Raw genomic sequence first — 59270 nt, 5'->3', positions numbered from 1 at the left:
CAGTCTCTAAGCTGCCCAAACACTTTCCCCATTGCATCATTACCCACATGAGATAAGGTGCGTACATACGCACCACGGCCGCCAACGACGGGTCCGTCAGACCCTCCCGCTGGGCGGACTTTCAGGCGACAGTAACACGTGTGTATGCGATGTCGGCAGACTGATAAGGCTGTTTCTGAGCGATCCAGCCTTATCAGTCCGCTGACAGTGCGTACACACGCGCTATTGTCGCCTGAAAGTCCGCCCAGCGGGAGGGTCTGACGGACCCGTCGTTTGCGGCCGTGGTGCTGGGCTTTCATTCTGATTACACATCAGACCCCACCCACAACGTCCCTGTGCGTCTGCTCAGAGAGTAACAGCACAGCAGCTCAGCAGAGTCTTATCACTAATTAACTGTCTGCTTTCTCCCTGAACTCTTCATAATAACCAAAGGATATCAGTCACTCATAACAATCAGAATACCATATCCAATCGTTATTGATGCAAAAGGTTTTTCAATACAAAAATTATTTTTGGTAAACAAATTAACACAAATTTTCATAGGAGCCACAAGGAAAAAATCAATAAAATACAGTCAAAAAATAGTGTGCTGTACTGTAACTAGTTGTAGGCGACAATGCTAGCTTGCTTTGAGTTTTATTGTGCACCGATTTTCATCAGATTCGATAAAATTATGAAATCAGTTGGTCAATAGGGCCGCAAAATTGCTAAATATATGGCCACCTTTACACCTGTCTGGGTGGGCATGCCCTCAGCAGGATTTCAGTTGGTAAACAGTGGCATTGGTAACATTGCGTAATGAGACACTGGAGCATTGGAGAGTTGTGGTAGGATTTTACATCTTTAAAGTGGACCCAAACTAAAAATACAAGATTTCAGAAATAAAATCTAGTTTCTAACTTATAATAATAAATAGCAGCCTTTTTTTCAGCTGCATGATGACAAATATAAAATATTTTACATTTATTGGAGGAACCCCTCCCTTCCTTTTAAATTGCCGGGATTTTTCCGGCAAACTGGTGGAGTAGATGGTGTCCGGCAATGGAGGAATTGCTAATGGCTGCCCCCAGTATAACCCTAGCTATGGAAAGAGAAAGGTGAAGAGCATGCACTGAAATGCTCATAGGTTTGAAGCAGTGTTTATTTATCTTTGTATGTGTCAGAGTGGTGCAACTAAATATTTTTAATTAAAAACATGTTTGGTTTGGGTCCGCTTTAAAGCATGATTAAAAAGGGACATTTGTCGTTGAACATGCCCTGTCTCCTAGCCTTCATATCCCGAAGGGGGCACGATTGTCCCACTATTACTCAGGTAATGGCTGACTTCGTATTTCCTCCATACACAGATTTACCATGTTTGTGTCTGCCGTGGACGAGGTGATGACGCCATGGAGAGACTAATCCCCAGCTTCTGAAGACTGGAGACCAGGTTTGTGGAGTGGTCAGAACATCCTGGTGCAAAAAAGATAAACAGAGCTGTACTAGGCACATGAGAACATTAGCGATAAACGTCCCCAAGATCCAGAAAATGTGCCTTTCCCAGAAGGAAGGGTTTAGGATCTCTCCATTTTTCTTTGTATGTTTTTGAACATTTTTCATACATAGTAGCAACAGTTGAGGTTCTTCATTTCATAAACCAAAATAAAAATTAGAAGTGAAAAAAAAAACCCTAAAACAAAAACAAATCAAAACCGTCTAGCATCCACTTAAAAGGGAAGTCTCCCCATGTTCTCAGTAACAGCATCTCAATTAACCCTTCACACATACTTGTTAGAGGTAATTCATTAAACACAAAAAGTCTGAATACTTTGCAAACATTCCCTTGTGCTTTAATTAACAAATAATAGGTTTGTAAATAAATGTTTTATAATTTTTTTCAAAATCAAAATTTGTTACCGTATATACTCATGTATAAGCCGACCCGAGTATAAGTCGACCCCCCAACTTTGACCCCAAAAAACTGGGAAAAATGATTGACTTGGGTCTAAGCCGAGGGTGAAAAGTGCATTAAGCAGACCTGAACTCAGAACTTCCTCTCTGCTCTAAAAGATATCCAACAGCATAATAAACTTAAAAAAAAAAACATTTCTTTGTAACATCTGATACAATACTTGCAATAAATCTGCAGTATGCCCACTTCCTGCTTTCATGGAAGCAGACATAGCATTAACATCCTGTGTGCACCCATCAACTCTCTGCTGAGACAGACAACTGAACTTAGGTCCTATGAGGGCATACATTCATCCTAGTTGCCATTTGTTTTTGCCTCTGGATTATTGTGACAGTTCATTTCCGCAATATCCCGTCATATTCCCTCTCTGTCCCCTACTCTCACACAAACCTTCCTCAGAACATCAGCAATCTCAAGTAACATAAACAACTCCAGTAGTTAGTAGGTTTCTCATATTGGAGGAGTTACTCACATGTACTTAGACTTGTACATCATATATCATAATACGATTAATGGGCTCAATGGTAAGCAGCACCAAAAGCCTGCAATTTTGAAAACATTGTATGAGAGAGGGTAGGGAGGGTCATGTGCCCAGCTGTGACTATAGGGAAAGAGCAGGGAAAAGAAGGGAGAAAGGATGAGGAGAGAAGGCAAAAAAGAGCGAAAGGTCCAAGAAAGAAGTTTACCAGAAGAGGATAATATTTAGTATGTAGTATAGCTCTCGGATTGCTGGAAGAAATTTCAACAACCACAGACATGGAGATAATACGACTCTTATTGGAGAAAGTGAAGAACTAAGAAACCTCATGATGAGGGTGAAAGAGGAAAGTGCAAAAGTTGGCTTAAAGAAAACATGTACTGAAAATAAAAGTTCCCCTGGGGGGTACTCACCTCAGTAGGGGGAAGCCTCTGGACCATATTAAGGCTTCCCCCGTCCTCCTGTGTCCCACAGCGGTCTCGCTGCAGCCCATGGAACGCAGAGGCGACAATTGTCGGGCTTTGCAATATTTACCTTTTCTGGCTCCAGCGGGCGCGCTGTTACGGCTTTTCCCACGGAGATAGGCAAAAATAGCAGATTTCAGTCGGGTCCGCTGTACTGTGCAGGCACAGGAGACTTGCGCCTGCGCAGTAGAGCGGCCTGTTGGAGATCGGCTATTTTTGCCTATCTCCGTGCAGAGAGCGGATACTGCGCCTGCGCTGGAGCCAAGAGGTAAATATTTACATCGCCGCCGCTCCGGGAGGATTTTTGCCGCCGCCGTGAGACTGAAGAGGACGGGGGAATACTCAATAGGATCCGGAGGCTTCCCCCACCCGAGGTGGGTACCCCCCAAGGGAGGTTTTTTCATTACAGATTTTCTTTAAGGCTCAATATTAAAAAAAAAAAAAACTAAGATCCTAGCATCAGGACCCATTCCCTCCAGGCATATAGAAGGGAATGAAATGGAAGCTGTATCAAACTTTGTGTTCTTAGGCTCAAAGATCACTGTAGATGGAGAATGCAGCCATAAAATGAAGAGGTTTACTTTTTGGAAGGAAAGCCATGGCAAACTTGGACAAGGTAATAAAAAGCAAAATGTCACCTTGCCAACAAAGGTTTGTATAGTCAAAGCCGTGCTATTTCCAGTAGTAATGTATGGTTGTGAGAGTTGGACCATGAGGAAGGCTGAGCACCAAAGAATCAATGCCTCAAATTGTGGTGCTGGAGAAGACTTATGAGAGTCCCTTGGACTGCAAACAAGATCCAATCAGTCAATTCTTAAAGAGAACCCGAGGTGGGTTTGAAGAATATTATCTGCATACAGAGGCTGGATCTGCCTATACAGCCCAGCCTCTGTTGCTATCCCAAACCTCCCTAAGGTCCCCTTGCACTCTGCAATCCCTCATAAATCACAGCCACGTTGCTGACAAACAGCTTGTCAGAGCTGGCTGTGTTTATCTCTATAGTGTCAGTCTGCTGCTCTCCCCGCCTCCTGCAGAACTCCAGTCCCCGCCTGCATCCCTTCCCTCCCTGCTGATTGGAGGGAAGGGACGGAGGCAGGGACCGGAGCTATGCAGAAGGCGGGGGAGCAGCTGAGACTGACACTACAGATGTAAACACAGCCTCACAGCACGGCTGTGATTTATGAGGGATTGCAGAGTGCAGGGGGACCTTACTGGGGTTTGGGATAGCAACAGAGGCTGGGCTGTATAGGCAGATCCAGCCTCTGTATGCAGATAACATTCTTTAAACACACCTCGGGTTCTCTTTAAAGAAATTACCCTGACTGTACATTGGATGGAGCAATGCTGAAGATGAAGCTGAAATACTTTGGACACAAAATGAGAAGGCGGGACTCATTGTAGAAGACCCTGATGCTGGGGAAGATTTAGGGCAGTGCTGGACAAATTATATAACCAGCGAGCACTGTAAATCAGGCCGCTGGCGCGTCCTGGCAGCATGTCACATGACACCATTATGGCCATGGAGACCCAAAGCTGGATGTGGCAATTAGGTGAGTTAACCATTCCCTTTCACCGCGCTTCTTGCGACTTTACAAGGAGGGGGAGTGAGGAAGTTTGGAATGCGGCCCGCGGTCTGCAGCCTGGACCGCGTAGTTTGCTCAGCAACAAACATGAGCTTAGACAAGCTTCAAGAGGCAGTAGAGGCGTGGCGTGCTGTAGTCCATGGGGTCGCAAAGAGTCGGGCACAACTGAACAACAAAAATAGGCCTTGGTATCTATGCCAGGAAATTTAAATTGTTTCCAAGATTGCCATATGTGCAGAAATAACCAACCACTCTGATCTTAACCTTCCCCTCTTGACTCCTAAAAAGTCCAAATTTTAGATTGGCGTAAAATTCTAGATCAGCTACATGATGGACGTGTGCAATTATCATGCGCCAAATTTAATGTCCCTGGCAACCCATAGCCATACCCATATATATGCTGCCATGAAAGCAATAGGTAATGAGAATCTTGGGGCATTTCATATTCAAAAATGTGTGGATTGTTGTAATGGTTGTAGCAGAGTTCAAATAATTTACCAGAGGACGGGAAAATAAAGGTGGCCATACACTTATAAATTTACAGCAGATTCGACCATCAGTTAAATTTCTGTCAGATGCCTGTCAAGTCAAATGTGACAGGAATCTATCTGATGTGTGCCACACACTAGGAACAGATTTCCAGTAGATTTCACAATGAAATCTATTGGAAATCTATCTAAATGCATTATTAGACCATTCGATCCAATGCAACTCTATGGGCCATCAATCTGCTGCCAGCAGCAGATTGACCTAGATTTTCCATTCTGTCAGATCAAATTGATCAAAATTGGCTGCAAATTGATTGATAGATTTGATAGAATCGATTTCTGATCAATTCCATAGAATCAATCGATGGCTGAAATCGGCCAGTGTATGGGCCCTTTTAGTCACTGCACTCTCCTATCTACAAAATCCTAGATAATGCTGTTTATTCATCTCTGAGCTGATAAATATGCTACAGAGTTGAAAAGGAATGACAGCAAACCCTCCTTCCTCCCCCCAGGGAATTAAAAGGCAGGACTATAGAGTAAACGAGTAAAATAAACATTGCAGGAGAAAAGAGGCAGCGCTGAATAAAGTACAGTGTCAGTTAATTTGTTGTCATCATGTATTAGGCACAGTTTTAATAAAAAGGAGAGATAGACGATTAAACTGTGTGAGTTTAATGTACAATAGAACAATAGATCTCACTAATATTATAAATGTGAAAGTTTGGTTGTTTGTTACTCAGTCATGCAACAATGGCTGAATGGATTTGAATGAAATTTGGTACACACATAGTACATTACCTGGAATAACATGATATGTTTTATCCCCATTGGGCGGAGACAAATACAAATTTCACTGGGAAAATGTAAACTGCAGCCGTTCTTACGCTGTTATTGGCAGGGTTCTCAAACTTTGCACAATTGGTCACTGGGTGACTGGGATTAATATTCAGAAAAAGTGGGTGGAGCCTACAAAAGCCAATCAAAATTCACCCATTAATTTTCAATGGGAATATTTAATTGCTGCCATTCTTGTACTGTTAATGGCACAAGCCTCAAACCTGGTACAGTTGGTGACTGGGTGACTACGGTTCAAATTTAAAAAAGGGGGTGGAGCCACAAACAGCCAATCAGATTTGTTTCATTTTAATTGCAAATTATTGATGCCAAAGACTGCAAAGCTCACAAACTTGGTCATTGAGTTATTAAGTAATTGTGTGTTAGGGTTAGAAAAAGTAGGCGCAGCCAACACCAGCCAAATACATTCCCGGGCAATGCCAGATCATCAGTGGGCGGAGACAAATACAAATTTCACTGGGAAAATGTAAACTGCAGCCATTCTTACACTGTTACTGGTAGGGCTCTCAAACTTTGCACAGTTGGTCACTGGATGACTGGGGTTGCAGCTAAAGTTTTGGTGGTCCCAAGCAGTCCATAACTTGAGGCCCCCATCCACGAAAGGCCGTTTCAAAAAATGGATAGCCACACCCCAAAAAAAGTGGCGCGCGCAGCGCCGTGGCGAAAAATTGGCCTGGCCAAAACATGATGTGGGTGGAGCCAAATACTAGCAGTTTCTAGGCTATATTGCACCAAGGGCGAGGGACGTAAAATGCGCCCCCAATGTGGAGACCGGTATAGGTGCCCGCAGTATAGGTAGCCAGCTATAGGTCCCTCCCCAGTATAGGTAGCCCATATAGTTGCTCCCAGTATAGGCAGGTGCTCCCATATAGGTTAGATAGGTTGGTGCCCCGGTATAGGTTAGATAGGTAGGTGCCTCCAATTTAGGTAGCCAGTATATTTGCCCCAAATAGGTTAGATAGGTATATGCCGCCAGTATAGATTAGATTGGTATATGCCCCCAGTATAGGTTAGATAGGTATATGCCCCCAGTATAGGTTAGATAGGTATATGTCCCCCAGTAAAAGTTAGATAGGTATATGTCCCCCAGTATAGGTTAGATAGGTATATGCCCTCAGTATAGGTTAGATAGGAATATGCCCCCAGTATAGATCAGATTGGTATATGCCCCCAGTATAGGTTAGATAGGTATATGCCCCCCAGTATAGGTTAGATAGGTATATGCTCCCCAGTATGTTAGATAGGTATATGTCCCCCAGTATAGATTAGATTGGTATATGCCCCCAGTATAGGTTAGATAGGTAGATGTCCCCCAGTATAGGTTAGAAAGGTAGATGCCCCCCTCTATAGCCAGGAGGGTGTGCGCAGCGGCGGGGAGAGAGAAGTTTCCACTTATCTGCCTTCATCCTGCACGCAGCTTCAGCCTCTCCCGGCACACGTCGCATCGGTAAGAGCTCCCCCTGTGATGACATGTGGTACATCATCCGCCTGGTGCCCGCACGTCCGCCAGCAGCAGAGCGAGGCCCCCCGCAGTGTGAGGCCCCAAGCGGGGGCTTGGCTTGCTTGTATGCTGGTGGTGCCCCTGGGGATTAATATTCAGAAAAGTGGGTGGAGCCTACAAAGCCAATCAAAACTCACCATTCGATTTTCAAGGGGAATATTTAACTGCTGCCATTCTTGCACTGTTAATGGCACAAGCCTCAAACCTGGTACAGTCAGTTGGTCACTGGGTGACTGGGGTTCAAATTCAGAAAAGGGGGTGGAGTCACAAACATCCAACCAAATTTGTTTCATTTCAATTCAAATTATTGATGCCAAAGACCACAAAGCTCACAAACTTGGTCATTGAGTGTTTGTGCGTTAGGGTTAGAAAGTGGGCGGAGCCAACACCAGTCAAATACGGCAATACACAGGCAACGCCGGGTCATCAGTAGGTGGAGACAAATAAAAATTTCACTCGGAAAATGTAAACTGCAGCCATTCTTACACTGTTAATGGCAGGGTTCTTAAACTTTGCACAGTTGGTCACTGGGTGACTGGGATTAATATTCAGAAAAGTGGGTGGAGCCTAAAAAAATGACTCAAACTTTTTTTATTGCTTTTCAAGGGGAATATTTAATTGCTACCATTCTTGCACTGTTAATTGCACAGGCCTCAAACCTGGTACAGTTGGTGATTGGGTGACTGGAGTTCAAATTCGAAAAAGGGGGTGGGGCCACAAACAGCCATTCAGATTTTTTTCATTTCATTGCAGATTATTGATGCCAAAGCTCCCAAACTTGGTCATTGAATAATTGTGTGTTAGGGTTAGAAAATGAGGGTGGAGCCAACACTAGCCAAATAAATGCTCGGGCAACCCATTAGCTAGTATATATGTGTGTGTGTGTGCGCGTATATATATATATATATATATATATATATATATATATATATATATATATATATATATATATATAGGCGTGAAAAACTATTTGCCCCCTTCCTGATTTCTTATTCTTTTGCATGTTTGTCACACTTAAATGTTTCTGCTCATCAAAAACCGTTAACTATTAGTCAAAGATAACATAATTGAACACAAAATGCAGTTTTAAATGATGGTTTTTTATTATTTAGTGAGAAAAAAACTCAAAACCTACATGGCCCTGTGTGAAAAAGAAATTGCCCCCTGAACCTAATAACTGGTTGGGCCACCCTTAGCAGCAATAACTGCAATCAAGAGTTTGTGATAACTTACAACGAGTCTTTTACAGTGCTCTGGAGGAATTTTGGCCCACTCATCTTTGCAGAACTGTTGTAATTCAGCTTTATTTGGGGGTTTTCTAGCATGAACCGCCTTTTTAAGGTCATGCCACAACATATCAATAGGATTCAGGTCAGGACTTTGACTAGGCCACTCCAGAGTCTTCACTTTGTTTTTCTTCAGCCATTCAGAGGTGGATTTGCTGGTGTGTTTTGGGTCATTGTCCTGCTGCAGCACCCAAGATCGCTTCAGCTTGAGATGACGAACAGATGGCCGGACATTCTCCTTCAGGATTTTTTGGTAGACAGTAGAACTCATGGTTCCATCTATCACAGCAAGCCTTCCAGGTCCTGAAGCAGCAAAACAACCCCAGACCATCGCACTACCACCCCCATATTTTACTGTTGGTATGATGTTCTTTTGCTAAAATGCTGTGTTACTTCTACGCCAGATGTAACGGGACACGCACCTTCCAAAAAGTTCAACTTTTGTCACAAGGTATTTTCCCAAAAGTCTTGGCAATCATTGAGATGTTTTTTTAGCAAAATTGAGACGAGCCTTAATGTTCTTTTTGCTTAAAAGTGGTTTGCGCCTTGGATATCTGCCATGCAGGCCGTTTTTGCCCAGTCTCTTTCTTATGGTGGAGTCGTGAACACTGACCTTAATTGAGGCAAGTGAGGCCTGCAGTTTTTTAGATGTTGTCCTGGGGTATTTTGTGGCCTCTCGGATGAGTTTTCTCTGCGCTCTTGGGGTAATTTTGGTCGGCCGGCCACTCCTGGGAAGGTTCATCACTGTTCCATGTTTTTGCCATTTGTGGATAATGGCTCTCACTGTGGTTCGCTGGAGTCCCAAAGCTTTAGAAATGGCTTTATAACCTTTACCAGACTGATAGATCTCAATTACAGTACTTTTGTTCTCATTTGTTCCTGAATTTCTTTGGATCTTGGCATGATGTCTAGCTTTTGAGGTGCTTTTGGTCTACTTCTCTGTGTCAGATAGCTCCTATTTAAGTGATTTCTTGACTGAAACAGGTGTGGCAGTAATCAGGCCTGGGGGTGAGTACAGAAATTGAACTCAGGTGTGATAAACCACAGTTAAGTTATTTTTTTAACAAGGGGGGCCATTACTTTTTCACACAGGGCCATGTAGATTTGGAGTTTTTTTTCTCACTAAATAATACAAAACATCATTTAAAACTGCATTTTGTGTTCAATTATGTTATCTTTGACTAATAGTTAACGGTTTTTGATGAGCAGAAACATTTAAGTGTGACAAACATGCAAAAGAATAAGAAATCAGGAAGGGGGCAAATAGTTTTTCACACCACTGTAGATATTTTTTTTTTTTTTATGGAACGGGGCCACATTGTCGCAGATAAGAGATGCTTTCATTATTGTCATTAACACTTTTTTTTTTTTTTTTTTTTTTAAACTTAGCCGATTAAGCAAATCCTGGCTAAAGTCTTTACACATCGAAGCATTTAATGAGCTGATGACAAGTTAATTGTTAATGATCTCTGAAGTGAGAGGTTTTCTGGCTTTGCTCCCATTTCCAGTAGATATTATTTTAGGATTGGGGGGATTCCTGAGCTGCGTGGAACTCCAGGTTTTCATGTTAGCGGGATCCCGGCTGAGTTAGCAGCTGCATTGTTTAGACTTGTCCTGTAGAAGCCTCCTCAGCCAGACAGTGTGCTGCTCTCCAACAATGGCTGCCGACGACATGTCCCAACACTACCTGATGCCAGAGCTGAGGGGCTCAACCTTGGTGGCCAGCGACGGCCTCTCGGCGGGTGAGAGAATTAGCTGGCTATAATAGAGCCATGAGGAGCCGGCGGACGGCTTTCCTGACAAAGGCGGTTATTAAGGAGAGCTGCAGGATAAATGGGGCGCAGCGGGGTACCGGGATATCCCTCCACGGCTGCACTGAGAACTGTTTGTGTGCGTTTTACCAACTGCTGTGTCTGCTCTGCTTTGCCAAATCCTCAGAGACCCACCACTGGTGCTGCCTTTGTCCCCAGAGAGGCCGGCATCAAGAGGTCAGGCAAAAGGAAAATACTGGATTTCACTCACCAGAAAAAAGAAACACAAACTTTATTCAGTTTCTCTGCACAGCAAGTGCACAACACAGATGTAGTTCAACTTCTACATACTTACAATCATTCTGTACCTCAGTGGATACATTTAGTATAGGTGTACACTACACTTTCATTGCCCATTACAATAATTTACATCACTGATATTTTACTATGCACCCACCCAGCACCCATTCTAACTTAACACACAACCCACCTCCTGTAATGCCCAACACTAACCATTAGCCAAACTCACAGACTGTGTGCCTAATGACTGGTAATGAACACAGGCATGTAATAAATGCCTGCTGATCCGTCCGCATACACTCACTCTCAGGGAAGCTACTAAGCTTTTTGTGGCCCCAAAGCAGCACATCATTTGTGATCCCACTCAGCCATGGGCCCCTTCTCCCAGTATAGGTAGCCAAGGTGTCCCCCCCCCCCATATAGTATAGCCACCCCTAGTATGGGTAACCAAAGGTGTACCACTCCCCCCCCCCCCCCCCCCCTCATCGTACAGGATATTGGTGTGAGTGGGAGTATGTAGCTTCCTGCTGCCTCCCTATGCCCAACACTCACAGACCTGCTGATCAGCAGCAACTTGAAGAGAGGAGAGCAATGCGCACAGTGGCGTAACTAAGGAGCTTGGGGCCCCGTTGTGAGTTTTACATGGGGCCCCAAACACTCTATTGATATGGGGCCCCAAAACCTACCAGGTGCAGCTGCAGGCAACAGTCCTTGTGAGAGAGAGGCGTGGGCACCAGTGCACTTCACCAAACATTTATCGCACAATGCGTGTAAAACAGTTATAGCAGCGTAGCATATCGGTAAAACCAATTTGGTACTTCACCCATCCAGATGACACCGAACACTCAGAGCCCGTCCTCTGACAATTGTTTCGCAGCACGGCTGGCCTGACTCTATGGCGTTTAAGAAGTCCAACCACTCCATGGATGAGGGGGCGTGATCAAGTAGCGTTGGATCTACACACCCCTCAGCATGCCTGACCTGCCAATTTGCTTGGATCTGCACCTTTAAGATGCGCGCACACATAATTTAAATAATTCCTAAACAGGGAAAAGACAAAAGCAACCCAGCCAATTACCGACCGATCTCCCTTCTGAACGGGGACACGAAGCTATACGCAAAAATCATAGTCTCCAGATTACATCCGACCCTCCCCAACATAATTGGCCCTGACCAGGTGAGTTTCACCAAAGGTAGGCAGGCAAATTATGGCACCAGACGATTTATAGATATCCTACGCTATGCTGAGATACATAGAGTGCCTTCTCTGTATCTATCCCTAGATGCAGAGAAGGCATTCGACAGGGTACATTGGGGATTCCTCTCAGCCACTTTAACCAAATTTGGGATCATAGGACCAATCCAACAGGGATTATGGCACTTTTATACCTGCTCCACAGCTAAAGTAGCCTCCTCGGGATACCTATCCAAAGAATTTAAAATCACTAACGGTACCCGCCAGGGTTGCCCTCCATCCCCCCTCATCTTCACACTTGTGATGGAAATACTAGCAACAGCAATTAGTTCCAATCAAGACATCAAAGGAGTCACGATAAATAAACAACCACACAAATTCGGGCTATTTTGAGACGACACAAAAGTAGCACTCACTGAGCCCTTAGCCTCTCTCCCCCCTCTGATGGATACCTTAGAAAACTTCTCTGGTGTATCATATTACAAAATCAATCTAAATCCTTTATACTAGACATACACATTACAAAACAAACTGCTCAATCGATAAAGAACAGTTATCCCTTCCTCTGGGCATCTCATTTCATTCCATATTTAGGGATCAACCTCACAAGGAAAAATGCAGACCTATATAAGGCTAATCATATACCCTTTCTAAGCAAATTAAAAAAAGAACGACTGGACCTAGCATCATACAATCTTTCCTGGGCCGGCAGAATAATAGCTTTTAAAATGCAAACATTGCCCAAGCTAACATATATCCTCAGAACAATTAATATCCCAATCCCTGTGACTTTCTTTAAAAAATATCCACAAATTAATAGCAAACTACATCTGGCAAGGGAAAAGACACATAACATCTTTTAAAACTATGACACTTCCTAGAAAACTAGGTGGGTTAGGAATTTCATGTATATTATCGCTATACCACGCTTGCAATATTGAGATGTCTACATTTTGGTGGTTTAAGTCAGCAGAGGTCCCTTTATGGGCCCATTTGGAAAGCAGTTTTATAGCAGGAGACCTAAGGGACTTCCTAGTGGTGCAATTAATCCAACAGTCAAAACAGAGCTCTATTTACCCCACCTTACAAGCCACGGTGACATCTTGGCGGTACTTACTCAAAAACCATGTAAAAAGAGACCTAATACCCCCCAAACTTCCTTTATCAGTGTTCTCCCCAGGCTCTTTTTGCCGGGTGCTCCACCCGGCTAGTTTTTCATGCCACCCGGCTACTTTTTCATGCCACCCGGCTGGAAAAAAATTCTAGGGAGAACACTGCTTTATCATTGATTCCCATCCTCTTAGACAATATTAATTTAACTAATTGGACCAAGACTAAAATCCCAGATCTCACGGACTTAAAACTTAAACAAACTTAAACCCTTCCACCAAATACAAAAAGACCTTTCCTTGCCCTCATCTGAATTCCTTTCATATAACCAACTCAAACAACTCTGGCATTCTATACAAGGAAACATTCCCTTGTTCCCCAAAGCCATAGCCCAATTTGTTGGTGCAACAACACCAAGAAAGAAATGTATCTCCGTTTGGTACATAGAAGTCCTTGGATCCTCTGACAATCATATTTTAAAATATGAGAAATACTGGTCTTATGAGTTGAAAGTAGACATTTCAGTAAACCAAGTACAACTAGCACTATCACAGGTAACTAAATACTCAAAATGCAATACCCACTGGGAAACACTTCAGAAAATACTACTACATTGGTACTCTACTCCCTCTCGCCTATCCAAATTCAACAGCGAACTTTCCTCAGACTGTTGGAGAAACTGCAACTACCTAGGAACATTACCCCACATATTCTGGTACTGTAAACCAATTCAGGCCCTTTGGACAGAAGTGAACTCTTATATTTCAACTACCATGTGGCCTTCTTTCCACCTAACTCCACAGCTAGCAGTACTACATGTGGGACTGGATAAAATACCAACTCCACACAGATTGGAAATTACTCAAATACTCAGTATTACCCGACACCTGATTGCATCTAACTGGCGTATACCGTCACCCCCAACACTAACACAAATAACAGCCCAACGGGCCTTGTATTTAAATATGGAAAAGAAGCTGCGACATATCAAGGACTAACCACTTTATCGCTGATCCTTGAATACCCTCCTAATATCGGGCTTGTTGGAGTATATGGAACCTTATAGTCAATATAGCAACAAATGCCTGTAACTAACATTTACCTTACCAATCAGTAACTATGATGTTATGCTACTTGTTCAAAACTAATGTATAATTATCTGTTCTCATTATGTGGCAAATAAAAAGGAACGTTAAAAAAAAAAAAAAAAAAAAAAAAAAAAAAAAAATGAGCGCACACACATCCAATTTTGATTGGCAATACCACCTTCGTCACAAGCATATTACAGCCCTGATGGGTATATTATTGCTATAAATAGCATGGAATTTACCACTGCCATGTAGTATGAGAGCTTACCTGCACAATGGCCTCAATTCACTAAGCTTTATCAAACACTTTATCGAACGTTTGCTAATTTACCTCATGAGTAAAATCTAATTTTGAATTCACTAAGGTGTTTGAGATTTGTTAAATGTTTTATCGATAAAACTTTCAATAAATCTATAACACCTTAGTGCAATGATCTGCAAACTTGTCTCTCCAGTTGTTAAAGGGAACCAGAGAGGATGAAATATACATGCCTGGGGCTTCCTCCATCCCCATACGCACGGATCGCTCCCACGCCGCCGTCCTCTGCTGCCTGGATCCGCCGCCACCGGGTCCTGTCATTGCCGCGAGTCAGCCAGCGGACGCTGCCAATTCTCCGCATCACAGGGTGCTCTCTCCATACAGATACGCATGTGGCTGCCTACTGCGCAGCCGCATGCGTACGTGTATGGAGGGAGCCCCTGTGATGCGGACGATTGGCCGCGTCCGCCGGAAGTGACGGGCCCGGTACCGGCGGATCCAGGAAGCTGAGGACGGTGGTGTGGGAGCGATTCAGGCTTATGGGGCTGGAAGAAGCCCCAGGTATGTATAAAATCTTTTCCTTTTTTCACCCCCCATTCCTCTCTGGTTCCCTTTAAGGAACTACAAGTCCCACAATGCATTGCAGGAGTCTGACAGCCACAGTCAAGATTCATAAAGACAAATGCATTGTGGGACTTGTAGTTCCTTAACAGCTGGAGAGCCAAGTTTGCAGATCACTGCCTTAGTGAATTCAAAACTAGATTTTACTCATGAGGTAAATTATCAAACGTTCGATAAAGATTAGTGAATTGAGGCCATTGTGTTGATAGTATTCAAAGTCTGTTGGCCCTTATGCCTTGGTATGATTTCAGGTGACAGTTTCTGGATCATCTATGTACAGACAGGCTGCTTGGCTTTCTATTTTATGGAGATGGGAGGGGCAATAAAGATCGGCGGTGTCCTACTACTACTACAGCAGCAGCAGCAGCAGTTAGCTGAGGACTTCCCCATAAGGGCACTTGATTAAAAGGTGGTGGTCCATGTCAGGGAACTGCCAACAGCAGCCCTGCTGGGTGTACTTAGCTTAAACAGAAGAGGAAGGAACAGATGACACAGCAATAAAAACCTGTGTAGGCCATTCCAGCTGGAGCTGGGCACACAAACCATAAAGTCCGTACCAAGTCCAGACTGACTTCTGGGAAAGCCGTGTGTGACCCGCCGGGGTTCATCAGCCTCCATTGTAGTGGCATCAGCTTGGGCAGAAGTGGTTAAACAAAGTGGAGGGTGGCTGTTTGCTGTGCTCTTGTCACAGACTGTGTACACAGCAAGGTATGCGGAGCTCATTACCTGACGGCTCATAATGCTGCTATAAAAAGCAAGGAATGTCTTCACCTACAGCACGGGGCTTCCCAGCATAACCAGCTACTATACCGTGAAGCTGGGAGCAGCCCAAGGGCGGGACTCACAGCAGCTGTTTCAGCAGCGGTCCCAAAAGCGCTAGGCTAATGAAAGTCAATGGAGGCGAGCCCACACGAGCGATTTCCCCCTTATTGCAATCGTTGGTCCGGCAGCATTTTTTGGTTAGCGCAATTGTGCTCCAATAGAAATGATACAATCACTGTAAAATCGCTTTTCAATCATTCGCACAAAGCGATTTTACAGCAATTTTACTACCTAAAACAACAAACAAAAAGAAAGGAAATCACAATGGCTGTACAAATCACTAGCAATAAATTAAAAAGCACTTAAAGGGGACCTGAACGCTTGCACAGGGCAGAAGAAAAACAAAGAGAAATGCACCCTGTATGTAATTTGATCTCGCAGCTGTCAGCAAAGAAATCTCCTCTGCCGCGGCAGATCTGCTAATTTGTAAACACAGGATGTTAACCCTATGTCTGCTTCCATGAAAGCAGGAAATAGACACTGCAGATTTATTGCAGGATATTATGCTGTAGCATATCTTTTAGCAGAGAGGATGCTCTGAGTTCAGGTCCGCTTCAAAAATCACCAAAAATCAATCTGGAAAAGTTAAAACTACTACAAAAAGTACTTTGCGAAACGCACTCACAATCGCGATTTCTAGCGGGCCAAGTCCTAATGCGGCAGCTGTCATGGTGGGCAGCACAGGACACCCGGATACACTCAGCACACTATTGTCCCCTTTCTGGCAGGCTACAAGCAATCAATAATAATCTGTTTGACAGAAGTTTCCACCATTCCCAAAGACTGATTCCTTTTGTGGGGCTGTTTGGGCCTCTTCCTCAAAGAAAATCACCACTGCAGAGGCACTGCGGTACCACTCTTCCAAATTGCGTTTTACCATACAGTTCCGTACAATTTTTATTTCCAATTTTCAGGGTGTGATGCATTTCTGACAACTTGTTAGCAAAAAAAACAACAACAAAAACAAAACACAGCTAACTCAGACCAGGCATAATAGATCAGCTTCTTATAAAACTTGTTACACTTCTAACAGCACCATACATTTAAAGCAGTACTGTGAAGCTGCCACTAACGGTCCAATTTCTAGCGAAAAATCGTTTGAGCGATCAGAAATTCTGATCGGACGAAAAAAAAATTCACTACACCATCAACTAACCAATCATTGCTTCCTATCTATCACGACCACCAAGAAAATCCAAATTTTCGTTCGATGAAAATTCATTCGGGCGACATTTTTTTCACTCATTCATAACCGATTGTGTCCACCAATGGAGATTATTTACAACCAATCCGATCAGAAATTCTGATCGCTCAAACGATTTCTAATGCCTTCCCCCCCACACCCAGACGCCCTGTGCCCACACTGGGACAAAAAGATCCAGTTCCGCCGCCGGCTCATTTTCGGAATCTGCTACTGTAATATTGCAAGTTACTGCGCCTGTGCGGCCCTCGCCGCGCGCATCCTCTCCCCCGCTGACGTCACATGGAGCGTACTGCGCAGGCGCAGTAAAGAAACAATTACGTGTCACCTGCAGAGATCGGGGCTCAATCCCTGATGGCACTTTCACACTGGCGCAGTGCAGTGGGTCATTTTACCACCTCACCACTATGCTAATGAAAGCCTATGGGTTCTCTCATACAGCATGGGGTGAGCCGGAATTTGCCGATCTTGCAGCACCGGGGTCCCAGGACAGCTGAAGTCGGAAGAATATGGAGGCTTTTCCCTATACACAAACAATTGCACCTCCTCGGCCGACACAGTTAAGGTCATCAAGTTTGCAGATGATACCACCGTCCTTGGCCTCATTGGCAAAAACGGGGAACAAGAATATCGGAATGAGATCGAGCGGATCTACAATTGGTGCAAGGTAAATAAACTCGTTCTAAACACGGCAAAAACTGTGGAGCTGATCGTGGACTTCAGAAAGAATGCACCTCCTCCCGGCCAGATTTCCATTGAAGGAACCGAGGGTCTCCAGGGTGCAAAGTGCTCGGTTCCTGGGCACTACCATCACTGACAGGCTAAAGTGGGATGTGAACACCACCATAATACAAAATAAGGCCCAGCAGAGGCTGTTCTTCCTCAGACAATTGAGGAAGTTTGGAATGCCACGTGATCTACTGACCACGTTCTATACGACCACTATTGAGTCTGTCCTCAGCTCCTCCATCACTGTTTGGCACTCAGGGGCGAGCGAAAAAGACAAGCACAAACTCCAGCGAGTGATAAAAGCCGCTGAGAGAATCATCGGGTCACCCTTGCCCCCCCCCCTGGACCTCCTCCACTCATCCAGAATGAGGTCCAGGGCCAACAGGATCACACAGGACCCCTCCCACCCTGGTTGCCGTTTCTTTAACCTCCTTCCCTCAGGACACCGCTACAGGGCCATTCACACAAAAACCACCCGACACAGAAACACCTTTTTCCCCCAGGCAGTCCTCCTCCTCAACTAACTCTCTCCAATGACATCATGCAGTCTCCACCAGCCTCACAAGGAAGACATGTCCGCATGTTTTGAACTCTAGCCGTGGGATCGAACCACATCCCAGGACTTGCCGCTAGCATTACATGTTTACAATTTGCACTATCGCGTGTTGTCTTTGCACTACGTTGTTTTTGCTGCTGTTATATATTTTTTGTTTTGTTTTTTGCTGTTTGTCGCTCCTGTGTGTTCACACTACTGTTGTTGTTGCACTATGCCGAATGCCGTTTGTTACCACAAATAATTCCGGGTGCAGTACCCGCCGCACTTGGCGAATAAAGCTTATTCTTCTATTCTATTCTATTTATTTCCTGTTAAACAATACTAGTTGTCTGGCAGCACTGCTGATCTGTTTGGCTGCAGAAGTGTCTGAATCACACCAGAAACAAGCATGCAACTAATCTTGTCAGATCTGACAATGTCAGAATCACCTGATCCACTGCATGCTTGTTCAGGGTCTATGGCTAAAAGTATTAGAGGCAGAGGATTAGCAGGACAGCCAGGCTACTGGTATTGCTTAAAAGGAAATAAATATGGCAGTCGCCATATCCCTCATGCAACAGTTGTCCTTTAAAGTGGACCCGAGGTGAAAATAAGCGGATGAGATAAACAATTATATGTATCCACCTACTCCTAAAAATTGCCCTTTTAAAGTATCTCATAGTTTTCTTTTATATTTAACTACTTGCCGACAGCTCCACACCAATTGACGTGAACAGTGCGGCAGCCCCAGGTCCGCTCCACGCCGATTGGCGTGAACGGCTGTCTATGGGGGTGACACGGCTGTACCCCATGGGACACAGGGAAGCGATCCACTGTGATGCGCTGATGGGCTGGCCAGGGGAGGGAGGCTAGTGAGTGGCTGGATAGTGTAATGGTTAAGGGCTCTGCCTTTGACACAGGAGACCTGGGTTCACATCTCAGCTCTGCCTGTTAAGTGAGCCTGCACCTATTCATTCAGTAGGAGATCTTGGGTAAGTCTCCCCAACACTGCTACTGCCTATAGAGTTCGTCCTAGTGGCTGCAACTCTGGCGCTTTGAATCAGCCAGGAGAAAATGTTCTGTGTTTGTTTGTTTTGTTAGTGAAAATATAAAAAAAAAAGACGGACATTTAAAAATAAAAAATAAAATAAAATAAAAAAAACCTTGGGGGAGCAATCAGACCCCAACAGAGCTCTGTGTTGGTGGGGAGAAAAGGGGGGGTGAATCACTCGTGTGCTGAGTTTTACGGCCCCACAGTGAGGCCTTAACCTCCCTGGCGTTCTATTAAAGATCGCCAGGGGGCAGCGCGGGCTATTTTTTAATTTGTTTTTGTTTTCAATCATGTAGCTAGCTTAGCGCTAGCTACATGATGCCCCCCTCCCTTCCGCATCCCTGCCACCCCTCCGATCGCCGCCAGGGCTTTAAGCCATAAGGAAATCCCGTTCTGAAACGGGATTTCCATTAGGGCTTCCCCCGTCGCCATGGCGACGCACGTCGTGACGTCCCAGGGAGACGCGATCCAACCCTCAGCGCTGCCTGGCACTGATTGGCCAGGCAGCGCACGGGGTCTCACCTGGGGGGGCCCTGCATCGCAGCGGGCGGCGGCGATCAGGTGAGACACACAGCAAGCAAAGTGCTTGCTGCGTGTTTAAGAAAAAATTATTCAAATCGGCCCAGCGGGGCCTGAGCGGCGACCTCTGGCGGTAATGGACGTATTAAGTTGTCCATACCGCTAAGGAGGTTAACGCTGCATTGGCCTATTTAACTAAAAATGGACTGGTCTTTGGGGGGGGGGGGGGGGGGATGTTTAATACTGCGGTCCTCAAGTGGTTAAACATTCACAAAGTAGGTTAAATGTTTTACTGTCTCTAATCAGTGGCAGTCTTTTAAGTGTCCCAGAGTGAAAATACATGAACCACTGTCCTTGTCTTACCTCTCCCCTGTCCTCAGTTGTATTCTGCCAGGAAAACTTTTATGGCTGTAATCTGCTTATCAGTGATGTTTACTATATTTTCGACAAGGTGCCAACAAAACAGACGCCGTCACTTGTATGCCTGGAAATTAACTCTTTCAGGCAGCAAAATGTTATTACTGTTTTGTACTGTACATACACGTTTATCACATGTCACATATCGCCTTGGGTACTTAAGTCTGGGCTAGTACACTATATGCATGGAGTTTGTATTTGGTGGGTTTACTCCCAAAACATACAGATAAGTTATTTAGTTACCCCCCAAAGTTGTCCTTTAGACACAAACTATGGCAGGTAGTATTTATGTAGTGCTAACATATTCCGCAGCGCTGTACGGAATGCATGTCACTAACTGGCCCTCAGAGGGACTCAGTTATACGATTTATATAGCGCCAGCATCTTCTGTGGCGCTCTAATTCCTACCGTAGTCATGTGTCTATCATAGTCTAGGTCCAATTTAGGGGGACATCGGAGTGCCCAGAGGAAACTCACACAGACACAGGGAGAACTTACAAACTCCATGCAGAAAGAGCCCTGGCTGAGATTCAGACCCAGCACAGCAATGCAAGAGCGCTAACCACTACACCACTGTGCTGCCCGTGCCTCTAAGTACTCCATTTACCGCTGACATCTTCTGCAGTACTTTACACATAAATAATAATATGGTACTATCTCACTTGTTGTACCGCACACGGTTTGTAAATTTACATCAGTTGGTAAATTAGGCATCCTGCGCAGGACGCGCTTGACGACGGCAATGCGAAGAAGACTACGCGTAGCCGGGGGCTGACTCTCAGTAAAACCAAAAACTAAACTAACCCGCGGCGGGGACCGGAGAACACTCGAGGAGCGGCAAGGGCTCAGGACGGCTGCAGGTGGCTGGGGGAAGCCCCAGGTAAGTGAAACTTTTAAGGTCCAGGGTTAAGGTTCAATTTAAGCAACACTTTCCACATTCAGTTTCTGTATACTGCATCTACTTTTCTAAAAAAAAACAAAAACATTTGCAGTCTGGATTCCTGCAGTATAATAGCTTCTGACAAAACAAGAAACACCCAGGAGAAGTCTTAATATCCCCAAACTTCACTAGCTGAGTACAGACTGAAGCTTTCTACTGTCATACAGCACCACCAAGTGGACACTTGCAGTCTAGTTCCTGCAAGGATTAAAAAGCAAAAAATATGAGATCGGGAGAGGGAAGTCTGGATCCTTCCCTAGACCGGTCCAGTGCAAAGACCCCCTGAAGGCTGCAGCCGCACCACACCTAGGCAATAGCACAGGAGAAAAAGACAAGCCCAATCGGGTCTGTGCTACTGGGCAGGTGCAAGCTGTCTAAGGCCTCATCTACACGGTACAATTTTCCAGATAGACAGATCTATTAGATGGATCAAATAAGAAATTGCATGGTGTGTAGATGTCCAAATTGTTTCAGGTCAATTTTGCTTTGATAAGTACCCAAAATCTATTGCAAAATCTAACACAATCAGATTGGACCGGTTGGAAATTATCTAATAGATCTAATCTGATGGAAATTTGTACTGTGTAGATGAGGTTTAAAGTGAACCTCCGGACTAAAAATCGACTCAGCAGCACTGAAAAGGCTTGGTGTTTCTTTAACAGTGTCACAGCATCAGAACTTTGTTTCTCTTATACAAGCCTCATTTTTAGCTGCACAGAAGAAAACTGCCCGGGCATTTTTCCCCTTATGCTGTGCAAAGCAAGATGGGATTTCTGATGTTCTCGTTCTGCTGTTTTGGTGCATTTTACATTTTGAATTTGACATTTGAAGCCTAGCGTGTGCAGCTGGGAGGGGTTATCAGGACACAGGACAGATGGAACTGTGTCTCCTGCTCCCGGTCACCTCCTTTCAACCAAAAAGATGGCAGCCCCCATGAATCACAAACATTTGCCTGTTCTTTTAAAACAGGGTGGGTAAGAGATTATATTACCTATCTATTCTAATTAACATAACTAATGTAACTTGATGACAGTATGTTTGTTTAGGCTGAAGTTCCCCTTTAAGAGGATCAATCAGCAGTATTGCAGAAGGGAAAACACTGGAACAGCCCGGTGGAGGAGAATCAGGGAAGTGTCTGGATTATTCAGGTTTCCCTGTATTGAGGAGAGTGTCACTATTGAAACACTTATTTCCCTACAGATACAAGTTAACGTTTTTTAACTGCTTTGGGACTGCCAATAGAGGAACTCCAGTGAAAATAATGTAATAAAAGCGCTTAATTTTTACAATAATTATGTATAAATGATTAAGTCATTGTTTGCCCATTGTAAAATCTTTTAAATCCCTGATTTACATTCTGACATTTTTCACATAGTGACATTTTTACTGTTGGCAGGTGATGTAGCTGCTGCATGCTTTTTTTGGCAGTTGGAAACAGCTGTAAACAGCTATTTCCCACAATGCAACAAGGTTCACAGACAGGAAACTGCCAGGTGTACCACGGTCCTCAGAGTTTCTTGTGAGAGGGGTTTCACCACAATATCAGTCATACAGAGTCCCCTGATGGTCTGTTTGTGAAAAGGAATAGATTTCTCATGTAAAAGGGGGTATCAGCAACTGATTGGGATAAAGTTCAATTCTTGGTCGGAGTTTCTCTTTAACCTCTAGCCGACCGTGTCACGCCGATGGGCGTGGCCGCAGCCCCAGGCCAATCGGCGTAAACTCGGCTCTGTTTTGCAGGAGATCGTGCACAGGCTGTGCGCGCATCTCCTGTTTGGTGGAAGACTGTTACACCGTGTATTTACGTGTACAGCGCTACGATCAGCAGCAGCGATGTACTGGGGACAGCCGTGTGACACGGCTGTCCCCCTGGGGGACAAGAGAGCGATCGGCTCTCATAGGCAGGGCTGGCTGGGGGGAGGGACGGGTTTTAGAAAAAAAAAAAAGAATATAAAAGACAGTATTTATTGTAAAAATAATAAAGTAAATAAATGTTTAAAAAAAAAAAAAAAAAAAAAAAAAAAACACACTGTGGAGGAGATCAGACCCCACCAACAGAGAGCTCTGTTTGGTGGGGGAAAAAAAAAATTACTCGTGTGCTGTGTTGTGCGGCCCTGCAGCTTTGCCTTAAAGCTGCAGTGGCCAATTAAGTAAAAAATAGCCTGGTCACTATGGGGGTTTAACACCATGGTCCTCAAGAGGTTAAAGGGCCCAGAACCTTGGGTCTGCAATCGGTTAATAAAGCCCCACCAGATTACACAGTGCTGGACAATAAAGAGGGTTACAGATATCAACCGGGTGGCAGACAGCACTAGGTCATACAAGAAAACAGGATCATGCAATAGAGTGATGGCCGCGGAGACCAAGCAATTCAAAGTCAGTCGATGGGATGGGTGCTCTATAATGAGGGTGTGTGATCAAGTAGGATACACAAGGTACACGTACCCCAAGAGGACTCTCCTAGGGGGTTCAGTGGTTATTTTGGAGATTAAGAGTAGGGATGGTCATTGAGATGCAAACAATTTCTCCTAACCAGGGGCGTAAATCCCCCCTGCATTGGGGTGCGGGCAAGGCAAAGCGCAGAAGGGAGGGGAACAGCGGGCACACAGTCGCTCTTGGACCCCAGAAATTACAGCAGCGCCAGGGAGACCTCTTCTCTGCCTCCGCCGCTTAATCTACTTCCACTAATCAGGGAGTAGAGTGAGCAGCGGAGACAGAAGACCAGCGGCACGTGAACTTCCAGTGCATGGAATGTGGAAGAGGAGAGTCTACCTGCCCAGCCGCTGCTCTATTTTCTGGAGGGAAGAGCATGAGAGGGGCCCAAGTTGAGGGGGGGGGGGGGGTTAGTAGGGCTCCCCTCCCCACAGCTGTGTGCCCGCTGCTCCCCCCCCCCCAGGCTAACTATACTTCGGGCACCTATACCAGGCTACCTATATAGTGGGGTCAACTATACCCATCTACCTATACTGGGGGGGCACCTATACCAGACTATAACTAGGGGCACCTATCCCTGGCTACCTATATAGTGGGGTCATCTATACCTATCTACCTATACTGGGGGGGCACCTACACTTGGTTACCTACATTGGGGGCACCTATACCTGGTTAACTATACTGGGGCACTTATACCTGGCTGCCTATACTAGAAGTAGGTTTCTTTTTTTTTTAATATCCTGCCTTTTTAATTCCTGTGTTGAGGAGGGAGGAGGGCCATCCAGTGTCGCAGGGCGCCTAGTCATTTTTAGTTAAGCCCCTCCTCCTATCATTCAAACCTCATGTAAATTACATGCAGCTTGAAATTGGACCAATCAGAATAACTTCCTGTGAACTGCGTGTGATATTGGGTGGGAGGATAGTGCCCGTATAGGTAGGTAGTGCCCCAGTATAACTAGTATAGTGCCCAGTATAGGTAGGTAATGCCCCAGTATAGCTACCCAGCATACGCTCCCCCGTGGCCGCCGCCGCTACCTTAGCTGGCGGCCGCTTTCTCTCATATTCCCCTCATGTGTGTTATTTTGATTCACAGCAGCGCGTCTCCCGGCTGCTGTGATGAGGCAGAAGCAGGAAAGCGGTTCCCCTGGTAACGGCGATCGCCGCTACAGGAAGCCGCTCTTCTGCCTCATCACAGCAGCTGTGAGATGCGCTGCTGTGAATCATAACACACAGGCATGAGAGGGGAATATAAGAGAGGAAGCGGCCGCCAGGTAAGGTAACAGCAGCGGCGGCCGTAGGGGACCCAGCTGACCTGGGTCTCCCACGTGATGTGTCTTCAGTAGCCCCCATTCATCTTCCACTTGCTGCAACAGAACCAGGAAGTTATTAGGTGGCTACCCATTAGTAGGAGGCTACCTATACTGGAGGAAGACACCTTTGGCTATATTATACTGGGGGAGACTACATATACTGGGGAAGACATCTTTGGCTACCTATCCTGGGGGGGAAAGGGATGTGTGGTGTGTGTTAACATTAGCCACTTTTCAGATGTAGGGTAACATTTGGCACATTTCATATCGGAGGTAACTTTTTCTGCATTTCATATAGGGCATAATGTTTGCAGCATTTCATATGGGGTGCAATGTTTACTGCATTTCTTATCCAGGGTAATGACTGCTGCCTTATTTAATGGTCATAGTGACTGCATTTGATACCTTGGGGTTAATGTTGAATCATTTGCCATTTTGGGGGCTCACAAATACTACATTTATGCTAATACAGAAACCAAAATGTATACAATTGTATGCATCCTACCACCACAAGAGGAAGCGTCTGCATTATTTTTTCTTGGGGGGGGGGGGGGGGGGGGGAAATGGATGGACAATGTCTAATTACCTCAGAATTTTTAATTACAATATTTCAGCGCTCATGGACAAATATCAAAGCTCAGACGTTTGGAGAGAGTCCAATAGAATAAAAGGTTCTTTAACTCCAGGAACTATGCACCAAGCAGCGAGTACTGGGTGGAAACAGAGACTGTGTATGAAGACGTGACCCCCGAGGCGTTCTGCAGCCGGAGCACCGAGCTGGAGATACACTGACCGCTGACCTTGTGTGTTCTGCTGTGTGTGGAGTGGCAGCCTGAAATTTCCCATACCTTGGATATAACAAGAGGTGGAGTGTTGGGGAGTGCCAGAGAGGCTGTAAATTGTGTGCATACCTGTTGGACTAACTGCAGAACCTAGTGCTGGAGTACATAATTACCTTTCAGGTTGTTTTGGGAGGAAACTGGTCTACTGGCCATGGAGTTACACTATTACATTACAGTTGGCTCAGGAGGAGCCATGCCCATTTCTCACCGCAGCACGCTTTGCTCGACACTAACTTAACTTTTATGCACCAGTTCTTTTAGGACCTTAACAATGCCGGGGGTCAAGGCACAAATAAGCTACTTGGGCCCACAAAATCCTTAGCAGCTCCCCCCTGCCTACTACAGTCATAGTCTAATGCCCTACCATATTATTTAGTATTTATATAGCACCAATATCTTCCGAGTACATAGTCAGTCATGTCACAGACTGTCTTCAGAGGAGATCACAATCTAATCCCTACCAGCGTCTAATGTCTTTCCATATTATAATGTATCCATGTAGCACTTTACAGAATACATAGATCTGTGAGCTTCAAATCACCAGGTGTGTGAGCTCCAGGCTGAACATCTCGCTGGTGGACCCTCAGTGTCCCAGTCTGACCCCATTTGCAGAGCAGGCTTAGGTACACCAAGTCCAGGGATACTTATGATAATGCCTGAATTATGTACACAAAAAATAAATAAAAATAATAATATAGATTGTGAGGGCCTTTGAAGCACAGTTACCAGAAAATATTAATACTACAGCATGGAGTCATGATTTCCTCAATCCCTTATTTATTTCCTTTTGGTCACACAAGCAAATAAAAATGACGAGTGAATCTTTACATAAATGTAAAAACAGGGCAGTAAATACAGACAGTGTGATGAGCGCCCCCTGGTGTGCTTTCACATATAAAACACAAAATGTACTTATCTACTGCATTCATTGTTGCAAAAACTTGTGTGATGGCTGAAAATGGAAATAAGGGCTTTCACATTCAGCCTGTGTGAAACTGAAACAGGAAACGGAACTATCTTATTTTCCACCCCCCCCCATTACCCTCTTCCCAAATGCACCAATAATTATTCTAACCTTGGGAGTAATTTTTCATTTTAGGCACAAACTGCATGTATACGTAAAGAAAAAAAAAAAGAAAAAAAAAATGTGCCCAAACATCTATAAAAAAAAAAAAAAAAAAAAAAAAAAAAGTAAGGTCAAGATTCAAGTGCAGTGCTTTCTTCCAACAGCCAATCAAAAGTTGGCGGCACAGAAAACCAAGGTCGATTAAAAAAAAAAAAAATATGGATGCTTCAGTTTGACTCTTGAGCAGCGAAGTGCTGACAGTGGTTTTAAATTTAAACCCATTTGGGGCCTGTAATTTATAAGCGGACTGTTTTATACTCCAAAAATGCTTCCCATGTGAGCAAATTCTGGGCACAAGCTGAAATTTAGGACTTCTCTAGCTAGTTGCTTTGTCCCTCCTCTTCCACACATTCACAAACCAATAAGAACAGCTACTGACTCATGATGGTTTGCTGATAACAGGAAGGGGTGGGACAAAGTCAAGACTTATTCCTCAAGTCCCTTTGTCAGTTTACAAACCCGGACAGGTACACTTTAAAACGGAAAAAGCAATGATGGAAAAAGCAAAAAAATAAAATAAAAAAATACACCCGAGGTAAAGAAAATGGCAAATCAAAATACAAAAATAAGAGCGTGGTTTTGGCTTAGTACAAATATTGCACAGCCATGTTTTAATCTCACAAGCTTTGTCATTCGTATTGCAAGAAGGGACAGATTTGGAATTTAGGACAATCTAAAAAGAGCCGCTGAGTTCTAGCGAGGGCCTCAGGCAGACGGCCACTAGTGGAGGCCTGCAGAGCGCTGCGCTGAGTATATTGTCAGGCAGAGTCTGGATCTGGCTGCCGATCTTTGTCCAGTGCGATGAGTATCTGCTTACAACGCATCTAGAATGTTGTCAATTTTGTTGACCAGCTCCTGCCGCTTGTTGGCATGCTGCTTCTCGCTCTCTATGTAGCTGTCCTTCTTCAGCTTTCCTGCCACCAGGCGCTCAGCTTCAGAGGACGATTTCAGCACAATCTCTTTTACCTGGCTGTCCAGCTTCTGAATTTCTGCAACCTATGGACATAAGAGGAGAACATCAGCAAAGTCACAGCGAGGAGACAATGGTACCAGCTGAGTGACAGCGAAAAGCACAAGGGTACCAGAAGAGTGACAGCAAGGAAAACCATAGTACCAGCAGAGTGACAGGGAAGAGACAATGAGATCAATAGTGTGACGAGAAGAAAAAGACAATGGCCAAGTGACTGCGAGGAGGGGAAGGGTACCAACAAAGTGACAGCAAGGAAGGGAAGGGTACCATTAGAGTGATGAGGAAGACAATTGTGCTAGTGAGTATGAGGAACCGTGTTTTTTTTTTTTTGGGGGGGAAGCGAAATGTAGTGGGGGGGGGGGGGGGGGGGGGTAGAAGTTTGTGAGAAGTGTTGTATTTGCGGATGGGAGAAGGCGATTCTACAGGGAGTAAAGAAGGTGGCCAGAGGTTGCTGTTGGAATGGTATTTGGAGACTATGGAGGAGATGTACGGGGGAAAGATTGTGAAGAGCTTTCTAGGAGTCTGTTAAGGTACCCATACATTACTCAAAGCAGAGCGATCATGAGATTCCTCTCTGATCTAATTAGAAAAAGACCTGTTGCCTGCCCATTGATCTGATAGATTTCAGCATTAGATCTATCAGAAATTGGCCTAGTGATACTGACTGCGACCCAAATCCACCCTATGTGTAGCGCCCCCCCCAATGTATGCCAGGCCTCATGCGGTAACGTGGCACTCTCGGCAGACACCAGAGGCGTCCACGTGTTGTGCCAGGTGAGCCTTTATACACTGCATAAGGGCATGGGGAAGTAAATATACTTGGGAAGACACCGTTTAGGGTCAGTTGATAGTAGTGATATGGAACCTACCAACTGCGCACCCAATTGAGCCCTTGTGGCCGAAAATTATACCAGCATTCCTAATCGATCCGGTTGAAAGATTTCAGCCGGAGATCAATAGAAAAATGAATTGAGGAGGGGCATGTTGCGGCACATTTTCCACCAATTCGATTAAGTCGGGTGGTCGATCCAAAATATAAGCTAGAACTAGGGAATCCACCAGCATTTCACTACTGTTCTGATTGAGAAAAAGGTCAGGATAGGTTTTTTTTGAGTTGGAGATTACTGGAGTAGATCTCAAAGATTAGTGAGTGTGTGTACCAGAGAGGACAGGAGGAAGCCTTTCTGGGGATGAAAAAGTTTCATTTTTGTCCCACAGATTAGTTTGTGTCTGTCCAAAGTTTACAAAAGGATACCGGTTTAAAATTGACAACAGTAAAGCCTCTTAACCTTCTAACTTTTAAGTTCTAACTAGCTCTCAACCTACCTAACTTACAAGGGTCAGACCTTACAAATGGAGATGAATTCCAGCTTTAGCATTATGTAACAGCTGAGGAGATAAGACTGGAGCATACATAACACAATACCCACCTTGTCACACAGGTCAGAGCCTTCTACCTTCAGCTTGGACTGCAGGGAGGCAATCTCATTGGTCAGATTCTTATGTTCCGTCTCTAAAGCTTTCTTCCCGCTGTTTAGAGTGGAGATATCCCGCGACTGCTTGTACTTATTAACGGCTTCATCAAAGTGGCGGTACAGCCCGAGCCGCTTGTTCACCAGGGTGAGGATCTGCTCAGTTATGCAGGCTACCTTCATCTTGGCTTCCGCTGCTGGGTCCTGAAGAACAGATTGACTTTATTAAAAAAGCACTGATCTACTAATATCTCTATGCGAGTTTAGTTTTCTTTGGAAACATACTGGTTAGGGGAAGAAGGAAGTGTCCCTAACACTGCAGCATTTGGGCAAACTGCGTCCTCACTGACGGAACAGAAAGGAGAGGCGGTGCTATGTCAAGAGATGCTGTTTTAGTCACTTTTTAGTCTCACTATTGGACACTGTAGTGGAGCACTAGAATAGATGAATCATATTGAAGACACAACAGGAGTACTATAATAGATGCATGGTGGCTTAGGCGTTAGCGCTCTCGCCTTGCAGCGCTGGGTCCCCGGTTCGAATCCCAGCCAGGTCAACATCTGCAAGGAGTTTGTATTTTCTCCGTGTCTGTGTGGGTTTCCTCTGGGCACCTCTGTTTCCTCCCACATCCCAAAACATACAGATAAGTTAATTGGCTTCCCCCTAAATTGGCCCTAGACTACAATCCATTCACTACACAATATAGACATATGACTATGGTAGGGATTAGATTGTGAGCCCCTCTGAGGGACAGTTAGTGACAATATACTCTGTACAGCGCTGTGTAATATGTTGGCGCTATATAAAAATAAATATTAATGACAACCACACTGTGGGCAGCAGTAAGACAGGAGCACCGAGTCTGGTCATTATATTGGGGTCACCATTTCATGAGGAGCCATTACTGGTACACTCTAAGAAGGGGACTATTATGGGGAGCACTAGAAATAAGGAGACTTACAGGATACAGTATAAGGGAGGAACCAAAATATGGATTTACAACTGGGAACACAATGGGGACTATGAGAGTTAGTAAAGGGTGAGCTACAAATGGAAGCATTTTATGGGTGGCCCACCTCTAAACTATACCTCTATATATTTTTTTTCCTTTTCAAAAACTATCCCCTACTGACTACCTATTTATGTAGCCATGTAATTCTATAACCCACCACTATAACCATTCACATTATGGACTATAGCTCTTTCACCCTTTTGTATCTGGGAACTTGTTATTCATTTTGTATCTTGCAACCTATTATACATTTTATTCATCATGTTTCATTTGTCACAGTACTGTATATTCCTGCGTATAAGACTACTTTTTAACCCTTGAAAATCTTCTGAAAAGTTGGGGGTCGTCTTATACGCCGGGTATCATTGATGCTGGGTGATAACCCATATCCTGTTACCGTCTCTCAGATCTTGCTGCTGAGGACTGTAGTGAAGCAGCGCAGGCGCATATGTGTGAGTTCTGAGAGGCAGAGAGGGAGGTAAATAGGATACAAGGGTGGGCCAGAGGGGTGAAAGGGGCGTATTTTATGGGCACAGCGTGATCTATTCTTCCATACTGCTCTGATAAACAGGGAGAGCTGACCAATCCACTTAGGGAGAGTTCACCAATCCAACCAGTAAATTGACTATATACTGTTATATACTGGGTACCACATACAGTACAGCACCAGTATATGATTTTTTGCTGCCCCGGGAGGCAGAGCTTTCAGCTGCAGCTCTGCTTCCATGCGTGTCTATCAGCACGTATCTCCGCCTCTCCCAGTGAAGGAAGACAGATGGGCGGTCGGAGATACGCGCTGACGCGTGTAGAAGCAGAGCTGCAGCTGAAAGCTCTGCCTCTCACGGAAGCGTTTCCCGCAGTGTGCCCCGGGGAGTTTGGGGGGTATTTAGTTAGATTTCAGCCGCAGGGATGCAGCATTTTAGTTAGGGCAATAATGTTGAACAGGTTTTAGCAATAAAAAGCTGAATTTTCTGAGACTTCATAGTCTCTTTAAGTACCCCAGGTTTGTTTATCTTACCTTGTACAGAGCCACAGAATGTCAGCGCTTTATAAATCAATACTAATAGCAGCACCCAAATAAGCTGTCTCGTCACCTGACAGCTGACTGCTAAATAGTAACCAGTACACATGGGCATCTACTTGTTTACTACTTACCTGCATACAGTGTTGTACTTCAGCTAACGTCTGGAAATCTGCCTAAAGAAAGGGACCGGTTCCCTGAAAGCTTGAACAACTACACTTTATCAGCCATTAAAAAGGTATTACTTTTAGGGCTTATTCAAAGTGGGAAAATGTAGAGCTACATTATAAACTAACTCAGCTTGCCACAATGCAATGATAATCCTATGGGACGTTAACGTCGCATTGTAACGTGTAGCGTTATGGTAACGCACTGCATTACCTCTAAACGCATACTTTACCAGGTACAGGAAAGCATACTTTTCATTGCCTGTATGCTTTACTGTACCTACTGTATGATACTAACGCAGCGTTAATCTACGTTACCACCTTTTTTTGCATTGTATTGTAAAGCTGCGTTGTGACGTTAACGTCGCATTACAACGCAACCCCCCACTGTGAATGTGGCGCCTAAACCCCCTCCCCCCCCCCCCCTCAAAAAAAAAAAAAAGTCCAGCTATATAAATTTTATTGGTCAACATCGTGCAGAAGACCTTTTGCTGGGACAAACTTCACACTGCAGACCATAGTTGAGAGGGAGAAGACACACACCTTAGTGATGGAGAAGTCCAGCCTGACATAGAGGATGACTGTGAAGAACAGGATGTAGAAGGCTCCCACTACCAGCAGAGGCTCCTGGAGCATTAAGATCTTGTTGAAGGTGTAGTGGACCACCACATCCTGAATATGCTGCTCCACCAGATTGTTCTTGTAAGCCACAATCACCGGGCGACCAAATGTGTCCAGATAGGTATAGTGGAGCTCATCAGGGGCTCGATTTATTTCATAAGGGTAATCCACATGGACATTTCTATGAAAAGAAAAAACAAGCTGGTAAAAAAAATGTGCGTAATTCAAAAACATGGAATCCAGACAAAATGAAGCTCACAGATGAAATCAATCATGACTGATCTGGCTTACTTTGCGCCTTCAGGTAGGATGATCTTTACTGTCAGAGAATCCACCACCTGGTCATCAAACACGTGGTCAATAAAACGCATCTTCAGAGCGTACTGGTCACCTGTGGGCGGAGACAACAACCACCAATCATAAATCGGCTCCAGCCTAAACTGAAACACCCACAAGAGGAGCAATAATGCAGCAGAACACCTCTATCTGAAAATCTATTTCCAATACCTAATACAAATATAGTGTACCTGAGAAGAAGGTTCATACATACCTGGCCCCCTTGAGGCAATTGGCCCCCTCGCCGTCCTCTTGGTCCACCACGATCCTCTGATATCCGTCTGGGATATACTGGGCATGGGTAGCGCACTCCCATCGCTGGGAGCGGTCTCCTGCACTCCCAGAACATGCAGCCAGGCAGTGCATGCACAGCACATGGCAACAGGTATTGACTGACAGATATACCTGGATGGCCAGAGGAGGATCGAGGTTTGGGATGACGGCGAGGGATCCAACGGCCTGAAGGGAGCTGGAGGAAGCCTCAGGTATGCATGAATTTTTTTTTGTCTCAGGTTTCCTTTAATGGTCTGAAAGTAAAGCAGGAACTCGACTGTTAAGGCAATGCGAGTTTTTCTAGGCCATGTAACTCACCCAGGTTGTACAGGTACTCGTAACTCGGGAGGTTGTATCCAACGAGGTAATGTGTCTTCCAGCCTCCAAACAGTGGGAATCTGGGCCGGATCTCCATCTCCACAGAATCCTCCAGGATCAGGAGGTGGCTGGTGCTGATGTTGCCGATCTCATCTCTGTAGTAGACATCCTGGGCAGCTGCTGGCAGAATGGTCTGCGGGAAAACACCACACATGATAAGTAAAAATTCATCAGTCATTCCAAAACTACAACAAATCTGCTTTTAAGGGCAATATGGGTGAAAGAGTCGTCTTGGTGTGTATAAAATTCTAAAAACAAAAGAAAGGGAGGTAGAGTACCTCAAATAAAATCTTTGTAACAAAAGATTTTAATTAAGCACAGGTAAGGCGTTTCACGGGTCTAAGCCCGCTTCCTCAGGCCAATAACAGTGCCAAATGGAAAAACCTCATTAGCATAGGGAGTCTCTAGAGTCTCACTGCAGTCCAGAAGTCACTGAAAATGCACATTAGATAGGTAAAAAAAAATCCTAAGTTTTGTAAAAGTAATAACTTTTAATTTTTTTTTTTTTTTTATTTTTTTTTAAATCCACAGAAACGTATTGATAACTAATTTGAGGCCATAAAACTCGAGAGTCTGGGGAAAAAGGAATTTTGAGAGCAGTGAACAGATTACAGGTTCAGTAGGTCAAGATGTCTAGAAATGACCAAGTTTATACACTATAACAAATTATGAACAGTCTAATACCAGCCATTTTAACTAGGATGTGTAGTTGCGTGCCTCTAATACCACGGTCAATTCCAGTGATGGTAATTTACCCTGCTCTCCACAAATTGATTCCGTATTGTCACCTGCGCGTGGCAGATATCACCATGACTTTACACCTGATGTTTAGGCCTTTTTCACAGTGCGACGTTAAAGTCGCAGGTTAGAAAATGTTTCAACGCAGACTAACGCACAGCAATACTAAGTCTGCGCGACATGCACACGTCGCGTTTGTGTGTAACGTGTAGCACTATTAGAAAGTGCTGCATGCTGTGCGTTATACACATTATTAGCTGCGTTGGACTGTTTGCACATGCTCAGCAATGACTTGGAAGCATACTTTTCATTGCCTGTATGCAACAATAACAGGGCATTAAAGAGGAACTGTAAGGAGGAATAAATATTCCTTAACCTGCTGAGCAGTCTGGACGAGCTCAGCTCGTCCAACACCGCCAGAGGCTGCAGCTCAGGCCCTGCTGGGCCGATTTGCACCAAATAAAAAGCAGCACACGCAGCCGGCACTTTGCCAGCCGCGTGTGCTGCCTGATCGCCGCTGCAGCGCGGCGATCCGCCGCGTGCAGCGGCGAAAGAGGGTCCCCCCAGCCGCCCGAGCCCAGCCGGAACAAACAGTTCCGGCCAGCGCTAAGGGCTGGATCGGAGGCGGCTGACGTCAAGACGTCGGCTGACGTCAATGACGTCACTCCGCTCGTCGCCATGGCGACGAGGGAAGCAAAACACGGAGGGCCGCTCATTGCGGCCTTCCGTGTTATCTCTTGCCGCCGGAGGCGATCGGAAGATCGCCTCCGGAGCGCCCTCTAGTGGGCTTTCATGCAGCCAACTTTCAGTTGGCTGCATGAAATAGTTTTTTTTTTTATCTAAAAAAAACCCTCCCGCAGCCACCCTGGCGATTTAATCAGAACGCCAGGGTGGTTAAAAAGCAGTATAAGACAGTGATTTAAGTATATAGATAAGAAGGATTGACTAATAAATCTCGTAACCCTGTCAGCAAGGTGCTGTAAAAGGGCCATAGGCAGCATGGGAGGATCCCTGTTTACTACTGGCAGGAGTAGCAAGTTTTTTTTTCTTCATCCCAGCAGTTGAAAACACGCCCACAGTGAAGGTTGTTACACCCTCCTTCCTCAACCTTTTTTTTTTTCCTAACTGACATAATTTGCAGAAGCCCAGGAAGTATAATATGCACATGTGTAAACAGAAGCAGACAGGGAATGAGCTGGAGATGCTGATTAGTGTATTGTAATATAGCTGAATAGCAGAGGCGTTTCAAACCACTGGCATTACAGCATAAGGGCCACTAGCTGCGTTTTTGCCAGAAACGCAAAACGCATGCGTTTGCTGATTCTGAAGTGCAGCTTGTTTAAAATAAGAATCTTGGGTGGCCTTTTCCACTGCTGTGTTCCGGTTTTTACAAAACGCAAACCCATGTCTGTGCGATTATGATGCGTTTTGTGTTTCAATGTAAAGTATAGGAATGCATGAAAAACGCATAGAAATGTGTTTTGCGTTATGTATTGATTTAACCACCAGTATCCATTTTCAAGACAACACTTGCCATTTGCCAATCAGAAAAACGGAGTCTGCAAACGCATAAAAAACGCACAAAACGAACATCAAAATTGGGGAAACGCAAATGTATTTGCAGTTGCGTTTTGCAGTGGAAAAGGGCCCTGAAGCACAGAGCTGTCTACAAAGGCACTGTAAATTTTCTGGCAGTCCAGGAAAAAAAAGTTTTTCCATGTCTTGAGAGACTGAAAACTAAAGCTAGTCATACATCAGGCAATGATGGGCAGATTCGACCAAGAGACAAATCTCTCTAATCGAATCTGATTAGAGAGATCTGGGAGCTGCCCCTACACCGCAGACCGATTACCGATCAATTTCAGCATGAAATCTCCTGGAAATCGGCAGAGCCCGCCGCTGTTTCTCTGTGTATAAATGTATGTACATGTATGTGTATTTATACATTACCTGTCCTGTATCTGTCTTCCACCGCTCCTCCCTATAAATGCCGGCCAGCGTAACGTCGCACACGCACGCCAGCAAGATATGTGCCAGCAGCAAGTATGGGAAGTGTAGCAGCGGATTCAGAAGGGGGCGGTCACTGGGACACAGGACAGGTAATGTGTAAATACACATACACACATAGCGCCAGGAGTTTCGTCACTCACCCCGATATCGCTTTCCTTTTACCGCCATGCACCCGACCAACCACGATAGCCAATTTGCAGCATTTCCGATTGACTCATGTGCCCAAATATCAGCCTGAAATTGGTTGCGTTGTCAATCAAGCATGCACTTGGCGGCGTGATTTTAATCTGATTTGATTATAAGCTTTCTCCCCCCTGCACAATTGTGCTAATGACTGCATCTGCTCGTCCACTGATAAGAAATACAAAGATTTGTAGACAGTCCCTATTCAGTATTCTGCAGGGTCTGGAGTACAGCACCCTGCCTCCAGCCTTTTCACCCCAAATCCCCAAGAGCTTTGTACTGTAGTGATGCTGGAGCAGTCTGCAGAGCCAGCCATCAGAGTAGGACAGATTGGGCCCATTCACACTGGGGATCACAAAATGCTGGCAATTAGCGCTAGCGTTTTGCGGCTGTGACTTTTTTTTTTGCAGCAAACGCATATTTTTGACTACATTTTCATGATTTTTGAGCGATTGGGATTACACAAGCACTTTAATCCGCAGAAACCGCCTACGAATCGCCCCAGTGTGAATGGGCCCTGAAGAGCACACTCATCTGACATCATCTGCAGCACTGTACAGAGTACATGTCGCTGACTGTCCTCAGAGGAGCTCACAATCTAATCCTACCATAGTCATAGTGTAATGTCCTACCATATTATTATTATGTATTTATATAGCACTGACATCTCCTGCAGCACATTACAGAGTACATAGTCATGTCACTGACTGTCCTCAGAGGAGCTCACAGTCTAATCCTACCATAGTCCTAGTCTAATGTCCTACCATATTATTATGTGTTTATATAGCACTGACATCTTCTGCAGCACATTACAGGGTACATAGTCATGTCACTGACTGTCCTCAGAGGAGCTCACACTCTAATCCTACCATAGTCATAGTGTAATGTCCTACCATATTATTATTATTATGTATTTATATGGCACTGACATCTTCTGCAGCACATTACAGAGTACATAGTCATGTCACTGACTGTCCTCAGAGGAGCTCACAATCTAATCCCACCATAGTCATAGTCTAATGTCCTACCATATTATTATTATGTGTTTATATAGCACTGACATCATCTGCAGCACATTACAGAGTACATAGTCATGTCACTGACTGTCCTCAGAGGAGCTCACAGTCTAATCCTACCATAGTCATAATGTAATGATCTACCATATTATTATGTAGTTATATAGCACTAACATCTTCTGCTGAACTTTACAGAGTACAAAGTCATGTCACTGACTGTCCTTAGAGGAGCTCACAGTCTAATCCTGTGTCAAAATAAACACATGACGTAGCTGCAAATGAATATTACATACTAACCTCACCGTCAGTTCCTCTCAGAAGCTCACCATTTTCTTCTTACGATGATGCCTTCCAGTTCTGACAATATTTTGTCAGAACTGAAATATACCAGTTGCTGTCAGAGATATATATATATATATATATATATATATATATATATATATATATATATATATATATATATATATATATATATATATATCTCAGCAGTTGTCAGTTACAACTGAATGTGCAAGGTAATGTCCATGTTTCCCTATGGCTCAAGTGGTGTGATATTACAGTTTAACAGTGTGCTGACCAGGAAGCTGTTAAGGGGTAATGGCCATTTTTAAAATGGAGGATGGAGAATTTAATTGATCACAGTGGACAAATGGGACGCAGGAGAGGAGAAAGAGATTGAGGAGTATACAGGAGGTAAGTATGATCTGTGTATGGTTATTTTAACTTTTTATTTTCAGTTCAGGTTCTCTTTAAAGGAGTCATCAAGGGATATGAGGAAAATAAGTGCCACTTACCCGGGGCTTCGTCCAGGCTGACCAGGACGAAGGCTGACCAGGAGGTCAGCCTGTACTGCACCTGCGTGAGCGGCGCTATCACTCCCACGTGGACCGGAGCGTACTGCGCAGGCGTAGTAGTTCTGCGCCTCTGCAGTATGCTCCGGTCCACGTGGCGGTGATTGACAGCACCCCTCACGCAGGTGCAGTACCTCCTGGTCGGCCTGACGTCATCGCCGGGGACCGGAAAGCTTCACAAGCGAGCGGCTCACCGCAGAGCTGCACCAAGGGACATGCTGGGAGCTTGTGGCTGGACGAAGCCCCGGGTAAGTAGCACTTATTTTCCTTCAATTCCCTTGAGGACTCCTTTAAGGCATAAATAAGGGACAGCTAGAGAGGTCTGACTTCTAGCTCTGCACTTTTACTACTTTCTAAGCAAAGCACAGGAGACACAGCAGTGTAAAGCATGCTGGAAGCCTGCCACTGAGTCTGCACTGCTCTCTGCTTTCTTTCTCAACTCAAAGTAAAAAAAGTTCAGGCTAAGAAGTCAGACCTCTCTCCCCCTCCCCCAGATGCATCCGACAGGCAGCGTTTTCACACTGTATACATTTTATCAGATTCTGGAGATTACCTGTTGCCTGTCATGCCTGTGGGAGAGAAACAGTGAGGAGGACAGTGGATGATTTAGCAGGCTGCTACATACATGCTGCTCACTCTCCTGAAAGCTGCTGGCACTGCACGAGATTTGGGGGCGTGGCCGGCTCACTCTGCTGCCTGTCTCTTGTTGAAGGAGACTTTTTTTTTTCTCCAAACACCAGGAGAGAGCTTGTGATGTTTCTAAACGTCACTACCCAGAAGGCACTGAGAGTAGGCTAATTATTATACATCCGCGGAGGCAGCTAGTGTGGTGGGCGTGGCTTACTGGTTACAGCTACAGAAACTAAGTAAATTTATATTATTTTACTAGGAGATACTTGTTTTTCCCCTATAAAGTGGGCATGATGTACACACTGGTGCTGAGTACAATAGGAGGTTACAGTTCCTCTTTAAGTTGTGGTGGAACTTTTTTGGGGCGTTGCATTGTATTTTGCATTGCGACTTAATCGTTGCATCAAAACGCAACGTCCTACTGTGTAAGAGGCCTTAATTTAGTATTTTTTCAGCTTACTATGAATATGTGTCCTACCTACACCTGGGTTGCACTCAACATACCCGTGCTCTAGGTTTATATTCTCAGCTGAAACAAATAAGTTTAAGAAAAAAAAAAAAAAAAAAAAAGGCAGACTGACTAACAGAACCATAGAACACCTAAGGAATCCGAAAGCCTCTTGCATGGGCAAATTTCTCTCTGTCCACAAAAGTTCTCAAAACAAACAAAAAAAAAAAATTGGTGTGCATCACCAAGTTGCATTACGAAAGCCACATTAAACGTTAAATAAATGTTGCTACCCAACCTTTATTTGCTAAAGACCATTCTGTGGATGGTGGTAGTAAATATAGAACTTTTGGCTTTCAGTAAAAAGGTTAACAATGCATTCCAGCATAAGGACTCAACTGTGAAAAATGGTGGTGGCAGTACCATGGTTTGAGCTGGCTTTGAGATCTCTGGATCAAGGCAGGTAGCCATAACTGATAACAGACTCTAAACGGTGTCATATGCTGCAGGATAATGTCCAGCTATCCAACCGTGAAGAAATTGGTTTGTACAGCAAGACAATGACCTTCAACATAAACTTTCAAGCATCACTGTAGGATAATTATGATAGTCATCTCACCTTGAAGGACTTGACGGATGAGATGCCGCTATCTGGCTGCCTCTGGTAGTCGTATCTGGAGAAAGGTCCCTTCAGACTGGCTCCTGTGTGCTTCAGGTCAACAGTCTCTTCCACAGCAATGTTACCCCAATGTGAGACTTCAATCAATCGGGTCATGCTGGTAATGGTGAGGAAGGGGCTGTTGTTCTCATAGTGAATCTTCATAGGGTCCTGAGGAATTAAGGAAGAATACTTAGCACAGAGGTCATATGGAGGTGGCTGCCATATTTATTTCCTGTACAGTACCAGTTGCCTGTAAGTCCTGCTGATCTTTTATGTATCAGTGTCTGAATCACACACCTGAAACGAGCAAGCAGCAAATCTAGTCGGAAACATCTGATCTGCGTGCTTGCTCATGGTCTATGGCTAAAGTATTAGAGGCAGAGGATCTGCTTTGTTTAAAAGGAAATATGGAAGCCTACATATTCCTCTCCCTTCAGGTGTCCTTTAAAAAAGGAAACTTTTTTTTTTAAAGCAAAGACCCGGACGTTTCCTTTAAATAGCAATTTAAAGTGAAAGTAAAAAAAGCAATACATTAATGCTCCTGAAAATGAGCCCTAACTCATGTTTTGGAGCAGAAAGTAATACAAGGCCGTCATATTTTCAGGGAGATGTGACATTGGGACATTGCTGTGTGCTGTACAGCTGTCTTTATGTGCATGATCTGAACCCCTAGCCACAAGCAAAGCACTCCTAGGCCCTTATTCCATTCATCTCTTCTCCTAAGACATATTTTTTATTCTTCTGTTTAAAGCGGACCTGAACTCAGAACTTCCTCTCTGCTCTAAAAGATACGGAACAGCATAATAACCATTGAAGAAGAACACTTCTTTGTTACAACTGATACAAATCCTGCAATAAATCTGCAGTGTGTCAACTTTCTGCTTTCATGGAAGCAGACATTGTTAACATCCTGTGTTTACCAACTAGCTGCTCTGCTATGGCACCCAACTGTCAACTTGGAGATCAAATTTCAACTTGATAGATAGATATATAGAATATATATATATATATATATATATATATATATATATATATATATAGATAGATAGATAGATAGATAGATAGATAGATAGATAGATAGATAGATAGAGAGAGAGAGAGAGAGAGAGAGAGATATTATCATGCAGTTCTGACAGTCATACTTGACAATCTGTGGACTTTACATGAAGGAACATCAGAGCAGATTAATGTGAAAGACCAGATGGAGACTTACATAGCTCCAAGCAGAGACGTCCTTGAAGGGTCCGTACTCGATGATGTCATCGGAGCGGGCGGGGTTGCCCAGCTTGGTGTAGTGCTCCACATTGCGGGATGCCAGCTTGACACGGGTAGACTGTGATGTGGTGGGATACGGTGAGAAGAAGTAATGGTTCCCTTCGAAGGTCACAGACTGCTTCTCAGCCTGTGTGATCTGGGTGGGGTAGGGCTGCAGGACATGGGTGTACACAGTTTCAATGATGACTTTGGTCTTTGCTCCAGGAGAGAGGGACGATGGAAGGCTGACCGAAAACTTCTTTCCTCTAAAAAGTAAAAAAAACAAAAACAAAAAAAACAACTTAAAATGAGTAGACACTGATTTCTGTCACATTCATGTTTCTCTATCACCATGCACAGTACATGCGATTCAGTTTTGTAATCGATACTGCGTTTCTCTTTTGATAGCATGCAGAAGGGGGGGGGGGGGGGGGGGGGGGGGGGGAGGGTAATCGGAATCACAAATTGGATTTGCAGTGTGCAGGGAGCCTATTACCGGACACCACATAACACTGGTATATACACACACATCAGGGCACAGAACAGGGCAGGGATGACAAAACGGACAGTGTGGGATTTGTACAGGGTGGGGGGGTTGTTTGGGTAGAATGTTCTTACTTACCTATGTGTGGGGATGGTGAATGAGATGCAAATATTTTGAGCTGATGTAGGATTATGCAAATGAATGCATATTGAAAATGGATAGCAGCATACATTTGCATAATACTGGCTCAACTAAAAATTATGTGCATTCATTGACCACCCCTATATGGGATGCTGCACCTCCCCAGTCCATATGGGATCTGCCAAGTTCCCTAGGGAGAGAGACAGCAGCTGCTGATTTTTCAACTTTCCAGCAGTGTCACACACACGCCGCAATGCCTGTTGGAAGATGTAATGGACACACGCCGCAATGCCTGCTGGGAGATGTAGTCCATTGATGCCAGGACAGATAATGGATCCCATACAGACTGAGGGGCCTGTGCCATTGCAGGACTTAGGCCCAGTGCACACCGAGCGGTTTTTGGAGCGATCCGCCGGCCGCATCCGCCTCTAAAAACGCTTGTCTAATGTATTGCAATGGGATGGTGCACACCGGCGGTTTGCGGTTTTTGCCAAGCCGCAAACGCGCCTCCTGCTGCGCGTTTGCGGTTTTCGGAAGCGTTTCGTCCTCAATGTAAAGTATAGGAAAAACGCAAACCGCTCTGAAAAACGCTAGTTCAGAGCGGTTTGCCAGGCATTTTTGTTACAGTAGCTGTTCAGTAACAGCTTTTACTGTAACAATATGTGTAATCTGCTACACAAAAACGCACGCAAAACCGCTAGGTATGTTTAGAAAACCTCTGTAAACATACCTAGAATCGCTCTGAAATCAGCTCCCAAAACCGCTAGCGTATTGCGGATCTGCTAGCGGTTTTGGTGTGCACTGGGCCTTACAGAGATGGGAGGGAAACTATAAACGTAAAGAGTTCTTACTTTTTGGCTCTGAGCTCCTGCAGCTCCAGGTAACCATCCTCCTCCTCTTCTCCCTTCACCTATACAGAGCAAAGTCAGGAAAAAGATTAGCTTACATATTTATTGGATCTATATAGCGCCAACATATTACGCATTGCTGTACAATACATAAGATAAGATTACAGGGGTGACCGACAATACAGGTAATCCTACTAATATAATAAATGGGAAAGTTCGGATGTTTGTTACTCGATCACGCAAAAATGGCTGAACGGATTTGAATGAAATTTGGCACACACATAGTACATTACCTGGAATAAAGTATAGGATACTTTTTATTCCCATAACCAAAAAGGGGGCGGAGACAAATACAAATTTCACTGGGAAATGTAAACTGCAGCCATTCTTACACTGGCAGGGTTCTCAAACTTTGCACAGTTGGTCGCTGGGTGACTGGGATTAATATTCAGAAAGGTGGGTGGGGTCTATAAAAGCCAATCAAAATTAACCTATTGATTTTCAAGGGGAATATTTACATTGCTGCTATTCTTGCACTGTTAATGGCACAAGCCTTAAACCTGGCACAGTTGATCATTGGGTGACTAGGGTTCAATTTCAGAAAGGGGGTGGAGCCACAAACAGCCAATTAGATTTGTTATATTCCAATGCAAATTATTGATGCCAAACACCGCAAAGCTTACAAACTTGGTAATTGAGTAATTGATTAATTGTGCATTAGGGTTAGAAAAACGTGCACAGCAAACACCAGCCAAATACATAAGCGGGCAACGCAGGGTCGTAAATGGGCGGATACAAATACAAATTTTACTGGGAAAATGTAAACAGCAGCCATTCTTACACTGTTAATGGTAGGGTTCTCAAACTTTGCACAGTTCGTTACTGGGTGACTGGGGTTAATATTCAGAAAAGTGGGTGGAGCCTACAAAAGGCAATCAAAAATTACCTATTGATTTTTCAGGGGAATATGTCATTGCTGCCATTCTTGCACTGTTAATGGCACAAGCCTCAAACCAGGTACAGTTGATCATTGGGTGACTGGGGTTTAAATTTATAAAAGGGGGTGGAGCCACAAACAGCCAATATGAGTGGTTTAATTTTAACGCAGGTTATTGATGCCAAAGACAGCAAAGCTCACAAACTTGGTCATTGAGTAATTGATTAATTGTGTGTTAGGGTTAGGAAAAGTGGGTGCAGCCAGCACCTGCAAAATACATAATCGGGCAATGCCGGGTCATCAGTAGGCAGAGACAAATGTAGATTTCTTTGGTAGGGTTCTCAAACTTTGCACAATTGGTCACTGGGTGACTGGGATTAATATTCAGAGAAGTGGGTGGAGCCTACAAAAGCCAATCAAAATTCCCCTTTTGATTTTTAAGAGGGAATATGTAATTGCTACCATTCTTGCACTGTTAATGGCACAAGCCTTAAACCTGGTACAGTTGGTCATTGGGTGACTGGGGTTAAATTCAGACAAAGGGGTGGAGCCACAAACAGCCAATCAGATTTGTTTAATCTCAATGCAAATTATTGATGCCAAAAACAGCAAAGCTCACAAACTTGGTTATTGAGTAATTGTGTGTTAGGATTAGAAATAGTAGGCGGAGCCAACACCAGCCAAATACATACCTGAACAATGTTAGGAAATAAGTGGGTGGAGAAATACAAATTTCATTGCGCAAATGTAAACTGCAGCCATTCTGACACTGTTAATGGCAGGGTTCTTAAACTTTGCAGTTGGTCACTGGGTGACGGATTAATATTCAGAAAAGTGGGTGGAGCCTATAAAAGCCAATCAAAATCCACCTATTGATTTTTAAGGGGAATATTTAATTGCTGCCATTCTTGCACTGTTAATCACCTGTACCTGGTACAGTTGGCCATTGGGTGATTGGGGTTCAAATTCAGAAAAGGGGTGGAGCCACATCCAATCAGATTAATTTTATTTCATTGCAAATTATTGATGCCAAAGACCGCACAGCTCACATACTTGGTCATTAAGTAATTGTGGGTTAGGAAAAGTGGGCAGAGCCAACACTAGCCAAATACATACCCGGGCAACGCCGGGCATCCAGCTAGTAAGCAATAAGATACACAATGCCAGATCATATACTGGAGTAGCAGTCCCAATAATACAAGTTCACATTCTGTGGTTCAATCAAGTATGAAGGAGGGGGCAATCGTGATGGGCAGAGGGAGAGAGTTCCACAGGATTGGGGCAGCTCTAGTGAAGTCCTGTAGTTGCACATGGGAGTGTGAAATGCATGGGGCGGTTAGGGGGAGGTTGTTGGCGCAAAGTGGGCGGCCAGGTGTGTATACACAGACTCCACTGTACAAAGCAATGGTACACAGAGGAATGATCCACAGGCACGCGCCCTGTACACCCGGCTGGCAGCTGCACACTTGCTGGAAGATGAAGGGTAGCTCTATTTAGGATATTTTAGTTTCGGTCCAGCACTGACAGGCTGAACCACTTGCCATTTCCTCATACAAGATAGCACCCGTAGACCTGAGACTTGTCTGGGTGAAAATGAGCCTTTTGTCCATCTGTTGGGGGCATTTTGTTACTGTGAACAATATTTGTAAGGCCTGGGGCTTGCTAGAGTGCTTACAGCTGCGCTTTTAGATTGCTGACGATCCCAAAAAAAGCACTACACTAAATGCTATTACTGTACATGTGACAGAATCGCACATTTTGAAAAATTGTGGGAACCATTGTATTTTCAATATCATCATGTACTTCCTCCGCCCTCTCAAAGTCTGATATAGCGCCCAGGTAAATGTCTGTATGGAGGGAACATTTTCTCCAGGGAGTGCTTGTGTCTTCTTCTCGCTACTCCTCTTTTCCATTTTTCCTATTGCATCTTTTTTTCCCCTCTGCTCTACAGTGTTCAGGGTCATCCTCAATGTGCCCTTTTGTTCTAGACTTTTTGCTGCTTGAGGCAAACTTGTGAGGATGCCCCCCCCATTCTGAATGATCACACAGCACCAAAAAATGTCACCGTAGGTAGGTAGCCAGGTATAGGTCCCCCCAGTATAGTTTTTCCAAGTATAGGTAGAATAGTTGCCCGAGTATAGCTAGTATAGTTGCCCCAGTACAGCACAGGAAGGAGGAGCAGGCACAGCGGTGGGCAGGGGGTCCAGACCCCCCTACTCCTCCAGAGCAGTGTGAGCATGGCAGCGGGCAGGGAACGAGTTAACTTCATTTCCGCATTCCAGGCGTCGGAAGCGCTGCATGCGTGCCCCCCGGTCTCCTCCCATGCCGCCCACTACGTACTACACGCAGTGGGCAGCATTGAAGGAGGAGACCTGGAGGCACACACACGGCGCAGCGCTTCCAACACCTGGAACGTGGAAGCGAAGGTGAGTAATTCACTTCCTGCACGCTGCCATGCTCACGCTGGTCTGGAGGGGGAGCCCCAGGTGAGTGGAGGGTCTGGTCCCCCTCCCCACTGCTGTGTGCCCACTCCTCCATGCGCTGCTGCCACCTTCTGCTGACGTCCCCCCCCCCCCCCACCTGGCGCTGCCTAGGGCTGCACGATATATCTTTTTTAATCGAAATCGCGATTTGCATCATCACGATTTCAGTATCGTCAGAGTGGCGATTTTTTTTTTTTCATTCCGACCGGCTGTACATTTCCGGCTTGTTACTAAGGTGCGCTTCCTCCTTCCGGCCAGAAGGAGGAGTGAGGCACCGAATTGAGGAATGCACAGCCGGCTCTCTCTTCCTTTAGCTGCCTTGGCTGCGGTGAAGCACGGTGAAGCACGCATGGTTTTCTCCGGTCCACCGCACAGTCACCCAGGCTCTCTTGCACAGCGGGGACCAGAGAACAGTGGCAGAGAGAGATAAGACCACACGCAGGCTGTATACAGCACACAGCGCCGCCGTCCTGCTAAAGCCACTCTAGCTGTCCGTTTACAGACAGGTCTTATCTGTAACGAGCTTTGCTGGCAATTTCAGGTCAAAAGGGCAGGATTAATATATGGGCAATGACACCAGCAAAGATCAGATTACAGCTAGAGCTGTCTGTGTAAAGGGACAGCTAGACTGGCTTTAACAGAACTGTGCTGTATACAGTGAGTCCATGTGTATGCTCTATCTGCCTGGTCCTGCTGTGCTGTCACAGGCTCTGCTTCATGCCCATGCAGCTTAGCCACTACTTTAACTAGCCTGTCTGTCTAGTGCTTCAGGCTAAGTGGCAGTCGCAGAGAAGTCATTGTAGCTGCAGGGGTTAAGTGTAGTGTAGCTGGGAATGGGGGCAGAACTTGTTAGAGTAGTGCATTGTAGCATAGCTGGTGGGCTTTAGGAGTTGGCTTAGTGTGTTATTGATGGGAATCAGAGGTTAGCATTGTGCAGTGGAGTTTAATTGGTGGGGCATCAAGATTCAAGTTAGCATAGTGTAGTGTATTGGTGGATGATCAGGTGTTAAAGCGGTGTAGTGGGGGCAATGTGAATTTGGAGCTAGTCTACTTTAGGGGACCCACCGCAAATCCCCATAGACAATTTCAGCTGGGCTGCAAAACGGAACAAATGTCTTCCGTTTGCTTGTTTAAACCTCCACAAGCCTTATATCCTCTGGTAGCTAAGCATGTCCTCTAACGAATTTGGCGGGTTTCGGTCCAAAAAAAGTGGTAACTGACTGTACAGGAGCCGCCGAACGGCCGCAGTTTCGGGCCTGTCAGCCATCTTGGTTCTGCTCTGCAGGTCGTTTCTTCCTCCTCATTGGAGGGAATTGTTCGGTGGGGGCGTGCCAGCTTCTGTCAGCAGCTAACAAACCCTCCAATGAGGAGGAAGAAAGGACCTGCACAGCAGAATGAAGATGGCCGACGGAACCGAGATTAAGGCCGTTCGGCGGCTCCTACACAGCCAATTTCAACTTTTTTTTGACCGAAAACCTCACAATTCGTTAGAGGATATGCTTACCTATCCATGGGTATAAGGCTTGTGGGGGTTTAAACAAGGTAAAAGCGGACATTTGTTCCGTTTCTGCAGCCCAGCTGAAGATGTCTATGGGGATTTGCGGTGGGTCCCCTAAAGTAGACTAGCTCCGTGAATTTAGTGCTTAAGCTTGATTTGAAAAAAATCGTGAAAAAATCGAAATCGCAATTTGAGAGAAAAATCGCAATTTCAATTTTTTCCTAAAATCGTGCAGCCCTAGCGCTGCCACCAGACTTGGCACTGCCCGAGGTAGATGCCTCACTTGGCATCATGGTGGGCAGGGCCTGTTTATAGTTGATATGGGCTATAGGATTTAGTGAGTAAAAGTAGGTTTTTATCCTGGGTGTGTTTTTCACTTTGCTTGTTTCTACCTAATGTCACTCCAGTTTAGAAGTGATGATGGATGTTTGATTTCATTTTAAGAGTGTAAGATCCACTGGCCACTCATGGCGGCGAAACGCCGGCCTGTCTCTGATGTCACTGGAGCACATGGCGCTCAGCTCCCATTGGATAAGGGGCGGATGCGCTTAGCTACTGTAAACCATAACCAGGTGTGTGTATAGCGTGTCAGCAGCTCTGCTGACACGTTCTCTGTGGATTGGTCACTTTGGATTCCTTTAGTTCTGATTGGTTAAGTGCTCGTATAAATGAAAGGTGAGCGCCCTCAGTTATCGCCCGTGATAGCCTATGCTGGGCTTGTTGCTGAGATTGCACTTACACCATGTGTTTGTCTTGCTGAGGACTTGTGCCCGTCTCTTGACTAAGCTTCTTCTAGATTGGATTACCTGTTACCGACCCGGCTTGAACCTGACCACCCTTCTGTATTGGATATTCTGTTACCGACCCGGGTTGTTGAAAGGAATTTGCAGGAATGCTGTCTGTATTGACCCTGGCCGGATTTACCTTGCATCTGTCTAGTGATTACTTCTGTCATTTCCTGCTACCATGTCTTCATCTGGATTGATTCAGCCTACAGACCTCAGGTGACTTCAGCATACTGTGTTGCATTGCATTACTGTGTTTGGTGATTGCTGTCTGCCAGTTTGTATGCTACATCTGCCTGCAGGGTATTGTAGTTTGTATTAGGCAGGAGCTTTCGCAGGTGTTAGGGCTGGGTTATATGTCAGTCATATGAGAATACAGTCTGACTCACAGCAGGTGACAGGCAAGCCTGACAAAGAGATAAGATTGGATGTAGGCGCTCCCTGGTGGCAGATTCGATCCTATCCTTTTGGACCTGCTGTTCCTATGACTTTGCTCCTCCATGGGACAACCTGTGATGTAATTGTCATATGCTGGGATTGTATTTAATTCTGAGTTTTGGATGTGCCTTTTGTGTAACATACTTAGTTTATACACTGTTCTTGTATTGTAATTGTTATAAAACTTTGTTATTAAAAAAATTATCTATTGCAAAAAAAACAAAACAAAAGCACTGCACTGAAACAAGTGCATGAAGGTGAACCCACACCTGTGATTTGGCCAAATTGCAATCGTGGGTCCTGCAGCTTTCGGGAGCGACTGCACGCCAATGCAAAAGATAGGAGCGATGCAAAATCACCTTTGAGGCTAGATTCACAGTGGGACGTTGCATTTTGATGCCACGTTAAAGTCGCACCGCAGGCTTACAACACAACGCGCCCAAAAAGTGGCAACGCAGCGTTACCGTCGCATACAGCAGATACAGTAAAAAATACAGGCAATGAAAAGTATGCTTCCAAGTCATTACTGAGCATGTGCAAACAGTCCAACGCAGCTAACAACGTGTATAACGCACTGCATGCAGTACTTTTACTTAACGTGCAGCGTTAGGCACCAACGCAACGTGTGCACTGTGAACAGGGCATTGATTTAATGCTGTTTTAATGTTAAATGCTGTTTTAACGCGCGACTTTAACGTCCCACTGTGAACTTAGCCTCAATCAATTTTCAAAAGCAATTTTGCAGCAACTGATTTTTCTGTTGAAATAAAGTTTAAACTACTTGCTGGGCCTCTTGAGGTCTGGCTTCCGGCGGGTGGCCCCGCCCTGTAATACAAGAGGTTATCAATGCTTTTCTATTTGGAGATAGAGAAGAGCCTATGTCCTCTTGTGCTTGGGGGGGGAGGGGGGGGGCTATGTGATAAGGCTCGTACACATGAGCCACAGTGGTGGCTCGAGCCATTAAAAAAAAAAAAAAAGGCAGCAACAGCTCGTTGCCAGGTCCCTCTGTGCAACAGCCGTACACACGGCGCACAGAGGGACACAGATTCGGCGGAAGCTGTAGCCGAAGGTTCCTCCCCCCTGCCGGAAGCTCCATACATTGTGTATGGAGTTGCTGTTGCTAGTCCGCATACACACGGCAGACTAGCGACAGTTGCGTCGATAGGCCACGCCAATCGCCTGGCGACAGCAGCGACGGTTCGGGATGCGCGCCTCATACACACGGGCGACCTGTCGCTGCAACACGCGCGTGCCACGTGGTTGCGGCGACAATTGTAGCCTGTGTGTATAGGCCATTAGAAGTCAATGGAAATGGCTTTCAGGAGACCTGGTAAGTATTTTAAAAATTTACACGGGATGAAAATTAAAACAAAAAAATGCAAATCAGAAGCAATCCCATTCGCCGTACAAATCACACTGAAAATCGCTGTAGCAAATGCTAGGAAAACAACTTTTGCTACATCAATTGGCAATATAAAGCGAGCCCCGGGCCTAATGGTCTTTTGCTGTCTACTGGAACCTCTGTTGGATGGATTTTTCTGCAGATGGCTGTAAAGATCTATGGGAAAGTCAACCGCTGATAAACGACTTCACTAAACTGTCCTGCATCATCTGACATTGAATTTCAGTGGGCCAATAACAGATCATACATTAATGCACTGAAAAAAGCCTGCACTGCCAACCTGGCACACCCATTGTGTTCTTGGATTACTCTCACACAAAGTAGAGATATTCAATGTTAATTCAGGCGTGAATGTAGATGTAATACAAATTGGAACCGAATGAATTAAATACGCATTCTGATGATTTTGACTAGCCCAGTCTCAAGCTTCATAAATTTTATATGTGCAAAACAGAAATATTAGCATATCAGTAATGATCTCTATTTATGAGCAAGTCCGATCACCCTACAACTGATTGCAGATCAGTTACCAGATGTTTCCAACCAATCAGCAGAACGGATTCTTCGACAGGATGGATTGTCAACCAGAAGGCAATATCGGTCTGTACTAGATTGCAAAGGACATACAAACTGTCAGGGAACGTGTTCTGATCTGTGTACAGGGGAGCTGGGAGAATGAGCAAGTGACTCCATGCCCCAGGAACCTCAAAGGGAGTTCTCACAGCCACTATATGTTGGCTGAGTGCCTCATCACTGGAGGGGAGGCCGGTGACATTGGGTGGGACGGGGGGGGAGGGACACCTCTGTGCACTCTACTTTTGTCTGAGAATGAAAAACAAGTTGTTTGGTCAAGAGAGAGACCTAAAAAGTTTGTAAGCAGCTTTAAGGTGACCATACATCAGGCGACTTGGCAGGCCGATCGACCATCCAATTCGATTATAATCAAATTGGATGAAAATCAGTGCCAAGTGCATGCCCAAATGTAAAAGCAACCAATTTCAGGACGGAAATTGGTCGCATGGCCGATCGCACATGCTGCAAGATGTCGGGCCGAAGTTGGTTGGTCGGGTGTGCAGAGAACGATTTTGGACGACACCTCCACCGCTGCAGCAGCAATGTATAAATGTGCCCCCCCCCCCCCCGTGCATTTATACATTACCTGTCTGGTGTCAGCATCCACGCTGTTTCCGTCCATATCGCCAGGTTCCACATACACCCTGACGAAGCCCGCAAGTGGGCGGGCGCAACGCGTCGGTGGGCGGGCCTGAATCACGTCACCTGGAGCGCTCCTCTTGGCTGCAAGTATACCCTAGATCGACATGGCATCAGTGCGTTTTCCCCGCTGCAGCACCAGTATGCAGAGTGGGTAGAGCCATTGCCTGAGAGCCAACATCGTCCTATGGTCATGACCCAGGTGGTGAACTGTTTTGGAGACATCTCAGATGCGGTAACCAAACGAGTGGACTACTACCAGTGGTGAGATTATTCTGGACATATGTATTTCTAGCTTGCAAGCTGAAGAGGAATTCCTTTGCCCTCCATGATTATGCACATTGTTCTCTCCCCCTCTCTGAAGACACGGACAACTTTGGTACCGGTACCATTTGGGGTGTGTGAATGAGGTGTGCGTGGTGGAGGTGCGGAAGGAGATGTGCTCAATACAGGTCAATTTTAATTGATTTTAATTTGTTTACCCTTGAAGGAGTTGGTGTCACAATAAAGCTATTTTTCTATTTTTGCAAGTACTTATGAACTCTCCTACCGTCATTTTTATATACACATCCACATGCACATAGCATCTGACGTCAAACGCTATGCGCCGCTAGAGTGTACACGGCTGTTACCCGGAAACATGGATGGTCACCGCAGGGAGGTTGGTACAGGACAGGTAAATTTGACTCTGTCAGATCTGCCCATAATCATCAGGTCTATGGGCACCTTTAGACTCTAAAGGGCTGACTAGAAAACACAAAGCCATGAACATTGCTATAAACAACTAGAGAACCATACACCCCACAAGCGAGATAAAACCGCGAGGGCCCTGGATCCGATGGTGTGGCAGGAGTTTACCAAGGCTGAGTCAAGGTGGAGAGATTAAAGCAGCAGTGTGCCAGAGAGGAGGGGGTGGCCATACACCCCACAAGCCAGATAAGACCACAAAGTCCCTGGATCCGGTGAGTTTCCAACTTACAGGGGATGCACAGAGGTGTGTTATTCCTGTTGTGAAGGTGAACCACCGGACTTGCACTGGCATAAGAGACATTACTGCCTATTGTTAAACTCACGGCAAGAGTGCTTCTTTAATATAAATACAAGGTAGAAAACCCTACTAATGGAATCTTGCAAGTAAAAAGACAAAAATAAAAAAAACCAGGTACAATTTCTTGAAACTGTTAAGATGGCCACTAACTGTCCAATTTTTAGCGAAAAATTGTTTGAGCGATCGGATTGGTTGCAAATATTCTCCGTTGATGGGTACAATGGATAAGGAGCGATTATAAAAAAACAGTCGTCCGATTGGATTTTCGTTGGACCAAAATTTGAATTTCCTTGCTGGTTGTGATAGATAGAAAGCAAAGATTGGTTCGTTAATGGTGTAGTGAACGATTTCACTTCCGATCAGAATTTGACCGCTCTAATGATTTTTCGCTAGAAATCGGACCGTTAGTGGCCACCTTTATGAAGAAATATTTGGAGGGAACATTCAGGCTGTATTCACAGTGGGACATTGCGGTTTAATGCGTCGTTAAAGTCGCAACGTGTCTGCGTTAAGAGGTAGTGCACTGGAAGCAGTGAGTTACCACAACGCAACGTCGCACTGTAAACGGCCCATAGGATTAGCATTGCATTGCGGTAAGCTGCGTTATAAGACTTTATAACGTGCGACCATAACGTCCCACTGTGAATGTGACCTCAATGATACAATCCTGGTTGTGCAAGCTTACCAAAATCTATGTAGTAGAGGGGTAAAATGAGTGAATAGATTTATTCGCTCCGATATGAATGTTATTCAAGAGAATAAATCCTGCCACATCTGTGTTCATTTTACCACAACACAAGTGAATCCCCCCGTGAGCAGTCATGTGTACTGGACCATGCACTACATAAACCACAGGAAGACTAAAATATAACGCGCTGCACAAGTGACAAGCATTGCACACCAGGTAAAAATCCCCAGCAGTGTGAGTATTCTAGCTAAAGACATTTGCATTGGCATTAAGGGCTCATTCACACTACTGAACGTATGCACAAACGCAATTTCGTGCACGCATTGCCATCACACGGAATGCACGTCATGGTGCGATAGAAGTGCAGACATCGGCAGCCGTACCCATCAGTAAGTGTGTGCGATAAAATGTTCCCAGATGCATAACATCGAACGCACACCTGTAATGTGAATGGTAACATGAAAGTCTATGGACAATGTGCGTTGTGTCAAAACTGACAGCGCAGCGCATAGTGTGAATGAGCCCTAAAAGTTCATTAGCAACAGCTTTCAGATCCATCTGTGCTTTAGAAAGTGCTATTTATTTTGTACTCAAGTAACATCCATGTAAACATTGCTGAAATTGTTAAAATGCAAAACTCTCCAAACAATTAGGAAATAAGCTATCTTGTAGCAGTGCTTCCTGGGAGGGATATAATAGGCTGCAGAACAGGCTGATCCAGGAAGTGAATGAGCTGCTGCCTGTGCTGACGTGTCACCATCCTACAGAGCAGAATGCAGAACAGACACATGGGAGCAGGGAGCTGTCACAGCCAGCCAATCCTCGCTCTACAACATCTACTGCTCATAACAAACACCGCCTACTACAGTATCCTATCTACTAATCACCAACACCACCTACTACTGTATCCTAACTACATCCATCACTTACTACTACTGTATCCTTACTACATCTAATCACCAAACACCTACGTCTACTGTATCCTAACTACAACATCTACTGCTCATCACAAACACCTACTACCGTACTGCATCCTAACTATATCTAATCACCAAACACCTACTTCTACTGTATCCTAACTACAATATCTACTGCTCATCATAAACACCACCTACTACTGTATCCTAACTACAAAATCTACTAATCACTAAACACCTCCTACTGCTGAATGCAAACTACATCTACTAATCACCAAACATCTACTACTGCTGAATGCTTCCTAACTACAACATCTAATCATCATCAAACACCTACTAATGCTAAATGCTCTACAACCTAGTTTCTCAACGTGTGGTACGCGTACCCCAGGGGGTACTTCTAATGGTTCCAAGGGGTACTCGGGCTTGATTTACTTAACCAAGAACAACAATTTTAAAAGTTTTAGAAAATGATAAAGCTTATTTAAACACCACCACATTAGTGTTTTAGCTAATTAAAAGCAATAGTGAATGCTTAGAAATTGTTTAGAACCAATTATCATGTACTAGGATTAAATATATATTTGTCAAGGGGTACTTGGGATAATGTTTACTATGCTAGGGGGTACTTGGTGAGTACTGGGTTTTAAAAGGGGTACATACCAATAAAATGTTGAGAAACACTGCTCTACAACATCTACTAATCACCAAACACCTACTTCTGCTGCATCCAACCACATCTACTAATTAAACACCTACATCTACTGTATCCCAACTACAACATCTACTAATGACCAAATGCCCCTACTACTACTGTATCCTAAATACATCTAATAACCTTTTCATGCCACCTGGCTGGAAAACATTTCTGGGGAGAACGCTGCATTCTAATCACCAATGCCACCTAATACTGTCTCCAAACTGCATCTACTAATCATCACCAATGCCTAATACTACTGTATCCCAACTACAACCTCCACTCCTCACCAACACCACCTACTTACTACTGTATCCTAACTACAACCTCAACTCCTCCTGACCAACATCACCTACTACTGTATCACAACAACAACATCCACTCCTCACCAACACCTACTACTGTATCGCAATTACAACCTCCACCTACTACTGCTGTATCCTAACTACAACCTCCACTGCTCCTGACCAACATCACCTACTACTGTATCCCAACTACAACCTCCACTCCTCACCAACACCTACTACTGTATCCCAATTACAACCTCCACCTACTACTGCTGTATCCTAACTACAACCTCCACTCCTGACCAACATCACCTACTACTGTATCCCAACTACAACCTCCACTCCTCACCAACACCACCTACTTACTACTGTATCCTAACTACAACCTCAACTCCTCCTGACCAACATCACCTACTACTGTATCACAACAACAACATCCACTCCTCACCAACACCTACTACTGTATCGCAATTACAACCTCCACCTACTACTGCTGTATCCTAACTACAACCTCCACTGCTCCTGACCAACATCACCTACTACTGTATCCCAACTACAACCTCCACTCCTCACCAACACCTACTACTGTATCCCAATTACAACCTCCACCTACTACTGCTGTATCCTAACTACAACCTCCACTCCTGACCAACATCACCTACTACTGTATCCCAACTACAACCTCCACTCCTCACCAACACCTACTACTGTATCGCAATTACAACCTCCACTCCTCCTGACCAACACCACCTACTACTGTATCCCAACTACAACCTCTACCTACTACTGCTGTTGCTACTACTGTATCCTAACTACATCTACTACCCCTCACCAACGTCACCTACTACTGTATCCCAATTACAACCTCTACTCCTCACCAACACCTACTACTACTGTATCCTAACTACAACTTTTACTACTACTCCTACTGTATCCTAACTATAACTTGTACTACTCATCACTATTACCGCCTACTACTGTATCCTACTGTCCTTCAGCACTGTCCTCACCACAAGTATCAACTAAAACTGCACCCCTGAACCTCATCTTCTGCAGAGCGCCTGTACTTCCAAACTCCATATCCATCACAACAGCTCCATCAACCCCTCCAATGACATTTCCAGTGCAATCTACTACCTGTAACTTCAGTCTACATCAATACCCTTCCACTATTTCACATGTCCAGTATAGCAACACCAATTCCATATCACATGCTTGTAAATGCAGGTCATCGCACTAATACTGGCTACTACAGCCAGTATTAGTGCTGCTTAATATGTTGGCGCTTGATAAAATACACTAAATAATACTAGTGCAAATCTAGCACAGAAAACTCAAATCCATCAATAACCCTATGTGTGCATCTCCAACACAATCTTCTAATCTGGCTCAAATATTCATCTACAGTAAACCACCCTCCCCCTACACAGCACCCCCAAATCGAGAAACACTTGCAGTCTACCAGTAAACCACCATTAACTCTGCACCTCAACACATTTGACATGCCCAACCAGGAAGACCACTACAAAACCATGTACTCTAGAAAGAGCTACTGTGTAGCTCATTCTACAGTAAGCACAAATGACACAATCTTACCAAATACATTTAAAGGTGCCCACTAACGGTACAATTTTTTCATCAGATGCAATCTTACAATGTGATTTTTGTGATCAAAAATTGTACAGAAAACTGCAGCATGAAGACAAAAATCAATGTAAAACGATTCTATGGTCGACTGTATTAGAAAATTTAGCTGAAGAGGAAAAATGCCCTAAGCAACCCGTTTATGGGAACAATCGATAATTACCTTCCAATTACTTTTGATCATAAAAATTGCATCAAAACATTGCATTCAATAAAAATTGCACTGTCAATGGGCACCTTATGGGTAAACTGAGTGAGTATACTTTAGATCAGGGGTCTCAAACTCGCGGCCCTCGATACGATATTTTGTGGCCCTCGCCGGCAAAAGCTTCCTTATAGTTCGCTTCAGTGCTCCCAAGTAATCCACCGCATCCCCGCCGCTAAACGAGGGCTCCAGAGCCCCCAAATCGCCCGGGGGGCAATCCGCCGGCATTGCCTGGATGGGGCAGAGCTTTCAGCTTCAGCTCTGCCCCTCCTGACGTCAATCGCCGCCTCTACCCGCCCCTCTCTGTGAAGGAAGAGTGAGAGGGGCGGGCAGAAGCGGGCGATGCGCCGCGATTGTGAAATTCCTTATGCGGCCCAGCCTCATCCTGACTTTCCCTCCTGCTGCCCCCCAGGTAAATTGAGTTTGAGACCCCTGCTTTAGATGGATACTTTTAAGTAGTGCCTCATTATACAGAAGTGGTAAGATTGGACAAAAAAAAAATAAAAAAAATAACCCCAAAAACATTCCAATCAATTTTGTATAGAGTTTTGCTCAGAAAAACTATCAGAAATCAGATTGGACCAGTCGGAAATAATCAGTTCGACCCATCTAGCAGGAAATTGCACGGTGTACCAGGCATTATTCATTCAGAGAATTATGCCTGGTGCACACAGCAAATTTTGCGTGAAAATAATTTCTGACAGATCAAATCTGATTTCTGACCGATGCTCTGATCACTTTTGTACAAAATCGTGAAAGAAGATCGGAACCTGTCAAATTATTAATTCAAACCACCTGACAAAAAAATTGCATGATGTGTAGCAGGCATTACTCATTACAGAGAATAGCTTGCACCTTACTGCACTGACTATCATGCGGACATTCTGCACATGCATTCTATTCCAATCAACTCTTGAATTAGAAGTCAAGAATATTTGCACGAATATCTCAGCGATTCTCATTCATTGCGATACAAATCTGCATCACTCCATGCAAAGATCTGGTGCTGCCCCCCACTAATGGTAGATCACAAAGCAATGCCTATAGGCTGCCCCGGCATACTGACCCCCAGGAAGGCCAGGTGAGGCACCAGCTCGGGCTCCACTGCCACCAGGAAGGAGTGAGCCGCTCCGGGCCCCGGATTGGACAGCCGCACCTCGGCCGTCACTTTGGCTATGTGGCTGCTCAGGTCCACAGTGCGCTTCACGTCCTCATTGAGCAGCTCCTGGGCCCGGCAGAGGGCAGCCAGGCCGAGCACGAAGCACAGAGCTCGGAAAACGGGCCGTTCCATGGCCACTGAACGGATGATGGAGCCGGATTACGCGGTATCAGCCGGTAGCCTGTACTACTACTAGCTACTCATTCATCACCGAGCGGGAACAAGATGGCTGCCCGAGGCCCCAGCACAGCCTGGTAACGGGAGGCTGTCCTCGACGAAGCCTGATCGAAAAATCTAAACCCCAGCTCACAAGTGCGTCTACCATAGGCATTACCTTCACATACTGATAATTAGCGAGTAAGCAGGAATGTGACCGTTCAGAAAATGTAGAAAATACATATTTATTTATAGAGAAACATTTTGCCATTTGCACAGGACTTAATATGGGCAGCCCTGGTCACACAGAGGTGCGGCGTCTCTAGTTACCAGCAGAGTAAAGCTGAGCTGGCCGAATGGGGTCCTCTCACTAGTGGCTGGAGAGAAACTTCCTGTATAGATATCTGAGGGCAGAGCTGTCTTTCCTCTGTACTGCTAAAGTGGAACTCTAGTAAAAACTGTTAAAAGGCTTTTATTTATAAACATCCACTATGTAATGATGCTTAAAGGAAACCTAAGGTCTGGTTCACATGCGCGTTCGGGACTCAGCGTTAAACGTTCCGAATGGGAGCGTTTTGTACTGGGCTTTTATCGGCGTTTGCACTAACATGCCAGACTTTCCCTGGCATTCGAGGTGACCCTAGACGCTACTTGTCACATCCTGGGGCAGTTAGCAATGGCTAATGAAGATGAAAAATGCAGACCGCAACAGAAAGCCGATGAAAGCCCAAACACAATGCCTCCGCACCGCCGCCAAAAGCCGGGGAAATGCCTGTGTGAACCAGCCCTCAAGTGAATAAAAAGTGGGCAGTTCCTGTTGCTTCTTCCAACCCCTGCATTCCTAATGTCCCCTCACCATCATTCTGTGATCCTCTGTTTAGCTGCAGCACCCTTCTGACAGCTTTTTTGTGCCCCCAGAGCCAGTTCTCTCATGAAGCAAGGTGAAACGTGCATCAGATGAAGAGATTAGAGGGGCAACATTTTTGTACCGTGTTTACACTAACATCATGCAGTCAGAGTAGGAGGAGAAGCGAGACTCACAGCCAGCCAGTGTGCTATTGTGTTGAGCTGCAGCATGTCATGTGAGAACATTAAATGAAGCAGAGCAAATTGTTGACTGCTGTGCGATCATTCCAAATTGAGGGGGAGGGGGCGCATCCTCACAAGTTTGCCTCAGGCAGCAAAAAGTATAAAACTGGCCCTGCCCAGACCGTGCGACTCCTGATTGCGTTCCCATGGATGGAAGTATTCTGCACTTGCGCAATTACAGGACAATTGCTACGGCACATGCGCATAACGCTCCCTGAACTTTTTACCTTTATAAAAACTTGAATATCTCAAA

At 44.9% G+C, this 59270-nt stretch overlaps 1 protein-coding gene across 1 annotated transcript; it reads right to left on the bottom strand.

Annotated features, from left to right (window-relative positions):
• Positions 1 to 26492: 26492 nt before the first annotated feature.
• Positions 26493 to 57998, bottom strand: RPN1 (ribophorin I). The gene is made up of 9 exons (XM_068252707.1): positions 57680 to 57998; positions 42376 to 42434; positions 40859 to 41165; positions 39604 to 39813; positions 33049 to 33241; positions 32413 to 32512; positions 32044 to 32302; positions 29259 to 29504; positions 26493 to 27854 (listed from the first exon to the last, which is right to left on the bottom strand). The coding sequence occupies exons 1-9, from the start codon at positions 57902 to 57904 to the stop codon at positions 27672 to 27674; spliced, it is 1782 nt and encodes a 593-aa protein (XP_068108808.1). The 5' UTR covers positions 57905 to 57998; the 3' UTR covers positions 26493 to 27671.
• Positions 57999 to 59270: the final 1272 nt, after the last annotated feature.

The sequence above is a fragment of the Hyperolius riggenbachi genome, chromosome 9, assembly GCF_040937935.1.
Source record: "Hyperolius riggenbachi isolate aHypRig1 chromosome 9, aHypRig1.pri, whole genome shotgun sequence".
NCBI lineage: Eukaryota > Metazoa > Chordata > Amphibia > Anura > Hyperoliidae > Hyperolius > Hyperolius riggenbachi.
This window is presented reverse-complemented; position numbering and strand designations above follow the sequence as displayed.

Bases quoted from the DNA above. Each gene is read 5' to 3' on its own strand.
- RPN1 (XM_068252707.1), bottom strand. From the start codon at position 57,904: ATGGAACGGCCCGTTTTCCGAGCTCTGTGCTTCGTGCTCGGCCTGGCT. The intron at 32,513-33,048 runs GTGAGTTACATG...CTCCGCCCACAG, and splicing joins CGAGTACCTGTACAACCTGG to GTGACCAGTACGCTCTGAAG. The intron at 32,303-32,412 runs GTAAGCCAGATC...TTCTTTTCATAG, and splicing joins ATCCTACCTGAAGGCGCAAA to AAATGTCCATGTGGATTACC.